Source organism: Cricetulus griseus (assembly GCF_003668045.3).
Source record: "Cricetulus griseus strain 17A/GY chromosome 1 unlocalized genomic scaffold, alternate assembly CriGri-PICRH-1.0 chr1_1, whole genome shotgun sequence".
NCBI classification, from domain to species: domain Eukaryota; kingdom Metazoa; phylum Chordata; class Mammalia; order Rodentia; family Cricetidae; genus Cricetulus; species Cricetulus griseus.
Genome location: NW_023276807.1, coordinates 8,453,526 through 8,525,614, shown reverse-complemented (window position 1 = coordinate 8,525,614; position 72,089 = coordinate 8,453,526). Strand labels below are relative to the sequence as shown.

The window sequence follows — 72,089 nt, the reverse complement described above, 5'->3', positions numbered from 1 at the left end:
GCACTCAGCTGTCATGAGCATTGTTATGTGGGTTTGTATGTGGATAGTAGTTTGCATTCTCAGGGGCAAATGTCTAGGAGATCAGTGGAGGGTTAGACAGTACTCATAAGTGCCGGTTTTTATGAAAAACTGCCAAACCCATTTTGTAGGGTAGCTGATCATTTTATATTCCCACCAGAGATGTGGGAACAGTCAGGTTCTCTGCACCCTCATCAGGATTTGGTCTTCCTATTTGGATTTCCGTTCCTCTACAGGTATGTAGGCACAGCTCACTGCAGAAAGGGTTGGCTGTGTTGGGTGTGTGTTTGTCTTTTGACCATTTTCTAATAGGGTCATTTTTGAGTTTTCATACCATTGGGGTTTACATGCTCTTTCCAAATTCTAGCTTCTGGGCATCTGACAACTGCATGCATTGCAAATATTTTCTTTCCATCTGTGTCCCTTCTCCCTCCTTTTCAGGGCTTTTGAAAGAGCCCAACTGAGTTTTTCCTTTTAGGGTTACAGCATTTGGTACTAAGTCTGGGAACTTTCTGCCTAGCCATAGGTCCCATGGAGCTTATTATACTTTTAAAATTTAATAGTCTTTTATTTATTTGCCTTTTTGTTGTCAATTTTGTGATAAGATTTTGCAAATATTACCTAGTGCAATCTCAAACAGTTGGGAACTGCAGCCTCCCTACTGGCTGGGGTGTACAGCTTTTTTCTTTTGTGGGGGTTAGGACAGGGTCTTTCTACATAGCGCTGGGTGTCCTGGAACTTACTATATAGATCAGCTTCATCTCTAACTCATGGATATCTGACTGCCTCTGCCTCTTGGATACTGGGATTAAAGAAAGGAGTGTGCCACCAGGATTGGTACAGCCTTATTCTTATCCTTATATTTTAAGCTTAAGCCTCTGACTCATCTTGAGTTAATTTTCATGAAAGTTGTGAAGTTTACGTTGAAGTTCATTTTTCTTTGTGTGTGTGTGTGTGTGGGTGGGTGTTATTTTCAAACTGTTAAATGATACCCTCTTTATCAGTTCTCAACCTGTGGGCAAAATGACCCTTTCACAGGGGCCACCTATGACCATCAGAAAACACATTTCCATTATAATTGGTAACAGTAGCAAAATTACAGTTATGAAGTAGCAATGAAAATAATGTTATCAGATGGGAAGTCATGGTGCACACCTTTAATCCCAGCACTTGAGAGGCACAGGCAGGCGGATCTCTGTGAGTTCAAGGCCAGCCTGGTCTACAGAGCGAGTGCCAGAACAGGCTCCAAAGTTACACAGAGAAACCGTGTGTGGAAAAAAAAACAAAACAAAACAAATTATGGTTGAGATCACCACAACATGAGGAACTATATTAAAGGACCACAGCTTTAGGAGGGTTGAGAAGCACTGCTCTTCTATTAAGTCACTTGTGTACCTCTGTCATCACTTGAGGGACTGGCAAGATGGCTCAATGGATAAGGGCTTACTGCCAGGCCTGAGAACCAAAGTGGGATCTCTGGAAAGAGATCTCATTCCCACAAGTTGTCCTCTGACCGCTACTGACATAACATAGTATGAATGCATATATAATAATAATAACAAGGGGAAGAACAGAGGAGAGCAAGATAAGAGATACCATAATAGAGGGAGCCGTTATAGGTTTAAAGAGAAATCAGGCACTAGGGAAATGTCTGGAGAGCTACAAAGATGACACCAACTAAAAATCTAAGCAACAGAGGAGTGGCTACCTTAAATGCCCTCTTCTGATAATGAGATTGATGACTGACTTATATGCCATCGTATAGCCTTCATCCAGCAGCTGGTGGAAGTAGAAGCAGACACCCACAACTAATCTCTGAACTGAACTGGAACCCAGATGCAGAGAAGGAGGACTGATGAGCATAGGGGTCCATACCAGGCTGGTGAAACCTACAGAAACAGCTGACCTGAACAAGGGAAAACTCTTGGTCCCCAGACTGTTAGCTGGGAAACCATCATGGGACTGATCCAGACCCCCTGAATGTGGGTGTCAGTGAGGAGACCTTGGAAATCTATGGGGCCTCTTGTAGTGGATCAGCACAGGAATGGACTTTGGGAGCCCATCCCACGTGGAGGGATACTCCCTGAGCCTAGCCTAGGCCCTATCCCAACGTGTATGACAGACTTTTAAGACCCCCTATGGAAGGCCTCACCCTCCCTGAAGAGCAGAAAGGGGATGGGATAGGTAGGGTGTTAGTGGGGGGGGGCAGGGGAGGAGGGGAGGCAGAGGGATCTGGGATTGACATGTAAAATAATTTTCTTTCTAATTAAAATTAAAAAAATAAAAATAACGTAATAATTTTAAAATTAAAAATTTGTTGATTCTCTCCCCTGCTCTGTGTCCCTGTGCTGCCAGTGAAGCCCGAGACCTTGCTGTTGTGGTTACACAGAGCACTTAGGAAGGTGGAGTGCTTCTGTGTTATTCTGCTTTGTTGAGGTTGTGCGAGCAACTTCCCTTCCCATACAGCTTCTGGATAAGCTTTTATATGTCAAGAGAAAAATCTTGCTGGGATTTTTTTTTTTTTTCTTTAAAACAACCTCAGCAAGAGACACAACTGAATCATTTAAAGGGAGAAATTCAATGCTTTCTTAGTATATTCACAGACTCATGCAACTGTGTAGATAAAAGGTAACCCTGCAGGTCAGGGACACTGAGCATTAGAAAGGCCTGCACAGGGCTGGCCCTGGCTGGAGTCTGGGAACTTAGCCTGTCGAGTGTTCCCAGTGGCAGTTTGCTGGTAGGAGTGGCTCCCCCAGTGGAGACTGTACTAATAATATGGCTATGCAGAACTCCTGCACTCTTTCAGGGGTTAGTTTTGGTTGTTCTTTCTATTATTTAGACATGTGCTGTATGATCAGTTCTATAAAAAAACTTTGAATATCAAGTCTCTAGTGTGCTTCCTCTGGGGGGGGAAAAAAAACCAACATCACTCACAAAATGGCTACATTTTGTTGGCTGAGGAGTGGGCTCTGAAGAACTGAACATGGAGAAAGATGGCACATCACAACATCATAGAGGTCCCCTCCAGTTTTGCTGTTTCCGTGTGTGTGTGTGTGTGTGTGTGTGTGTGTGTGTGTGTGTGAGAGAGAGAGAGAGAGAGAGAGAGAGAGAGAGAGAGAGAGAGAGAGAGAGAGAGCGTGCACACACATACGAGTGCACATGCATGTACACGTGTGGAGACCAGAGGTCAATGTCAGATGTCTCCCCTATTTTTTTTTTTTGACAGAGTCTCTCACTGAACCTGGCGCTCACTGATTTAGCTAGACTTGTTAGCTAGCATGCTGCCTCCCAGCACCGGAACTGCAGCCACATGCCCTGCCATGCGCTGCTTTTATGTGGGTTAAACTTATGCTTTTAGACCTTCCCTCCTTTCCCCTGCAATCTGGTTGGTTATCTGTCCACCACTGTCACAAATCTTAGCCAAGTCCTACAATCTTACGCCAAGTCCCATGAGCCCTTCCACCAGATCCCCCAAAGTGGAGATGGTCTTGGGATCGCTGACATAGTAGTGATGAGGGACCCCAACTCAATGAGGCCATGCTATAGCAAATTTGGGTTAAAGGAGATGGGCTAGGTTATTAGGTGGTACACATTTGGGGTGATCATCTTTTACCATTGTATAAAGCCCCATTTTTGTCTCAAGTACCTTTCTTCATTCTTAAGTCTATCTTATGAATGTGAACACAGCCACTCTTGCCTTTTCGGAATTGTATATATTATATATATATATTTATATTATATATATATATTATATATATATATATGTTGGAATTATATGTAGGAATTATATATTTTTTCCAAAAAGGCAAGAGTGCATATATATATATGTGTGTATAATGTATTATATATTATATATAATTATTTGTACTATTTTAATTATGCATATTATGTATCTGTGTATAATGTATTATATACTATATACAATTATTTGTATTACTTTTAATTATGTATATATATGTATCTGTGTGTCTAATGTATTATATATTATACACAATTATTTGTATTATTTTTAATTATGTATTTGTATGTATCTGTGTGTCTAATGTATTATATATTATATACAATTATTTTATTATTTTAATTATGTATATGTATGTACCTCTGTGTGTATGTGCATCTGAGTTCAGGTGCTTACAGAGGCTGGAGGTGTCAAATCTCCCTGGAACTAGAATTACAGAGAGTTGTAGACCACATGGAGTGGGTGCTGGGAACTGAACCGGGACCCTCTAAAAGAGCAGTGCACTCATCTCTGAGCCATCCCTTCAGCCCCCAGTGTTATATTCCATTTTTTTTTAGGGTTTCTCTGTATAGCTTTGTAGACCAGGCTGGCCTTGAACTCATAGAGATTCACCTTCCTCTGCCTCCCTAGTGCTGGGATTAAAGGTGTGTGCCACCACCAATTCATTTTTAAAATCTTCTAGCTTGTCTCTGTTGTCAAATTTCAAGAATGTTTCTCGTTGGCAGTCTTTTTTCTTCTGAGCAACTTTTCTTTGTTTTACATCCACTCTATCTTCCCACTGGTGCTTGTAGACGATTTACAATTAAGGTAACCGTTGGTATGCTGCTCTTAATTTTCCCTTTATGTGACTTATTTCTATTTGTTTCCTGGGGTTCTCAGTTCTGCTGCTGAGTTCTTGCCTTTCAGAAAGTTAACTTTAAGCCCAGGATTTCCATTTTGCTTTAGTTACAGGGTTTCTGGTACAGGTCAGTTCTCATGGCAGCTGTTTGAGTATCAATTACAGTGTTTACATCGGAACCCACAGCCCGGTGTTCCTGAGCTTCACCGTTTCGGATGAAATGTGGAAATCTCTCCCCATTTAGCCCCCCTTTCCTTCTCTGCTTTAATGTATCATTATACAGAGTGCAGGTCTCTTCCAAAGTGATGAAATGTGACATATAAAACTCAAACAGGGGCTGGAGAGATGGCTCGGAGGTTAAGAGCACCGACTGCTCTTCCAGAGATCCTGAGTTCAATTCCCAGCAACCACATGGTGGTTCACAACCATCCGTAATGAGCTCTGATGCCCTTTTCTGGTGTGCAGATATTCATGGAAGTAGAATGTTGTATACATAATAAATAAATAAAATCTTTAAAAAAAAAAAAAACCTCAAACAGAAGAAGACAGCCTAGTGTACACTTCTGTGCTTCCATTCTGGCCATTGTTTCTTCTTCCAGATGTCCCAGGATTCCTGCTGTTGCCGCCCCCTTGTTCTTTGAAGGATTTCTTTTCACTCACCTTCAGGACTGAGCTGGCAAGCCATTTTCCTCCTCATCTTCATTTTCCCTGCATTCCTGAAGGATACTTTTATAAAGCTTTATTTTAACATGTGTGTGTGCCCACACACGTGCACACAGGCGGCACACACTCGGCATGCATGCATGTCAGTACAGGCACCCACGGAGGGCAGAGTTATCAGATTCTCTAGAGCTGGAGTTAAAGGCAGTTGTGAGCCTCCCAGTGTGGCGGTTGTCAGTCAAACTTGAGTCCTCTGCAAGAACAGCAACGCTTATTAGCCACTGAGCTCCAGTCTCTCCAGCCCCTGAAGGACAATTGTGCTGCATACAGAAGTTGAATCAGCAGTCTTTCTCCTCAAGCTCTTGAGAACCATGCGGCCACCTCCTGGTTATGGTAGAGGGGAGCTACTGGGAGCTGTTGCAGGTCACATGTCACCATCTTGATAGATTTCAGGCTTTTTATGTCCTTCCTTCTTTCTTTCCTTCCTTCCTTCCTTCCTTCCTTCCTTCCTGCCTGCCTGCCTGCCTGCTTTCCTGCCTGTCTTTCATTGTTGTTTGGATTTTTGGTTTTTGGTTTTCTTTGGGTGGTGGTTCAAAGGCTTCATTTTCAGAGGCATCCCCATTTTATTTCTGCTTAGTGGTTTAGTTGGTTCCTGTTGTGCTGTTTGTGGAGTGGGCAGAAGGGTTTCGCTGGCTGGACTTGGGAATTTCTTCCACAGTGTGCTCTGTGAAGGAGGTGCTCACCTTCCTGAAGTGCCTTGGCTCTTTGGGGAGGAGAGACTTGGGCAGTGGTGCAGGTGGGCTTCCTACACCAGGAGTCTTACTGGGTCTGGATCTTTCTGGACAGACCGGCTCACATTCTTCAGTTTCTTGTGGTTGGGAAGAAGTATCTCAGGGTCCCAGAGAAAGGCCAGTGCTGCCTGGATGGTTCGTTTTTTGACAAGAATTCCTCATAACCCCCAAGAAACAGAGAGGATTTCAAAATCTTGGACTCTTGCTGGGTAGGGTTTGGGGAGCACTGCTTCTTGATGTAAGGACCAAGGAGGACCGGAAAAAGTCCTACTCCTGTGCTGGGCCCACAGCCGTGGGGTCCCAAACCAACTCTTCTTTCCACTCCAGGCTCCCTTTGGTTGCTCTTGTCCCCAGGGTTTAAAGTTGTGCCCCAAGAGCAGGGTGAGGGAGAAACAGGTCTCTAACTGCCTGTTGTCCAAGACAAAGTCCAAACACCACATTTAAAGGCACATTTAAACGTACTCTGCACAGTTGGGTAACTAAGCATTCTGCTAATGAACAGCTTTGGTCCATAAGGTAGACACAGTTTGCTTCCTAGAAGTATCTGAGGTGGCTTATGTAGGCAATAATAGGATGCTGATTCCAAGATGGTATGGATTCGGGCTGCTTCACTTCTGTCCTGATCCAACCAAACATCTGGAGACACTGGATGGATAGTGTGCAGTAAGGAGCTCTAGGTGGAGGGTAGGTGTGAAGGAGGGTAGGCAGCTGGGGATTGTGGGAGCAGGAAGAGACCTAGAGGAGGAGAGGGAATCCTAGCACTCTCGGTAGCAACACAAAGGCTGGTGACCCAACAGCATCAGCAGCAGTCTCAAAGTCCTAGCTGTGACAGCCCCTAAACCCCATCCAGGGGTGACCCATCGGCAGGTTCTGCTATCTACAGGGTCTAGGAGAGCTAGCAGAACTCAGGCCCACCTCCCTACTCAACAGGGCATAAAGAGAACTGGCCCCTCAGGAGCTCCATCCCCATGGAGAGGGGACTGGTAGATGTGCCAGCAGCACTGCAAGGATGAAGCATGCCAGTATGGGGGGGGGACGCTCCAGTAAATGTGTGCTCTTGACACTGGCACTGACATGTCAAGGACCCCAGAGCCTCGGGCGCATGGGAATGGCATAGCCTTCCTCTGAGCCAAGTGTAGGTGTTGAGGTATTGTCAGAAAAGGAACCAGGATTGGAAGACTGCCAGTGGTGCCTAGTGGGTGGTCTCTACCTCAGGTGCCTCTGTGAAGGGAAGAGGAAGCTTGGTCTAGTGGCCGTGTGTGGAGTAGGGGGAGGCTGAGAAGAGGGGTGGCCACGTGAGATCCATGGGAATCCAGCCATCTCTCTACATCCCCATGATACTGGCCCCAGACTTCCGCCAATGCTCAAGTCCCTTATATAAAACGAGTGTCTGCAAAGAACATACACGACTCCTCATATATGCTTTAAACCATCTCACGATTACGTAATACCGAAAACAATGTTATGTGCTGTGCAAGTAGCACTTACACTGTATTATTTAGGATATGGTCATAAGACAGAGCTGTCTGTGCATGCAAAGATCACAGGCCTAACTGCCTAGCACATGGTCTAGGTCTGGCTCAATCTAGCATGGGGAAGCTTCAGCGTGGTTCAATCTGGACATATTGAATCTACCATTCCTGTTGACATACCTACTACCTATGTTCAATCTGCAAATATGGAGCCTTCACCCAACCGCTCTCTGAGTAGGATGACAAGGGCTTACACGAAATACCAGTATCCCAAAAGGGGAAGAACAAACAAGGGTTTGTAGTCCAATGGAGTCAGTGGTGGTTTAGGGTGTCTGTGAGTATCATAAATGGAAAAATCCAGAAGCAGAGGCAACTTTCAGGGAGGTTCTAAGTTGAGGTTTCCACTCCCTGAGTGTGAAGTTGCCGTGGGTCATCTCAATGAGAATGTCAGGAAAACAGCCAGAGAGGGTTTCCCAGGGAGTGGGCAGGGAAAGGATGGGAGATAATGAGCTAGAGCATCACCCTTGTGGAGAGAAGGAATGGTGAAAGATCAAAGGTAAGAGGCTCCTGGGGATGACAGAGAAAGCCTGTACTTACTGGGAATGGCAGAGGTTTAAAGGGCAGTGCTGGGGAAGGGGACATATGGAGTCCTGAGGGCAATGGAGGTTTCTAGGAAGACTTGACCAGAAATGGCTTAGGTGACTAGGAAAATGATTAGAATGAGTTGCCTAAGGAAGTCAACCAGAAATGTGTTTCTCTGGTCAATAACATTGCCAAAGGCTGACAAGGTGTGCTGGCCACATGTTGTGTGTGCTTCTGCCCTCCATAAGGACTTGAGCCCACCAAACAATCCTGTACAACTAAAATTGGAATGATATTCATAGAAACCAGCCATGCAGGCAAGAGAGCTGGCCCTGGGGGTCATGAGGGTGAGAAGTCTAGCCCTTACCTACACCAGCTACAGGACACAGGAGAGCTGACCTTGCCCCCTCCTCTTCGTATACCCCCAACAGCAATCTGGAGAGAGGACCCTGTACCTTGCCTGGGCAAAACAGTAGAGCTGGCCCTGGTGATACGAGTGAGGAGAACCAGGATCTGAGGGCCTGAGAGCAAGAGAACTTTTGCTGCAGGCTGCATTGGGTGAGCTAGCCAAGGCAGTGCTGGAAAGCTCACCTGGGTAGTGACAATGAGGGAAAGCTAATGAGCTGACCAACCCAGCTACCACCCAGGCCCAGAACCAGGGCTATCAGTTGGCCCACCCCAACACCCACAGAATCTATGAACTGTTGGAACATATGAAGGGGATTAAACACAGAGATCCAAAACAGCAGGATCTCCGTGACACAGGACAACAACAGGATATCAAAGATGAGCCCCAGTGAGAGACCATTATTGGTGGTGTAGCAGAAGCCAGAGGCTTCGAGCCAGACCAATGACTCATGGCAATGAACATTTACAAGTAAAGATGAACAGACTAAAGGGTAAACTGTGTTTCTCAACGGGTCACACTACAGCTTCCATTACAAGATTCTTCTTCTTCTTTTTGTTGTTGTTGTTGTTTTTATTTTTGTTCTGTTTCTTTGTTTTGTTTGGTTTTTGGTTTTTCTTTTAAATTTGGTTTTGTTTGGAGGGGAGGTTGCAAGGGCAGAGGGTGGATTTGAGGGGACAGGGAGCTAAGTGGGAACGGAATGCATGATGTGAAATCCACAGAGAATCAATCAAAATTTAAAAAAAAGAAAGAAAAAGAAACCAGGCTTGTGTCCCATGACCAAGGTACTGAAGGACAGACACTAACCTGTGACAGCTTTTTTTACCCAGGAGGTAGCAGTAATGGGAGTAGAAGAAAGAACTTTTCTTGATATAGATTCCATCATAGTGATACCTGAAAAAAGAGGGAACTGTTAAGGTATGTCCAAGTACAGGATTTGTGCACACAGTTCCTATCAGTGAGGACAGGTTAGGTGTGCCCACCTCATCTCTGACCCATCGTAAGCCACAGCCCATCACGAGACACATTTCAACAGCCCTACAAAAGGGCTGTTGGATGCTCGGTTGTGCTTTCTCAGTTTCAAACTTTCTCATCTAGAGAGATACACTGGGGCAGGCCTCCAGTCCCACCACCCTTCCCGCCTTTCCGAGGACTCAGCCTGCAGAAAGAAAGCCAGACTCCTTCCTCAGGGCCCCATCTCCTCTTCTTAGTCTGTGAAACAACAGCAGTGTGCCCAGGCTAACAACAGAACCAGACTGCTTCAACTTAATTACTGCCAAGGTTAGATTTGGCAAACTCCCCACTGTCTCCAATTTCTTCATGGGCAGCCAGTCCTTTTTCTAAACTGGCTTCAGTCCCTGCTCACTGATTTCCTGTCTTGATTTAAAACAAACAACAAATGACAACGATAATTGCCTGACAATTATGATAAGGACACATTTGATGGCACTGGAATTTCCTGTTAAAACTGTCACCTTAGGCCCCAGCCTCCTGATTATAACTGATAGACTAATTGGCCAAATACTTAGACATTTCGGTTCAAAGAGCAAGTAAAACAATTGGCATTATTCTATGTGTGCAATTATTTAAACATTTTAATAAGTGGACACATTTCTAAGCATTTAAAGTATTTAAAGTGATCTTCCTATTTTAATGAGATTTTGAAGCAAATGAACATAGTGCTGCTGCCTGAATGACTCCAGACACAGGGATTCAGTCTGAACCACAGCACCATTTGGTAAGAGATGTCACATTTTGTCATTTATTGTGATTTGCCCACACTTTTGTTTTCACCATCTAACACAAAGCAACCATGACAATTCTACCTGGCACTTCCTCTCGTGCCCAGCCTCCGGGTGCCCAAGTCAGGAAAAACCAAGCGCACGAGCTGCAGGAACAAACAAATTGAAAGATGCAATTTGAAAACTGAAGACAAACTCATTTTTATCTATACTTGCCAAAGAGTTATAAAAAGTATTATAAGTGATTATAAGAAGAACACATGCAAATAAAATTAGGGGACCATATTGGGTAAGTAAAGTATGTCACAGAGTAAAAAGTGTCACTTTAAATAAACCTCATTATCCAAGCTGGGGTATGTAGTGTCCTGGCTTAGATCCTAGCACCAAACCTCTAGACAGCGGTTCTCAACTTGTGGGTAGTGACCCCCTTTACAGGCAAGGGGGGAGGGCTGAACAACTTTCACAAGGGTCACCTAGGACCATCAGAAAGAACAGATATCTACATTAAGATCTGTAACAGTAGCAAAATTACACTTTTGAGGTAGCAACAAAATAATTTTACAGCCGGGGGTCACCACAACATGAGGGACTGCATTCAAGGGTCACAGCACTGGGAAGGTTGGGGACCACTGCTCTAAAACAAAACTTTGTTTCAGAGTCTCAGTATTTGTATGCCTTCTCTGTGTTTGTAGATGAAACCGCTGGCGTCTGACAGTGCCTGCGGTCTTGCATTCTGCTCTCTTCAACGTTACATCGCTGATGGGAGTCATGAAAGTTCTCTAGAAATTGGATTGTCCACAGCTGCATGGCTCTAGCTTTGTTCTACTGCTTTCCTCCTCTTCTGGTGTCATAGTTATCTCATGGCTCACCCCCTTTCTCACTTCCAAGGTTTTTGAGGAGTAAAATGGCACTAAACTGTTGAAGTACCAGCTATTTGGATCCAAACTCCCATCTCTGGGCTGAGTTGCCTTGATGCGCCCGTGTCCAGGGATGCTCAAGTTCCATTCATCAACAGGAATCTATCATAGCTGCCTTAGCAAGGGCTAACCACAGGCAAGTATCTGGGCTCAAACCTGCTAGGAGAAATCTTTCGTGGAGGGACGCCTTGGAAGCCAGAACAGGGAAAGCCACATCATTGCCAATGATGTCTGCGCTCTCTGCAGAGCTGCTCGGCCAAGCTCCTGCACGGCTTTGTACCACCTGCCTCCCTTTTGTATTATCTTCCAGGGGCAGCATTTGAGGGAAATGAGAAACGGTTTCCTCTCATCTGAATTATCATCTTTCTTTCATCCTCATCTGTCTGTCTGGACCTGTTATCCATCTATCTATCTTCTGTCTGTCTACCCATCAGTCCACCATCCATATGTTACTCTCTATCCTTGTAGTATCTCTATAACAGGACAGGGCAAAAGGGGGGAGAGAAGGATGAACAGTGAACTGTGGCAACAGAACTAGGGGCTTGTATCTGTGGGCATTTTGTTATAAAATGGGCATTCACTCATAAAACTAAAAAAAAAAAAAATCCTGAGCTCACTCAGATACAGTGAAGCAGAGATGAGGAAATGGAAGGACTTCTCACTAAGGGAGTGCCCTCTCTGCTGTGAGGGCTGTGTGGGAAGGAAGGGAGGTCCAGCCACTCAGAGTGTTTCCTATGAGGCCATTACAGTTGCCATCTTGTGACAACCCAGAACTCGAGTGAGCAGGACTAGAAGGGCCTGGAGGCTACTGCTATAGGTTCTGTGAGTACCACCTACTTAGTCTGCTCAGATCAAGAACGGCCAAACACTTTCTGTGGCCAGAAGTCGGCCATGTGTGAGAAAGCTGGAGCTGGGGAGAGCACAAACTTTTCATGTAGAGTTGCAGAGGACGAAGAAAGCGGGCAGACACTAGTAGGCTCCACCAGAAAACTTATCTACCAAGCCAAGGGACACATAATGAAATGTGCCCAAGGCAGATATTGAAGAACCTATCACCAAAGGGTCCAGCTGGGGCTGGAGCAATGGCTCAGCTGCTAAGAGCACTATCTGTTCTTTCAGAGGACCCTGGTTCAATTCCCAGCACCCACATGGCAGCTCACAACTGTCTGGAAATCTGGTTCCAGGGGATCCCATACCCCTACACAGACATACATGCAGGCAAAACATCAATGCACATGAAATAAAAATAAATAAATCACTTTTAATAAAAGGATCCAGCTGCTTCTTAAAAGAGCCTCTTTGTCCTTCCTCTCTCCCTGCTTCTTCCCAGAAAGGTTCACCCAACACCTGCCAGCAGGGTGAAGTGGAGAGGCAGAAAACAAGCCCCACACCTGGGTCTCTGCAGCACGCCAGAGCTGGGAGATGCGGAGACCATGCCACCTGGAAGCCGCATTAGAATCTGGGCACTATATGAGGCTGGGCATTTCAAGCATTGAGCTGCTGTGGTTGAGTGGACTAAGGTGACAAGAGAACTTGGCCTTCACCAGGGTTTCTAGGGAGGCTTCCGGGCAGTTCACCAGCTCATCAGGGCAGAGGGAAATGGGTGAGCACCAGGTGCACAGGGACAAGGGACATGAGAACGAGGTCTGTGGTTACTCCCAGCTCTTGCTATTCATACAAGCGTGTGTGCCTGTGTGCAAACCAACCATGCACGTGGCTATACCTTCGACAGTGAGGCTACAGCCAGCATTTATTTTCCCCTTCTTAACACTTTTCCATTTCCACATTGCTCACAAAGGAGGTGCAATCCTTTTCTAATCAGAAAAACATTCGTCAGTGTTATTTTAGCAGAGGAAGTCGGCCTCCGGAAACTCCCCAATCCATGGAAGATATCATTTGCAGCCAGAATGTGCATCGCACACTGCATGCCCATCCGAATCATCTGTGCAGGAACTCCTTGGGAATCGACTCAGTTCCCAGGGGAGGAGGGAGGAAGCGAGAATTGGATATTCTGTTGTTTCTCTTGTAAACATGCTTTGTGGTCATATCCTTTCCCCTTCCCTTCCCTTCTCCATTTAGCCACAGCTTTTGGCACACAGGATACATTCCCAACAATCAGTCCCATTCCACTGGCCTATTCTCCAGGCAACTCGCCAACCAAACTTCATGTTAGAACCTTGGCATCTTGGGGAGTGGATTCTAAGGGAAACATTAAGACAAAGAATTCAAAATAAATGTGGAGGTCAGACTGGAGTCTCATTTCTTTCCTTTGGAATGCTCTGTAGTGTAACAACCCACGACAAGCTTTTTTTTTTTTTTTCTGTTTGGTGCAGAGACTGGACACACAGGGGCTCCACATGCTAAGCAAGGGCTCTACCACTGAGCTATATTCCCAACCCTAGATCTTAAAAGGAGGTGAAAGAGAATGTTCTAGAACTGAACAACCTCTAATGACACCATTTGGAGAGATGGGAAGCCGTCTCTGCAATCTTAGCCAAGGAAAGATCATGCCCTGTGGACGTCACCCATTTCCCTCCGAGAAGATGGGCAAGAAGGTGGTTAAGAGAAGGCCAATATACCAGGCTACCCAGTACCCTGCAGCACCTTTCATGCTGTTTCTTAAAATTCTGAGTGATGAAACCACAAACATTTGGGCTGTGTGATAGCAGGTGGGAATTCCCAGCGGGCTGGAAACCTTTCTGAGTCACCTCGTAAGATGTTGTGATAAAGGGACCTGGAAGGTAGTTTTCCTCTTTGGCTTTGATCTGTTTATTTACATGTAGTGTTTACAGCTTATAAAGCAGTCTTGGGAGACCTAGCTTGTTTATTGTATTTATTTTTGATGGTGACAAATTTAAAGTGAAACTAAGGGAGTGGCAAGAAGAATAAAAGCCTCCAAGGAAAATTAAAAACAAGTGGAAAACAAACAAACCAAAGGAAAAAAGAAAACACTCCTGTGTCTGAGGACACTATGGAGGCACTGGGTGGCACTGGGTGGCATCCTTGAAGGCACTTTTAGGGAGGAATATCCACAAACTGAAGTCACAATGAAATGTGTGGGCAGGAAGGTGGCCTTTTAAGGAGCCAAGAGGAGTCATGATCAAGACATGGCGATAGGAGCAGTTGCTTCCTATATTCAAGCAGCTGTCACAGCAGAAGATTCAACCCCATAGCATGAGCACAGAAAGGTCACCAGAAACTGGAAGCTTCAGCTATGAGAACTGAGTTGGAAGAGTAGATCTAAATATAACTCAAGTTTGGGAGACCACAAAAGCATCCCTAGGATTACTAGTTAAGGTAAGGAAGTTACCAACAGTGTGGTCCTCATGTCCACACATCTTGTGACTCTCCCATGTCACTCTTCAGGTTCATGCCCAAGAGGAGACCCTCACATGCACACTTGAATACAGGTATGTGCTTGGTTACGACAGCGACATCAGGGAACAGTCCTAGTGTCCACCCACAGTGGAAGATTGCACGAAGCACGGGATCACACAAAGATCAAGTGAGTTCTTCATATAATATAAAGTGACAAAAAAACTAGAGGTGAATCGGCTAGAGGCCAGTAAGCCCCCAGGACCCATGTGTCTCTGTCTCCTCAGTGCTGGGGTCACACACATGCACTACCACATGCAGATTTTTGCCTAGAGGCTGGGGATTAGAACTCAGGTCCTCACACTTGCTCAGCACGTACCTTTCCTTTGAGCCATCTCCCAGGTTGACTGAGTTCATCTTTATCAGGCTCTTTGGTTTTCTTACCCAGACAAGAGGATGATGACAATGACTTTTTTTTTTTTAAACCATCAGGCTATACATTCACCAGTGATCAAAGGATACCCTAAACAAATCCAATTCTGTATACATACAAAGACAGGGGAGAGCCAGGCAGTGGTGGCGCACACCTTTAATCCCAGCACTTGGGAGGCAGAGGCAGGCAGATCTCTGTGAGTTCAAGGCCAGCCTGGTCTACAAGAGCTAGTTCCAGGATAGCCTCCAAAGCCACAGAGAAACCCTGTCTCGAAGCCCCCCCCAAAAAAGACAGGGAGACAGGGGAAAAACAGAATTGGCAGCTCTGTGACCCCCATTAGCAAGCTCCTTGTCACCCTAGTCATCTAAGATTATCCTGGGTACACGGTGCAGGTTGTCAACTGTGCCAAGCCCCCTGATGACAGGGTAAGTGATTTTTCATCAGCCTGGGTTCTGCTGTTCGAACCACAAATCCTGCCATGGGCTGTGAATGTCCAGAGAAATAGCACCCCCCTCCCCTTTGCAGAAATGTACTGTTCTTCATTTAACGTCAGGTCTTAGCCCAGAGATGGCTCGCTATCTCATATGAAGTTCACAGCCATGGTAAGGTGCTTAGAAGGCTCCTTTGCACTGAGCATCACTCAGACCATTTGATTGTCAATGTCTCTGTGCTTAAGGGTTTTGGTGGAATCAACAAGTGGAGAGAACCCTATCCTGCTTCAGGAGGCCAGATCTGCTAGCCATGCATTAAGGCCAGCTGTGGGACTCTTCACTATAATCACTCCAGGTTTATTTTGCTAGCAATGAAACAACACTAATGATCCCTGCATAGGCCTGGTAGCCTAACAGCTAGAATGCAGTGAGGCCTGGATTTGCTCTCTGTCAACTTCACTGTTGTATTCCCAGCATCTAAAGCAGGGTCTATCATTAAGTAGTTGCTCATGAGAGTTGTTGAATGAAGAGGGTCTCGGGCTGTCATTCTGTTGTGTATTAAGTGTTATCAGACCAAGTTCCTGGATATGAATATCAACTTCCAAAGTCAGTGAGTTCTCTAATTCCACCTGAAGTGCAGGAAGCATCAATTGTTGGGTACCAGCATGACTCAGAACTGTGTTCTGAGAGCTTTGGCACTTCTACTCAGGAGTAAGTGCCTAGCAAACCAAGCTCTTTGGCAAATGTTGGGGTTGCCACGAGAAGAGTACTTTAACTTCCCCCCCCCCAAACCACTGTAAAGTGTGGAGATGAAAAGTGGATTTTCAAAACAAATGAAGACTACTGACGGGTGGCTCCTGAGAACAAAACCTACCAGACCTACTGAGACCCCAGTGAACCCAAATGCATGTTAGACTTTCCTCAGAGGCAATCAGTCGCAGTCTACACATATGGGGTCCCATAAGGCTTTACCCTCAGCAATACTGCACCTATCTCAGTCTGTGTTTGAACAATGACATAACCTAACAACATTTCTCAGAATGTATCTTCACACATAAGCCTCCCTGGGGCTATAACTTACAAAACAACACCTCAGTAAATACAGCTCTGTTAAATCCCCACACTTACCTTCCCAAATGTTGCTGGGTTAACCTGGTTCTGAGCACTCTGCCCACAGGTCTCCACATAAATCTCATACATGAGACATCGAGGCACACTGAACCCTTCACAGACACAGAAATTGTCAACTAGCCTGCAGAGAGAGAGAGAGGAAACCAGAAATGGGAAATTGGCAGCTATTTTTCTGAGGTAGTATTTTTCTGACAGAACCAATGACCAGGCACATACATGGGTCCAGTAACATGACCTCTGTCTAGGTTACCGAATGGAGTAGAAGCTCACAGGCAGCATAAGAAAGATCTCTTTTGTCCTCAGGCCAGTGTTTGAAATACAGACTATGGGTTTTCCGTTTTCTACACTGTAAGGCTTAGGGTTTTATTGGAGGGGAAGTTGCATGCTAAAAAGAGGTAGATACTCTTCGACTAATCTTTACAGATTCATACCCAAGATGGAAGTAACTACAGGATAGAGACTTACTAATCTGGTAAAGCAAAATAGTACCACAGTGTACACCCAAGGAGTCAAGCCGGGTGGGAGGGTGTGGGCATTAATTGGTCCCAGAGGCCCACTGGCGAATAGCCTGGCCTCTACTACTATGTGTGGGGGATGGTGGGACTGGCATAAGGAAGTTAAGTCACTGGGGAGGTGCCTTTGAAGGAGATATTAGGACCTGGGGTTTCTCCCCTCTGCTTTATGACTGCCATTAGCAGCATTGCTCCCCGAGGCACACTCTCCATGTTGTTCTATCCTGCCACAGACACAAAAACCATGGCTACAGACACAAAAGACAATGGGACCAGGTAACCCTGGACTGAAACCTCTGGAGGAGCCATTAGAATAAGCCATTTTCTTTATTAACCTGATTTTTTCAGGGACTGCCATTTTTTATCTCTCTCATCATAGTGCCAAATAGAAGCAAGAAAGACACAGACATTGTAGGTGTTAGCAGACTGCCTCCAGGGAGTGCAACCCCAAGGAGTTACTGCTGTGGTAAGCCTGACCTCTATTGCATGTGGCTCTGGGGAAAAGATGTGAGGCTAAACTACCACAGGTGTGCCACCAAAAATGTCCCGTGTTTTACCTGCGGTTGGATCCCGAGGCCCAACCCAGCCAGGCCCTGAGGGTCTGTAGCCACAGTGTGTCTATTCTTGTGTTCCCCAGTTTGACTGTGTCTCTTCCTGTCTCAGAAATGGAAACCTCTTTCTTCCATCCCCCTAGACTAGCCATGGGGATAACTTACCATGTGCAGATGACAGTGACACTGTTGTCCCAGATAGGACCCCACTTGACTAATAAATCATTGTTATCCTACCTAACAGATCACTGACTGGAAGACACGAGTGAACTAATGCAGAAACATGGCCCTTCTTCCACGTGACAACAGTTGGGCATGTCCTTTTCCTACTCTCTCCTCAGCTACCTACCAGGTCTCCCGATCTTGGCCATTGCTCTCTCTATAGATCTATATAACCATCCCTTTGGGGAGCCTGGTCTCTTCCATTCCAAGGCTATCTATATTAGAAGCTGGGGCAGTATTCTGAATGCCAGTGTAGGTGAATTGAAGTCTTCCAGTCCTCTCTCCCAGCCCTGAAGGATGTGTCAGCAGAGGCCCACCTACTTAGGAATTCTGGGCATGGGGCTTGATTTGCTGCTAAATTACACCATCCTGAAGACACCAGTTATCTCTGGGAGAGATAGCATGTGGCCCCAAGCCACAAGCCACCTAAGGAGGATGCCCAAGTATTTTAAATTTTATAATCACTCTTTCTAATACATATAGCAAAATTCAAAACACCAGAAACGCAGTGGTGAGCTGAAACAGTAAACTAAGGTACCAAGCTGACTCTTCCTGCTAAGAAGGCACGCAGGTCTGGTTATATGCTCCTGTTGTTTTTCTCTTATTCACGCTGAGGATTGTCATTTTGGGGGGAGGGGGATAGTAACTATTTATAACTGTAAACTCTTCATTTTTTTTCTATTTCTTACTCAGATGACTCTTTCAAAAGAGTTTTCCCTGAGAAATATTTCTAAAGCTTACAAAAAGAAAAATGTAGGCTGATATATAATAGTCACCTTATAAAGCCACGGTCTGAGGACTGGCTTCAATTATTTTCCTATTTATAAAGAGCCGCAAACTCTTGAGTTTAGTCCCACGGGCTGAGGGTATTTTTCTTTCTAGTTTTTTTTTTTTTTTCTGTATTTAAATAGCCAAGAAGTGAATTTCACAAATAATATGGAATGCATTGTTGAAACTAAAAGTTGTTCTAAGTTAGGCACATCCACTCTAGAACTCACGCCAGGAGAGAGAAAAAAAACAAAACAAAACAAAAAACAAAAAACAAAAAAAACGTTTCCTCCCCTGGCCAACGCCTGCCTGCGTTCCAGGTCTCCTACCAACAGGCCTAGGTCGGGGGCAAGCTGGATTGCTTCCCACGGGAAGTGTGACCCACGGGGACAGCCAAATGGAAAACCGGAGCCCAGTGCGGATGTGGACCGCGTGTGTGTGAGAACCCGCGTCTTCAGCCCTGGCCTCCCGCTCTCGACTTAGAAGTCCTCCTCCTCTCCTTCGGCCTGGGCTTCACGCCCCGCCGGCAGTGACCCTCCCTGTGCCGGATCCCGGCCGCTCACCACTGGATGATGCCTCGGTGCAGGCCGCGGCCACCCGCAGGGGAGGCCGGCACCGCCTCCGCCATGGCTCGGGCCGGCTGCAGCCGGGCAGAGAGCAGGCGGGCGGGCGGGCGGGCGGCACCGGTCTCTCCGCTGTGTTTACTTTAGAGCTGGAGCACGCGGGGGACGCGCGGGGAGCCCTGTTGTATCCATGGAGGAGGATGCTGGGCCCACGCCCTCACCCAGAGGCCTGAAAGACACCCCAACCCACCCGGCCCTGGCCAACTTTGGACCAACGGGTCAAGCCAGGAAACAAGAAAGGCCAAGGCACGTGCTTCAAACCAGGTCACTCGTGTTTAATCATCAAGGGTCCTCGACTGGACTACACTTGGAAATTATTTGGTTATTTTGGCACGTTTGAAAAATACTAATCTGCAAGCCGTGCCTCCTTCCCTAAAGGTGTTCAGTAACACTGGCCCCGATGGGGGTGGGGCATGGGGAGGGGAGTTGACCTGGAAAAAGCCACTCTCTGGATGAGACTGTGTTACAGTGAAAAGCTGAAAACACCCTGGCCTCGGGGTTTAGAATCCCACGGAGGGGGACTCTAGGTGAGGCCAGTGTGCAGCTTCAGGGGGCTGCTGCTGTCACTTGGTCCCCAGAGCTGTCCAGGCCAAGGCCTTTCTTGCCTTGCAGAGCCAAGTGTGTTTGGGACGCTGCTTTGTGATTGCTGCCTCAGTGGCTCACTGCTTTCTTGGGGAAAGAGGCTGTTGTATTCAGTGATGCTCCACAGGCATGCGGTGCCGCCCAGCAAGAGCCCAGCACTGGCTGCCCATTGCTGTCTCCTAAGGATGCCTCAATCTAGGTGAAAAAGGAGATTTGACAATCATCATAACACAATATCAAAGCTCTACTTAAAAACAAGTGGAGGACTTGGACAGGCCATTCTCCAGAGCAGACACACAAGTGTCCACTAAACACCCGAAGAGATGCTCGGCTAATGTTACACATTAAGGAGATGCAAGCCCAGGCCGTGCCCACTGGAATGACTCTTTAAAATAGCAAAAGATGATGAAGATGTAGAGAAATTGGGACCCTTGTTTCCTGCTGGTGGGGATGTAAAGTAGAGCAGTTGCTATGGGAAACCATACGGCCAGTCCTCTAACCATGGACTTACCAAATGAGCGAGTAGTGCCCAATTCTAGACGCACACCCAGAGAATTGGAAAGTGAGCACTGAAGGATGTGCTGCCGAATTCACAGCCTCCATGGAGATGCCATCTGAGTGTCCATGGATAGACAAATAGGTTAAGAACATGTGGTCTATCTAAACCATGGGCTAGTATTCATTCATTAGAAGTAATTATTCTGACCCATGCTACAGTGTGAAAGGGTTTTAAAATAGTTACACTCATTGAGGAAAACCCCAAAGGTTGATATTATTTATGTGAGGTTCACCTAGCAATAAAACTCATAGAGACAGAAAAATAGATGGTAGTTACCTAGGGGTAGTTGTAGAGGGTGTTACATAGGGAATTCATGTCTATCAGTGTAGAGTTTCAGTCTAGCATGATGAAACTCTAGAGATAGATGATCGTTACACAACAATGTCAATGGACTTAATGTTACTGAGTTGTGCAATTAAAAAGGGGTAAAATACGATATATACTGTATATACTTTGAAACAATCTACCCCCAAACACCTATTTGAAAGCCACTTCTGAAAGCAGGACAGAAATTCTTTAAGCACATGAAAGTGCCAACTGCCTCCTACATTTGGGCACAATTTTGGGCTGTGGCAGCCTCCCTTCCATGGGAACACCGTCATCACAGGTAATGTTCCAGTTCCAAAGCTGCAATTACAGGACACCCAAGGAGGACCCTTTACTGTGAGTTGTGACTAGCATTGGAGCTGATACAGGATGGCATCTGGGCCTTCTTGGGGATGCTGCACCACACTGGGGTGAATTCAGCCTTGTCTTGAAGCAGGGAGAATCTATAGGGCTGGATGGGGGGTTGGTTTGAAATAACCCAGTCAACAAGCAACATCACAAGTGATACCACTGCCAATTTATCTTCTTAGAGCTCCATTTTGTTGTTGTTGTTGTTGTTGTTTAGGAAAGGCTGATTTAAAAAGCCATCTGTAGGGACAAGTGGCCTTGCATCATGTTCTTGGAGTCAGGGGCTGAGAGGAACACTCTTCCTGCCTCTGGAAAGCATCCCTCACAGTAGGGAAGGCCAGGTGTATGTGTAGGTAAGAAGCAGGCTGGAATGCTGATCTCAAGCTCATCTAGGAGAAACAGCTGAATGGGGGAAGGGGAGTAAAATTCCAACTTCACTGAAAAATTAGCAACAGAAAAAACACATAGATGAAGTGCTGGGAAGGGCTCTGCAAGGAAGCTGTCTCAGAGTCAGCTGTCTTCCTCTAGTTGATTCTCCAAGTGCTGGTAGGTCATTTGTTGCCTCAACAGGAGCACCATGGTTCTCTGCTGTGCTTTGTCCAAGGCCTTAGATGCTGGGCTTTCTGCAGTGAGACAGGTGGCTCCTGCTCATGGGTTCAGGGAAGCAGGGCATGGCTTCCTTCCCATCTGTCTTAGAGTTTTATTGCTGTAAAGAGACACCATGACCACAGCAACACCTATAAAGGAAAACATTTAACTGGGGCTGGCTTACAGTTTTCAGAGGTTCAGTCCATTATCATCATGGTAGGAAGCATGGTGGCATGGAGGGGATCAGCAGGCAGCAGGAAGTGAACTGGTTTGAACTTCTGAGACCTCAAAACCCACCCGTTAGTGACACACTTCCTCCAAAAAGGCCACACCCACTCCAACAAGGACACACCTCCTAATGGTGCCACTCCCTTTGGACCAAGTATTCAAACACATGAGTCTATGGAGGCCATTTCTATTCAAACAACCACACCATCCTGCAGGCTGCTTTGTCAGCCAGCTCCTATCCACTCAGGCAATGTCTGTCCCCAGAGCCTAGATAGAACCAAGGCATGTGTCTGTTTGTCATTCCAGGTATTGTTACCCCACTTTGATTTTGTGATATTTGCATGTTCATCAAGCACCAGTAAGTTCCTGGCAAGAGGTTGGACTTTGGAAATACAAGTGACACCATGACCCTTGGGTTGACTACAGGCCTGCTAGTTGTTACTTCCTGTGATAGATGCTACTAAATGCGAACATTACCTCATTTTAGCCCAAAGCTATTGAGGCCTGTTGATTAGAGGACTCTAGAAATGAGGCCACAGGGTCAATTTCACACTGCTACACCCTAAGGGCCTATTAATTTCAGATGCCACCTGTGTTCTTATATGATCAAACATGTTACAGATTCAAACTTTGGTTACAGTGCTAGTACAGTGACATTCTTAGAAGATTTATCCTCAGCTCATGCCTTCTTAATGGACTAAATGTGCTAAAGGACACTTACCTTTGCACATGACTTTTTAGCAGAAGAATATTTATGGCTTTTATTAGAGTCAAATGTATACCTACCTAGGTGCTAAGTAAAAGTAGGTCTACAAGCCATTTTCATTTCAAAGGAAGATTCACAGCAACTGACATAAGGAAAACTTTGTCTTGCAGCCGAAGGGACAGCCTGACCCATGCCTATAACTCATACTAGAAAAGCCCCATCTCTGACTCCAGCCCAGCACCTTCACCCTAATGTTTTATACCACGGCAGTGAAAATAAATCTGTAATGTTTCTATCCCAGGGTATTTCAGTTCCATAAGCTGCATCTTAATGCACACAATGCCTTTCCTCTTCCCACTGAGAATGCCTCTCCTTACAGCTAAACCGACTTTTTTTTCCTCTTTCAGGCTAATTGGTTTCTAGATTATCCAATTAGTCTCAATTCACCTTCTAAGGGGGCACCAGCTGTGCTTTATCCTTGCACAAAGCCACCTCTGATGATCCTGGGTGCTTAATTTTGTTCGATTCTTGCAATTATTCACGTTCTGTGGACGGACCCAGGTGTCTCCAGGCAATGATAGGTTTTTAAATAAAGCTAATGAGTAGGTGGAATGCAGTGGGCCAGAAATTCACAAGGAAGCAGGCAACTAACTGCACAAAGGGGCCACTGCGGAGAATGGCCAACTTTCACTGTCCGTCTGGGCCTACAAGACACTAGTTAAGCCAGCAGGCTGCAGACTTTCAAATTAGATTGAAGTAAAACACTCCCCTTGGAAAGAGTCAAAATCACTCCTGCATGTTACAGTCTCATTGGTCTGCATTTACCTGTTGAGTAGCTGGGTGTTGTTTCAATTGGAAGCAATAGGAATACTGAAAATCTAACAACATCCCCTCCTCCCCATGGGGGCCTCACTCTGTAGCCCAGGCTATCTTGGAACTCCTGGGCTCAAGGGATCTCTGCCTCAGTCTCCTAAGTATGTAGGCCTATTCAGGCAGACATAACAGGATGTCTGGCTCCCTGCCATTCTTAATCTGGGGCATCATAGAGACATCCATTTGCCATAGAAGTCTCTTTTCCTTCTCCAGTTCCCATAGGCCATTTGGAAAGCTGGCTATGTGTGGTGTAACATTATCTGTGGATGAACTCAGAGAATGCGCCCAATGAGAAGAAGCTGCCTTCATTTTTCACAGAGTACAGAGCCCATTAGGATTCAGAGCATGACGTATTTGAACTCTGGAACACTGGAAGAGGAAGGCTGACAGAAAATCAGGCAAAATGAAAATGGGAAGCAGTTTCCTTTGCCTCACAGGACTTGCATGTTGTTGCATAAGAACTATCAAATAAAGGAGGCAATTAGGTACCGTTTCAATCGTAACTGCCCACAAAAGCACATCTTTGCCTACTTTGTTAAGTAACTTTTAAAAGAATGGGTGAACACAGAAACAGCTGACCTGAACATGGGGGAACCCTTGCTCCCCAGACTGATAGCTTGGATACCAGCATGGGACTGATCCAGACCCCAGGAACATGGGTTTCTGTGAGGAAACCTCAGAAATCTATGGACCTTCTGTAGTAGTTCAGCACTTATCCCTAGCATAGGTGTGGACTTTGGGAGCCCGTTCCATATAGAGGAATACTCCCTGAGCCAAGACACACAGGGGTGGGCCTAGGCCCTATCCCAAAGGATACGAAAGACTCTGATGACACCCTATGGAAGGCCTCACCATCCAGGGGGAGCAGAAAGGATATGTGATAGGTAGGGTTTCAGTTGGGGGGCAGATAGGGGAGGACAGGAGGGAGAAGGGAACTGGGATTGTCATGTAAAATAATCCTGTTTCTAATTCAAATAAAAAAAAGTTGGAAAAAAAGAATGGGTGAAAAACACACTAAATAATTACTTTAGATGTGTGTAAATACTCCTTTATAGGGTTTTAAGGGTGTGGAGATTATTCTGTAAAGTGATAGCACTGAGCATCACTCATCTTCATCTTCCCTTACACTCTGATAGCTCTTTGGTATGAAAACAGGCAAACAGCTGCTTGTTCCCATCATTTTGCACGGAATCATTCCCCCATATTGACCCTACCGTGAAATGAATTTTACTGAAGCATCTCTAAACCATACATGTGTTTGAGATAGCTTCATGTGGGTCATGTGATGCTCCTGCTAATTACCCACTGGGATTCCCCAGTAGAAGGAAGCCGGAAGGAAGCATTATTTACAAGGGCATCTGCTTGAGCTTTGCTGGAGAACAATGGTAAACACATCCCAGTGGATGTCTGCAGATGGTAACAATAAAGCAGACTTTAGAAGCCTGCCTTCATAAATGCTGCCAATGCTAAGACCTCCCCCCCCCAAGCCCAAGATGTAAACATAGGTTGAATCTCTTTACTGAATGGTGGGACCAGGAGAATTTCTGATTTCAGATTTATTTATTATTTATTATTATTTTATCTTGAGGACAGAGGTCTAGTCCAAGCACAAAATTTATTTATATTTCAAACACACCATAGACAGTCTGGGGTTGATTGTAAGTGGTTATACCTGGGTGTGTAAAAGGCCTCCTATCACTGCTTGGAAAGTTTTGGCTGTGGCTCCTTTCAGATTTCTGGTGTTTGGACTAGGTGCGCTCAGCTCGTATGGTCAAGGTCATCTTTAAAATACAGTTTTCACACCTTACAGCTGTGCCAAGCTCCTAAGAAGGTGTGCAGAGCCTTTGTCATGGGCAAGCAGCTAGACCTCTCCACCTGCCTCCACCACTCCAGACTGCTCAGCATTAGCACAGGTCTCAAAACTTTGCCCAGAGAAGCTGGGGTGAGAGGCCACAGGAAGCCAGCTGGGAGACCAGGACAGGCCCAAGAGTTCTCTGGCTCCATGTAGTCCAGCTGTTCCTCCTGAAGGACTTCATGGTTTCTCTGTCTCCCCCCCCCCCCACTACCATTCCACCTGAGCTAGTTTGAGCAAGTTTGCTTTCCTTTTTAAATGGACAAACTTCTAATAGCTGTCATTTGTCCTCTAAAGGGAAGGTTCTGGGTTACTCCCACACTAGCCCTGAGGTATAGAGCAGGGAATCACTTCCCAGGAAACTCCTGTGTACAGTTTGTGTGCTGGGGATGGGAGACCCCAGTAAAGGTGTGCTGCAGGGTTTATGGTATCCATGGTAACTGCCATCTTTCCTAAAGACACAAGAGTAAAAATATGGCTACCCTAGCATGCTTCAAAAATAATATATTAGGTACTAGCTAAAGGTCCAGAGGTCATGTAGCCCAGGATCAGAGGGATTCTAGAGGGTACAGTTGGACCACAGGGGTCCATAATGACACAGACTGTGCAGGAGTAAATCTGAGATGAGAGGAAGGTGGGGACTAAGGACCAACCATGCCCAGTCATAAGGGTGGCCCTGGTTGCCACTGAAGCAAGCATCACCCAAAAGGACAAGGAAGCCTTGGAAGAAATACATATAAGTACAACTGCCTGGGGCAGTGCCTGCATGTGCCTGTCACCTCCATAGGGCCTTGATCTTTGAATTACAGTTGCCCTCGACACATGCAGATCTAGCCAACATGCTTAAGAATATCTAGGGGAAATTAAACACAAATAATCTCCATAGATAGGAGGTAGTGTGCTTGGGCTGGAATCAGAAGTGGATAGCGTCTTCAAAGGCCTTCAGCAATCCATGTCTGTAAGATAGACCGCAGTCCCCAAACATCATGACCCCAAAACAGTACTATCAGGTAACAGGTGAGCCTGAGGTGGACATTTGCCTTTCAAACCATCACACCTGCTGTAGTTTGAATGCACCTCTTCCAAACTTGATGTTGAAACTCAATGCTTGTGATGGGGGTATTAAGAAATGTGGCCTTTGTGGCAATGATTATCTTACCCTCATGAATGCTGGTGTCTTAAGAGTCACTAGCTTTGTCCTTTATGTGTCTCTATCTTCTTATTCTTCTGTGACACACAAATACAGTCTTCAATATCTCATCTTGGGGGCTGCAGAGCTGCTCAGTGGTTAAGAGCACTGGCTACTCTTCCAGAGGTCCTGAGTTCAATTCCCAGCAAACCACATAATAGCTCACAGTCACCTGTAATGGGCTCAGCTGCCCTCATCTAGCATGCAGGGATCCATGCAGATGGAGCACTCATACCTAAAAAAATATACAAATAAAATAAAATAAAATAAAAAGCCATCTTGGAAGCAAAGCCAGTGTTCTCACCAGATTCAAATATCCTGATCCCTTGGCCTTGGATTCCTCATCCTCCAGAACTGTGAAAAACACATTTGTATTGTTTATAAGCTACACACAGAGGCCGGTACTTTGTTGCAGTAACAGAGACGGGTTAAGACAAGGTCTGCCTCTTGCTTCTCCCTCCCTCTTTCCCTCCTCTTCTACCCTCACTTGCCACATCTAGAGAAGAGGAAGTCCTGGTGTCCCCTACAGGTGTAGCATCTCTGGCTTTGGCTATATAGAAACATTTCTAGTCCTTGGGACGCTAGGTCTGAGTGGCAAGCAAGGTTAAAGTTGCATTATTTAGCCCTGTTTTACGGTGCCACCGTGGGATCGAGAGTCCCTTTTGTAGATTCTTGGTCCTCTGGGTAAAAGAACCTAAAACAGACACAGAAGGGAGCTGGAGGACAGAGAGACAAAACAACAGGGCAGGCAAGCTTGCAATGCTCACAGCTCGGAGGAGGGAGATAGAAGGAAAGGGACAGGGAAGGGGAAGTGACTTCTGTGTTAGAAGTCATGAGATTCCAGTTCAGCAGCTGCATTGAGGGAGGAAGGCTGTAGGGTCCGTACGTACACATCTCATTCCGGGGGCTCTTTTCTTCCACTGCCTTATCTTGCCCCTAAATCACCACACTGTGTGGTATTGTCTGGTATTGTACTGTGCACCCTACCATACCATACTGTATCACATCATATTGCATCATGTCACGTTATGCAACCACATCCTATTACACTGTATTCACACTATGGCATGCCATATCATATTTACCGAAACGGATCACATCATACCGTGTGTCATATATCCTATTTCTTTGCACATTTTTTTCTGTGTGTTGCAAAACAAGATTCCCCTTTTCACAGGGTAAGGGTCTTATCTCCAAAGAGCCAGCCTCAACGGGAGGCACGTGTTTACATTAGTAGAGGGTGTTACTGACCACCGGCTGTGCCTTGTGTAAAGGGCATTTTCCCTCTCACTTGTGGCTGGGAGTGCCCACACACTGATAGTCATTTGTCCTGAGTTGGCTAGGAAGCAGTTGGCTGCAGAGGGTTCTCTCTTCCTGCCTCGAATTCTGAGTCACCATTAGACAAAGACACATCCGATGGCTTTCTTCTCAGCCGGCATGGAAGCCCATGTTTCAGGGTTTTGACACACACTCCGAAGCCCTAACATACTTAGCACAAAGGACTACCTTGGCTCTGGGAGTTTATTTTACTATTATTATTTTTAAACCAAGAGTAAGATAACAACTTTGCAGTGAGTCTGACTATACCCTCTCAGGGAATAGGCTGGATCACAGAGTGTGGGGTTAAAGACTTTTTTACTCCTTCACCCGGCATGCAATTGACCAACTTTGGCATTGTCATCCTCCTGCAGTCCAGCCAAGGCCTCACCTGGCCTCCTCACTCTCCAGGCAGGCTTTCCTGGTGGTGGTTACCCAGGGGTTCTGGGAGGCTGGAGTTCTCGGTGTCCTCTCTTGTTGTCTCCACTTCCCTATCCTTCCCAGCTCTCATCATTCCTAGGGATGGGTGATGAGGATCAGAAAATAACGTGAATGCTGAATTGAGTGCTCCGTGATATGACTGCCATTGCTACCCTGTCACAGTTACTCAAGATGCTCATCTAACGCTAAGGCTAGGATGAGGCTCCACCATAGAGCTCATGCTTAGCCTGGTGACCTGCTTTCATCCTTAATGCCAAAACAGACACTCATGAAACACTTAACATGCCAGCCGACCTGTGGAATAGGCATTTTATATATTTTACTTTTTGGACAGGCTCTCACTATGTAGCCCAGGTTGGCCTCAAACTCAAGGTCCATCCTCCCACCCTAGCCTGTCAGTGATAGGAATGTAGGCATGCACTTCCATGCATGGGTTCCTGGGTTTGGATGTTTCTATTGATTTTTAAATGGGAGGGATCCTGGTAAATGAAAGCAGTTTGCTCAAGATGTATCATTTCATCATTTCAATTTATGTTGTAACTAAATCTGCACCATCACTCACATTTCTTTAACCTCTGGATCCTCAGTTTACCAAAAAATAAAAACAATGACATGACTACCCACTCTAGGATTTTGGTTTTGTTTCTGTTTTTTGCCTTTCCATAATGTCAGATATTCACATAGAAGTTGCTCAGATTCGAACTTTTGCTTCTTCAGCCTCCTCTCATCTCCTTCTGGGTTCCCTGAGGCTGAGAACCCGCAGGTCCTTGAGGAGCTACACATTTGCATGCTCTGGCCTTTGCATAAACTGCCCTTTCTGCCCAGTATGGCTTCTCTTTCTCCGAGTTTGCTGGTGCCCACACGGCTCACCTAATCACCCTTTGTGCTGAAAGCCTTCCCAGATGTTCCCAGTCTACCCAGCCCCCTGCTCATGTGAGTCAATGCATTACACAGGTAGGACTCTGACACACGCCTTGTCCTGCTTACCAGTGACAAGGACCAGCCTGGTACTGTGTGTGCCTAGTTAATGTTTATTGCATGGCTGAAGAAAAGAGAACCATCTCCCACACAGAAGTGATAGTACTGGAAGCTGTGTTTCTTCAAGGCACTGTTTTGTTGTTGTTGTTGTTTGTGGAGGTGGTGGTGGTGGTGTGGTGTGTGTGTGTGTGTGTGTGTGCGTGTGCTTTTTGCTCTAACATCATGGCTTCTGTTTCTTAGGGTGGGAGTAGTACTTTTGTTTGGAGCCACCAGGAGCTGACACTTGTCACTTGAACTTCCTGACTTTGTTGGTTCTGCCAGGCAAACAGAGGCCTCTGCATTTGATTTCCTCTGTAAGGAAGAAAAACAAAACAAAACAAAAGTCTCCATTTATCACGGGACTCACCACAGGAAAGCTTGCACAATGGCTCCCAAGATCCCTTGCTTTGGAAAGCTGTCTCGGGCCGGCTGAGGAAGAGAGTTCCTCAAATCCAACAAAGGTCGCTTGTCTTCCTGGAGAAAGCCTCTCTGCCAGGAGACATTTACAGTGCAGCGGATGGCTCAGGGGCTCTGGGGACCTGCAAGCCAGTCAGGGAAGGAAGGCTTTGGGTCCCCTGGAGAACAGAGGCATTTTACTGGGGTCATTGGACAATGGTAGCTATGAATTACGACTTCTCTGGATAATACACATGTTTGAAAACACTGTGAGGTCATCAAATGTTTAGGAGGAAGCCAGAAGTCCCCAGGAACTCCAGACTCAGTGAGATAAACATCTGCCTCATCTTGCTTTACCCTCCCCCATCTCCCCTTACCCCTCCCTCTTCCATAGTCAGTGAGAAGTACCTGTTATGGCCACACCCACAGTCCCCAACCATTGGACCATCTGATGTCTGTCTGTATTGGTTAACCATAGTGATTTCTTAACAAAATTTTAAGAACTTTCCTCTACCCTTTTGGATTAACTTAATATTTTTTATCACTTCATTTGGAAAAAATCCTTGAGTTGACTGGCAGTAATAACCCGTTTCTCTGCTATTAATAATTATTAGAGAAACTACAGCATAAACTGTTATGTCTAAATCAGTACACCAGCCTCGCACAGACAGTGGACATACATAAACACTCACATAATCACCCTATTTGCTTTTCCTCCTGCCTAGGTGGAGACCCCATGGTTTCCATCCTTCTCCAGCCCCAGCATCAACAATAAAGCTCTGGTACAGGTTACCTATCTGGTCGATTTTCTTCTATTGTTGCTTCTCTTTTATGGTAGTCCTCCATCTAGCCTTGCTCTCCTAATACCTAAAACTCATCCTTTAGGACTGACCAAATGGATAATCCATTCTTGGAAAACCTAGTTTTTGTTTCTAAGTGTGTTTACCCTGATTTAACAATTCCCCGGTGACATTTGCTACCTTCAGCAGGGCTCCACCATCTTCTCTCTCCCCTGGTTGACACAGAAGTCTAGTATCTGCTTAAGGGTAGTGTGTGTTGTTGTTATCCCCCCCCCTCTCTCTCTCTCTCTCTCTCTCTCTCTCTCGCTCTCTCTCTCCTCAAGACAGGGTTTCTCTCTGTAACAGCCCTAGCTATCCTGAAATTCACTTTGTAGATCAGGCTGGCCTCAAACTCACAGACATCCACCTGGTTTTGTCTCCCTAGTGCTGGCATGAAAGGCATGCGACACCATCCCCAGCTCCCCTTGTTCTTTTAATAGTGTGAGCTGCCTGTGTTGTTCTCCAGGTTCACAATAATGGGATCCCGGGTTTATTTCTTACACTTTGTCTAGTTTGGTAACGGTTAGATTTCTTCAATCTTATAGCTTAGAGTCTTATTTCAGTTGTAAGAAATTCTCAGCTACTCCAAATAGCTCCCCTGTCCTTTTGGAGCAGTTGCTGAGTGACAGTAGATGCTTGTTTCTGCCTTCCACATCTTCAAGTCTCCTTCCATGTATTTACCCTATGCTGTTTAACACATAGATTTTAATTTTCTTTGTGTTTTTCGATGGTAGGAGTTCCGTTTGGTCAGTATCCATGCCTGCTGTATCACAAGCCACTAGTGGTACTCAGCTGTAATCCCAGTACTCAGTATTCTGAAATGGGAGGATTTTGAGTTATAGGGTAGCCTGGGCTAAATAACAGATCTGTTCCTTATTTCCTGAAAATATGAGCTTTATGTTTTGTTTTTTAAAGGACTTCCTCACATATTGTTTTAGATTCTGCCAGAGAACTGAACTGGGAGGTGTTTACAGTTGGGTTTCTCTCATTACCATCTCACTGCTCCTTGTACACATTGTCTGGGTACCTCTCATACTTGTTTGGTCTAGCTGTTTTGGCCACTGCTCTTGACAATTTGTCTTGGGGGCCGTATCTTAGATGGAAGATGTACTTTCCCCCTGGAGAGGATCTGTGTTTTTTTCCTTCAGCAGTCTTAGGACCTGATGAGTACAGGAGATGTTTAATTTCAAAACCTGAACTTTCTGGACCACCCAGAAAATGTGGCTGTGGTCTGCCAGTGCACACAGAGCCTGGTTTGTGGTCATGATTCTGTAGAGGAAGCTTGATTTTTCCATGCCTTGCTCGATATTGATTGAATGTTCCTTAAAGTCTTTTTGATGGAAGTTTACTTAAGGAATGGCCATTTGTTGAATTTAGCTTTGGGGAGGGAGGGCCCCAGGGGACCAAGGCCACTCTGATCATGTCCAGTCTTGATTTTTATCCACTGTCCTGTGAAGCCAGATTTTTGGTGTCTCCAAAATTACCAGTGTTAGGATTCCACTCACCCACTTAGAATTTTGGTTTGGTAGTTCCTTACTCTCATGTCAGTTCTGCGATCTTCAACATATTTTTTTAAAAAACATCTCATATGTTAGTTTTTATTGACTTTCAGTAAAGAATACTATTTTTCTGTCTTTATTGAGAGTAATGACATTTCTCCATTAAACTGGACAGCATTGTGTGGTAGTTGAATGAGGTATTCCCCATAAGTCCCTGACATTTAAATAGCTGGTGGTACTTTGAGGAGAATCTTGGGAGGGTGTGACCTTTTTGGAGGAAGTATGCCACTGTGGGTGATCTTTGTTTGAGGTTTCTAAAGACTGCCACCATTCCGAGGGTTCTCTCAGCTCCCAGCATAGGATTGGAAATGTGAGCTCTCACCTGCCATTCCCGCTGCCATGCATGCCTGTTGCCATGCTCCCCCTCTGTAGCTGTAACCCCAACTAAACCCTTTTTCTATAAAGTTGCCTCGGTTATGATGTTTTATCACAGCAATGGGAAAGTAACTAAGACTCAGCAGCTTACATTAGTTGTCATTTTTGGAATAAACTCAACTTGGCCTGATATATAATACCATTGATAAATTTGTTTGAACTCTTGTTACTATAGAATATGTGTTTTTTTTTCTGCCCACCCAGATTGGTATGCTGAAATTGAATCCTTAGTGTGATGAAATTTTAAGGTGAGATCTAATGGTTAATCTGGGCTGTCGGTTTTACAGGATTTAGAATCACCATGGACATCTCTGAGCATATCCTTGGGAAGATTTTCTAGACTAAGTTAATTGATGCTGGAAGACCTACATTAAATGTGGGTGACCCAGTCCATAAGCTGGAGTCCAGGACTGAATAAAAAGGAGAAAGCTGGTTGATCTAGTATTCATATGTCTCTGCTTCCTGACTGTGGATGCCATGCGACCAGCTGCTTCTGACTCCTGCTACCAAGACTTTCCCATCACGATGGACTACTGAACCCTCAAACTGTGAGCCAAATTAATGCTTCCTCCTTTCCTTTGCCTTTTTTGGGGTATTTTATCACAGCGACAGGAAAAGGGACAAATACAGGATTAGGAGTGTATGTGAAGCCACACAAATAAGATTGGTGTCCTTATAAAGGAGGCCACAGAGAGATCTTTTCTCCCTTCCGTGTGAGGACACAGTGAGAAAGCCACCAATCCACCAGTAAATCAGGAAGCTTCCTGTGTCTTCTCTGAGACTGTTGTACAATACTGACACTAACTTGGGGAAAATCGCCTGGGCCTGGGATGTCACCATGATTATGTCATCAACATAATCATGTTTCCAACATCAAAATACCTACAGGATCAGTGAGGTTTCCTTTTCATTTGCTCCCCTTGTTACCAATTTGGCAAATGGAATGTCACTGGGAGGTTCTAAAATACAAGGTGGTTCACAATATTCTATTGCCATTTTAGAGTCTGCCAAGATACCCTCACCTCATCTTTCTTGGCATTTTGAGTCTGTGTCTTTTCTCTTTTTTTTTTCTCAATAGTTCTTGCCATATGCACATTAGTTCTGCTAAGTTCCCAAAGAATTATCTTTTTACTTTGTTTGTCTTCTTATATTTTTGGTTGTGAGCCTAGCATTTAATGGCCGAGCCATCTCTCCTACCCTGTTTATCTTATTACTTGCTTTCTCTAATCTTTTATTTTCTATTCTTTAAAAATTTTTATTCTCTGTATTTGGGGGAACTCATTTTTATTTTTTTCCAGACTTTTTCCCCCTCCCTATTTTATTTTCCAAATCTTACTATTTTGCAGTATTTGAAAAATTATTATCGTTGTGTGTGCATGCATGAGGGGGTGTGTGTTGCATGTGTGTGCAAGTATGCACCACTGTGGATGATGTGTGGAGGTCAGAGGACAACTTTGTGGAATTGGTTCTCTCCTTCCCCTTTTACAGGTATCCTGGCACTACAACGCAGGTGGACAGGCCTACACAAACACCCTACCCCAGCCTCAATTTCCTAATATTTGATTACCATTTGTGCTGATATCTGTTTTGTTTCATGAATTACAAACATGATGAAGTTTTTGTTTGTTTGTTTGTTTGTTTTTAGAAGAGTAAAGATATGTGTTGAGACAGAATCTTGCTGTGTAGCCCACCCTAGTCTTGAACTGATGCTAGGATGGTGTTATACTAGGATTACGGGTGTGTGCCACTATCCTGACAGTAATTGGTTTTTTTTTAAGTGATTTTTGCCAGAGAATATGCTATGACTCATCATCAATCCTTTGAAATTTGATGTTTCCATCATAACATGGTTGAGTGTGTCATGTGCTTGTAAAGAATGTAAACTTGACAGATTCTTCAATGTTCCCATTTTGTTCTGCCTGATAAGTGCTTTCAAATTTCCCCTGAATAATATACATGTAGTAGGCAATCATTTGAAAATATCCCTACTTCCCAGTCCTCATAATTAAGGTGGCAGAGTCTTAAGATGGACTTACAATCTCCATTGCATGAGGCAAGCATGCGCCACCAGTGTGTGGAATCCTGCCTCTGACCTGATGTTGTCATTTAAAGATTTTTTTTTCCTTTTTAATCCTGAGAAGGAAACCCAGAGTGTCAACTGTGCTTTTATGGAGGTTTTGAGTTTGAGGACTGTCTTAACTACTTTTCTTGTTGTAGTGATAAGACATCATGAACAAGGCAACTTACAGAAGAAAGAGTTTATTTAGGACTTACAGCTTTAGAGGGAGAGTCCATGACTATCATGGCAGACAGGAATAGCTGGAGAAGGAGCGAGAGCTCATCCTGTCCACGAGTATCAGACACACACACACACACACACACACACACACACACACACACAGAGAGAGAGAGAGAGAGAGAGAGAGAGAGAGAGAGAGAGAGAGAGAGAGAGAGAGAAACACAGAGAGAACTAATTGGGAAGGGTGAGGGCTTTTAAAACCTTACAATCAGGCCCCGAGACACACCTCCTCCAACAAGGCTACACCTCCTAATCCTTCTCAAACAGGTCCACAAACTGGAGACCAAGCATTCAAATATATGAGCCTCTGGGGACATTCTCATTCAAACCAACACAAGTAGTCTTTAAAAATAAGCTTCACACAGCATGAACTATCAACATCTGCCCTTCCGCTGTTTGCCACGTACACAGTACTTCATCAGTCCAAGGATGCAGCCATATCTTGGAAATAGAAAGCAGCCCTCACTAGACAACTCAACTTGTCAGTATCTTAATTTTGGATTTCCAAAGCTATGAGGGAATACACTTCTATTCTTTTATAACTTAACCAGTCTCAGGTAGTTTATCAAAACAACACAAAATGAATTTAATATCCAGGCCTCTGCCTGTTGTCTTAGTGATATTTCCTGTTGTATTAGTTCTTACATCTTCTTAATTATTTTTTCTTCTCCATTTTTTTATACTGCTGCAGTTGGATTGGTCTGGTCACTTACTTGCTGCCAGCCACTTTGCAATTGTTTACTTGTATTTACTTATCATATATAAGCATTAGAAAGATAAAGGACCATGCTGTATTCATTTTTATATCTCCAGAACTTGGGAATAGTGTCTAATATTCTTTGGATCTCAATGACTATTAGTTTATCAGTGTATTCATAGACTGGGTTAATTTCTCCTGATGTGGCAGAAAAAAATCAGAATACTTGTATAAGGTCAAAGTCAAGTTTGTAAAATGCAGCAAGAATAGATTTAGGGGCATGGTCAGGGCCAGATAGGACAATAGCTGCCCAAAAGAACCACATAGGGCACAAGGAGCAAACTACCAACAAACAGACAGGAAGCAGGCACAGGCCATGAGATAAGAAAGTAGGTTATCATTGCTTATCCTTCAAAGAACAATGAACAAGTGCTGTTATCAGTGTGTGTGTGTGTGTGTGTGTGTGTGTGTGTGTGTGTGTGTGTGTGTGTGCAAGCACGTGCACCATGACATACAAATGAAGGTCAGAGTTATACATCTTCATGGAATCAATTCTCTCCTTCCAACTTTATGTGTGTGGATTTTGGGGGATTAAACTCAGGTCTCCAGGCTTTTGTTTTCAACCTCTTTACCCACTGAGATAGGTATCTTGCTGGCTACAATGAATGGAGTTTTATTGTTTTCTTTTTTCTTTTAAAAATGTCGTGTGCTCAAGGGTCTGGAGATAGTCGCTCACTGGTTAGGAGCTCTTACTGCTCCTAACAAGCATCTGAGTTCATTTCCCAGAATCTACATTGAGGCTCACAACAGGCCTGCAGTTGTAAACCTATGCACATGCCAACCTTTGCATACACATAAAATAAAACAAATCTGCCAATGGTATGGTGGCACATGCCTTTAATCCCAGCACTCGGGAGGCCGAGGCAGGTGGATCTCTGTGAGTTCTAGGACAACCTGGTCTACATACTGAGTCCCAGGATAGCCATGACTACATAGAGGAAATTCTGTCTCAATAAATAATAAGAAACTCTTTAAAAAATTCTATGTGATCATTATTACTTATGAGATGAATAAAACCATTGAGGAAAATGCCTCTTGAGTCCAGGCTACACATCATCCTTCTGGTGCTCCTCATTAGATGTTAGCTGCTGCTGTGACCTAACAGAGCATGTCCTTCAGGGTAGGTCCAGATAGACACTAGGTGACTGTGAATGGAATTCTGAGCCGTAAGTTCTTGTCCTCCCCTGCTCAACTGTGATAAAGCATGATGCACCTGCCCCAGAGAGCACATAGTTCACACCTTCCAAACACAGACACATTTAAAAACATGTACTGTTCATTTCCTCTTGGGTAATTTCTCTGCTTCTGTCCCAGGATCTGCCCAGTGGGGTTTCTATTGTCCAACTGACTCCCCTTTCTTGTATCTCTTTCCAATGCATCTTGAACTCAGCCTCTGAGTCAGTGCCTGCCAGTTATGAATTAATTACCTTAATTAATAACTTCATTCAAATCTGTTTAATTATTACATAGTTATCACAGATGCCCTTATGCCATTCATTTTCTGCGTTGGGCTAAGAGCTTCCTGTGATGGCTTGAAGAAGCAAGTCCTACTTTCTGTCTCATCCAAATACTAACCAGCCTGACCCTGCTTATCTTCAGACAGGATCAGGCACAGCCTGATTGTAGACTCATGTGTGTTTTCCTAACTCAATTATTTCTAAATGAAAGGGGCCACCTTCCTTCTTACTGTGGAGATGGGGTCTCTTCTGACTATTTGGGAAGTGTGAGAAATGTACTCTGCCTTAGTGAACAGCTGTTTTATCCGTACCCACAAGGGGGTCTGACCTGCTGTGATAAAGCATCGGGTCGTAGTGGGTGAGATGATTTGTCCTGGATGAACTGCAGAGGGCTCCAGTCGGATGTTATGCCTTCTGTCCTCACTGAGCCATTCTGATACACAGCACTCCATGTCACACTCCTTTGGAGCCCCAGGGACATAACAGTGTCTTCAGCCTGATAGTGCTCCACTTCTCCTGGCCCTCCCTGGGCCTGGCTCCGCTTGATCTGGAAGTCTCCTGTGGCTGGCCCTTTGGATACTGAAAACCTCTCAGGTCTGTTTGACCTAGGATAACACCAGAACTCCTGCCTGAACTGGAGGAGGACTGGCCAGGGAGCAGGCTAGCTCAGGTCCCACTGGGAAGCTTGAAAGCAAAGAAAAAGCCGCTGGGAATACTGATGGCTACCTGGGATAAGGAGGGAGTAACAATAGCACTTTCAGAAATTATTACAGGTGGCGTGATGCCAAACAGGAGGCAGCCAGGGAGAGTGTTTTATTGGGTTGTATTTTTGTTTTGTTTTCTCCCTTCCTCCCCACTTGTTATGTGTTTTGTGGGGAGGAACTAGGGCCTCTCTTGATAGTCTCGGTTGCCTAGACCTTCTGATTCTCTAGCCTCAGCCTTCCCAAATAGTGGCAATAAAGGCACATGCAGTCTTGTCTTGCTAGTTTAGTGTTGCATGTGTATGTGTTAGAGAGGTCTCTCTCTCTCTCTCTCTCTCTCTCTCTCTCTCTCTCTCTCTCTCTGGAGGTTATTTGCCTCTTCCCTTTCCCGCTCCAAACCTTCCCACGTACCCTCTCCTTCAAATTCATTGTCTCTTTTTTCATTAATTGTTATTACACACATGTGTGCAAATGTGTGTGTACATATGTACTCCTAAATACATAAATACAATCTTCTCAGTCTCTATGTTACTTGTATGTATGTTTCAGGGCTGGCCATTCGGGAAATCACAACTGGAAACCTAGCCAACTACCCAGGGCTAGTGACATCATGGGTCTTGGAGGAGAGCCTGTAACTGTCCCTTTGCTGAACCGGCACAACTACATTCTACATACTTGTCCTTATACCCACAAGTAAGTGGGGTCCTCGCCCCTCATCAAGAAGACTTCTCTTTGCAATAGATCGGACTATTACAGGAATCCACAATTCATCAAAAGGCAGAGCTGTGGAGCTCGGCCCCATCTGGTACATTTACAAAACACTCCTGCACCTAAGGCTCCGGGAACACTGTGGGGGAGGGGTCAGAGAGACTGTAAGAGCCAGACGATCAGGGAGTTTGCTGTGTGATTGTGTCTTCTAGGAAGCTACACCCATAAAGTTGCACCAACATGGCTGCCTAAACATGAGCCAAACAAGGACAATACTGATAGACATGCCAAGGTGGATGGAGGAAAACCCACAAGGCCTCAACCCTACATGAAGAACCACAGGAAACTAAGAATGTTAGGAGTAAGAGAAGTAGTCCTCTCTGGAGAAGAGCTCACCAATTGGTTATCCAACACCAAATGGTCAGCCTTGAAAACATACATATAAGTGTATGTGTTTAAAGCATGTCACATTACAGTGTTCAGTAGGTAAAAACAAATACAGAAGCTGAGAATTTATCCAAGCGCTGGAGATTGTGAGTGTGGTTCCCTCCCAGGACCGGAAGAAGCAAAAGGAAGTTTCATTAGTCAGGCAGGGTCAGCTGAGACGACATAGCTGAGAGAATTGGTTTTCTGGGGAAGCTGTAACAAAATGCCACATGCAGGATGGCTTAGACATCAGAAGTGTATTTTCCCACTGCTCTGAAGCCTGAAAGTCTAAGATCTGGGTGTTGGTAGGGTTGGCTCCTTCTCTGGTCTCTCTGTAGACCAGGCTGGCCTCGAACTCACAGAGATCCGCCAGTTCTGCCTCCTCAGTGCTGCTTAACAAGCAGTGGGTGTTGTGTCATCCCCCCACCCCCTGCTACCACCACTTCGCAAACAATAAGCAATAGATGAAAGGCTATGGCCAGCTACACGCTTCGTGGATCATTGGTATATTTTCCTGGAAATGGAACTGTTGGGTTAAAGGGCATGCATGTTTAAATTATTTGTTTACTTTTCTTTATGTATGTGTGTCTGTGTCTGTGTGAATGTACTTCATTATGAGAGCAGATGCCTATGGAAGTTAGAAGAGGGAGTCAGATCCCTGGAGCTGGAGTTACAGGAGGCTGTGAGCCATTTTAATATGGATGCTGGGGACAGAACTCAGGACTCCGTGAGAGTATCAAGTGCCCTACCCGTGGAGCCATCTCTCCAGCCCTGTGTTTAAAATGTAATGACAATGCCAGATTATTCCCATAAAAGGTTATGATTATTTTTTCTTGTCATACACCATTCAGATGCTTGCCTGCTTCTGAATATCTTGCTCAACATTCTTTGGGACAGCGGGTGGTTTGGACTAGTCTCTAGAACCACAATGGATGTCACTAATCAGTGGACTCCTGCCCTCATGTTCCCTTTCCATGTGGCTTTGCTTTCCTTTTTGTTTTGTAGATAGCATCATGCCTTGTAGCCCCATCCTGGCTTCAAGCGTGGCATCCTCTCAGGTACTGGGAGTACAGGTGTGTACTTGGTTTTCACACATTCTTTTGTGAATTGATTACATTTGTTTCCTCTTTTCATGCCACAGTGGTTGATCTTACACTGATTCATAAGGGACCTTCTATAGTGAGGACTGTTATTGTATAGTAACCATTTCAGATAGAAATTCTTTCCCCCTAGGTTTTTTTTCTTTTCTTTTCTTTTCTTTTTTTTTTTTTTGATTGGATGATTGATCTTGATTGATCGATTGTTTTGGTTTTGGTGAGTTCTTGCCATGTACAAGTCATATACATGTCATTTGTCATCATACTAAAATAATTATGTGTTTTTAAAGTAATTTTTTATAAGGTTGTAGGTTTCACCTTTACCTGTACCCTGGAAGCTGGATAATGATGAAACAACAAATTTAGGTACAAAACCAAAAATCAATTACATAGCAGTAAGTGGTGTCAAGCTAAGAAGAAAAAAAGAAGTCTGACAGAAAAAAAGGAAAGACTGAAAAAATTTCCATGGATGTAATGTAAGAAGTAACATCCCTGTCTGAAACGGTAGATAGACAATGAAAGTAGCAATTAGTTCATTCCAGACTGTTATGCCAATGTAATCGATCTTGAAACAGTTGAAGTCTCTGGAAAATAAAGGCTTGGGAAAGTGTGCTAATTTGTTTAAAAATGCATGAAGCCCTTTGATAATAATGGCCTGTTTTGGGGGGACGCCAGGAATTGAGACTTAGCCACAGAACAAAGCTTAAGTGTCCTAATGTCAAGAAACAAAGTGACAATGTTCAAAGGAGAATTCCATCAACTAACCAGCTATTTTCCAAGAGCTCGCTCACAACCACAGTGCAGCAGCTGTGACCAGTAGTTACCAGGGTTGCCTCAGCATGGGAGGAGAAGACGAAGGATGTCTCTGAGTTCAAACAAGTCCCGAGTTCACAGCCAAGAATAACTCAAGTGACAAACCAGCTATAAAAGAAAGTTTCAAGCTAACATTTAAAGGAATGAAATGGACTGTGAATTTGTAGTCTTAAGAAAATCCGGAAGAGCCAAAAAGATAAACTATGTTGTCACCATTGCCTCTGTGTTTTCTAAGTGCCACTGGGAAAATTCTGCAGGCTCCTCCTCAAACAACAGGTGTTCAAATGCAGCTTCCAGCCTGAAATCTGGGTTGATTCCAGCTTCATTCACCCTGATGTCCAGGCCAGAAAGGCTGGAGTTAGCTTGACCACCTGTCACCCTTTGTTTCCTGTCCTTTATCCAAATAGCAGACATGATGTTTCCTCTTTGGGGCCTTCTCGGAGAAAACCAGTTGGTGGTTTGGCTATGATGCTCTTTCTTCCTTCCTTTTTCTTGAAAGACTTTATTTTAAAGTGTGTGTGTGTGTGTGTGTGTGTGTGTGTGTGTGTTCGCTCATGAGTGTGTATGCATGAATGTGAGTGCGGGCTCCCTCATAGGTCAGCAGAGAGGTCGGCTCCCCTGGAACTGAAGCTACAGGTTGTGGGCCAGGTAACACACTTGGGTCCTCTGTGAGAGCAGGAACAGCAAAGCCAACTCTCCAGTCATCTTCCTTAAAAACAAAGACAAATACACCCTCATTTTATTTCATTTTTCATCCATCCTCTCTGGTTCTTACAATCTTCCCATCTCCTCTTCTGCAAAGATGCCTGATCCCTGAAGGGAGAGAGGTTTGATGAAGGCATCCCATTTAGGACCGAGTGGTCTAAAATCTCTCATTCTCTGCACATGGTCCAGGTGTGGGGCTCTGGGTTAATAACATCTACTTCAAGAAGAAGTGTCTGATGACGGGTGAGCACTTAACAGGATGAGTTCTTGTTGCATCTGTTTTCCTGACAATGATGTCATTGCATCCTTTATGGCTGAAGAAAACTACATAGCATATAAGTACCACATTTCCTTCATCCATTCATCCTCTGACCAACAGCTAGAATAACCCTATAACTTGGCTTTGTGTACACTTACCATCCTAAAAATGACACAGTGATGTGTAAAATAAGAAATATATCAGTTAAAATAAGGATAGGTAAATAAATTTATCAATAAGTGTGCTGGAACATGGCCCAGGAATGGAGCCCTGTGAGGAGAATTCTGAGTGCTTGTGAGAATATGCCAAGAAAATCAGGTAAGAGTTTTGTTACCTCAGTTTCTTCAAAACATGAAATTACTCTTGGAATGTGTTTTTGTGCTCCTCCAAGGTATAGCAGCTAATAATGTGTTTACTTCAAATTATTCATTACCACGGGCTATTGTTACATGTTTCTATGCCTCTATGAAAAAAACATGTTTTTGCCATGTGTGGCTTGTCCTCCTGATTGTACACTTAGGTATAAATTATCTGATGCTCTGAATAAAATTGGCTATTAAACGGTACTTTAGTCTGCCTCATTTCCAGGCTCACGCCACCAACTGGAGCAGTGAACATAAATATACCCCTGAATGTCCTTGATAAAGACCAGCATTGTTCTCGTCTATTTAGACCTGTTGGGCAAAGGACTGAGATATGGCTATCTAATGACAGCAGCCTCCGATTGTCCATTATATGGCTATCCACTGTGGGAAGGTGAGGAGAACAGAGCCTCCCCACCTCAACCCCCCAAAACCTGGGTGTTTGCTTCTTCAAAGAGGGAGAAAACAATAGTATCTGGTTAACTTGTGTTCTGGGGAGGTGAAGGCTTTTTGGAGTACACCAAATCTAATATCCTTCAAGTTGTAGGGAACCCAAAAGATGGCACTTGACTTTGATTCAGAGGCCATTGGTTTTTTTCCCCCCTTTTTTTATTAGAAAGAAAATTATTTTACATGTCAATCCCAGATCCCTCTCCCTCCCTTCCTCCCCTACCCTCCCCCCAACTAACGCCCTACCTATCCCATACCCTTTCTGCTCCCAAGAGAGGGTGAGGCCTTCCATAGGGGGTCTTCAAAATCTGTCATTCTTTGGGATAGGGCCTAGGCCAACCCCCTTATGTGTGTGTCAGTGAGGAAATCTATGGGGCCTCTTGTAGTGGATCAGTACTTATCACTACCATAGGAATAGAATTTAGGAGCCTATCCCAAATGGAGGGATACCCTCTGAGCCTACCCATTGTTTTTGGGGGAGAGTAAATGGCAGTTGAGAAGGAGAAGAGGGCTGGGGACTCGGGAACTTTCCTTCTGCTCAGTCTGCTGGGAGGCCATGCAGATCTTGCAAACAGGTTCTGTTGGTTCTCCTGAGAGGGACAGCTGCAGCAAAGCAGTCAGACTTTCTGTGGCTGCAGAATCAGGGACACCATTTCCTGTCCACTGTGGCTGGGCCCCTATGCTGCTTGATTCAGCCATTGGTTTCTGACATCAACAGGGAGGGGGAGAGATGGGAACACAGAAGGGAACTGGAATGTCCTCTCTTGTTTTAGGTTGATAGTCAGCTCCCAAACAGTCCGCTGTGTTTCTCAAATGCTTGTTGTAACTCAGGATCTTTCTTTACCGTGTTTCCCTTAGGTCCCCATGAAAATTGCACTCGTAGGGATGGGTTGTCTATAAGGCAGCCAGCGCAGAGACTGCAAGAACAGGACTGGCTGCAAGGAATTTGCCTTCAACAGCCCATCTGTTGAGCACAGAGATTAAGAATTTTTAACTTCTTAGTGGGCATCTGTCTTAGTCTACTTCCAGTTGCTATAACAAAATACTGGAGATTGGTAATTAATATAGAATAGAATGTTGTTTGACTGATAGTTCTGGAGACAGGGGTCTAAGAGCATGGATCAGTCTCATGTAGGGGTCCCTGCTGAATGATGCCATGTGGTAACAGAGCTGGCTAAGGTCTGTCCTCTATTCAGAGACATCAATGTCATCATGGGGGTCTCATATCTAGTGCTAATCAACTCCCCAAGGCCCCACCTCAAGTACCAGTGACATGAATTTAGGTTTTACATTTTCCAATATAGGAACATAGGGGACATCCAAACCATAATAGCCACTGAAGGGAAAAATGAAGTTGCCACCAATGGTCTATCAGGCCATGTTGACACCAAGGCTAAGACCTTAAGCATCTGTTCTGCATCATGCAAAACATATTTATGAATTACCTATGAAGCACTGGGCATTATGTGGGGACAATAGTAACACTTAGGTCTTAGGCCCAGTGGGCTAAAAGTGGGACCCAAATAAGTAAAAACAAAACAACAACAAAAAAACTAAACAAAACAGTGTAATAATAACAATGGAGAATCCCTATTTGGTTTTCAAATTAATTCACTAATTCACTCACTCATTCATTTTTTCAGTTCTGATGAAATGCAGAGATCCCAGGCACCATATGACAGACAGCCCTACTGGGCTCACAGAAGCAGCCAGGCAAGCACAATGAGGCTTCTGTGGACAGAATATGACGATGACCCAGGAATGCCTTGCAGGCCCTGAGGAGAAAGGTTTGGAGAAGGCACTGTTTTGCTAGGATAAACCCTGCTTAGGGCTTAGCCTTGAGACAGCAAACGAATAGATCACATTGGTTTTCTCCTGAAAGAGAGTTTGGTGGCTTTTTCTTTTCTTTTTTCTTTCTTTCTTTCTTTCTTTCTTTCTTTCTTTCTTTCTTTCTTTTGCTCTGCTACAGAGAGTATGCTCTCTCTTCCTGCAAAGCCAGAATCAGAATGCCTTTCTGCTCCAGAGCCCAGATTTTGCCCCATAGAGGTAAAGACCAGTTAAGAACGATGGGACACAGTGACCAATGGGAATGGAGACTTCTGGGGCTGGCTCTGTGCTCTCTCCCCTTTGCAGATAATGACATGAAGGCCCCCAGATGAAAGCTTAGGAGATCTGCCTGTGCACAGGCATGGACGATGGGGAGACCCAGGGAGCATCGCCACAACAGCTGCTGGGGATTTAGGCAGAAGCCTGGTCTCAAGTGAGACTCCAGGGTAGTCTCAGGGTGTGTGAGGGGGAATTGGAGAGGACAGCTACAGCCCTTTGAGTAGACAGTGTGCCAGCCAGTGGGTCTCAGGAAGAGTGCTGGGAGCACTGGTGTCTTGAGAGCCCCAGAGTATTTTCACAGTAACGGGAGCCTTTGCTACTCTTTCACCTCCATCTCTTCATTCTGTAAAGTATGCTAGGAGCCGTTTGATGATGTTTCCTACACCAGGCTGGGTACAGAAACAGAGATGAGGACCCAGCTGCCTTCTGGTAAGATGGACTTTAACAGATGTGCAGAAAATGCAAAACAATGTTTTCTTTTTCTTTCTTTCTTCTTCCCTTTTTTTTTTTTTTTTTTTTTTTTTTTTTAAGATAGAGTCTCAAGTATCCCAAAGTATCCTTGAACTAGCCACTAGCTGGGAGTGGCCTTGGGCTTCTGAGCTTCCTCCCTCTACTTCATGAAAGCTAAGATTACAGGAATATACCACCAAGGCTGTATTGAAGTACCAGGGGATCAAACTCATGGCATTGTGAGCTCCACTAGCTGAGCTAAAACCTCAGCTCCTGTTACAGTTTTTTTTTTTTTTTCTAATACGTCTTTATTTCCCATAGTACTTGAGTCATGGATTTGTTGTTGTTTTAAAGATTTATTTTGTTAATTATGTGTATGTGTGTGTCAGGGAATATGTGCAAATGTGCTTGGATGTTGGATCCCCTGCAGTTGGAGTTACAGGCAGTTGTGAGCTCTCCAGTGTGGGTGCTGGGAGCCAGACTTTGGGTCTCTATAAGAGTACATGCTCGTAACCTCTCTCCATCTCTGTAGTCTTTACTATTGTTTTAAGAGCAAATTAATAAAGATTTTTCAAAAATTCCCAGTTCTAGTAAGTCAGTATCAACAGGTAGAATGCACTCATACACTGGTAATTTGAATGAGAAATCCCTCAAATAGGCTCATGTATTTTTGTGTGTGTCTGTTATTGCTGCTTTGCTTTTATCTTTCGAGACAGTCTGACTATGTCACCTTTGTTGGCCTAGAACTCACTATGTAGACCAAGCTGGCCTTGAATTCAAAGAGATCTTCCTGCCTCTGCCTCCCAAATGCCAAGATCAAAAGCATGCGATACTGTACCCAGCAGTGTTTTATCTCAGTGTGTCATGCTGTTTGGCAAGGTTTAGGAGATGTGACCTTGTTGGAAGAAGTGTGTCACTGGGGACAGGGTTTGAGAATGTAAAAACTCCTGCTATTTCTATTTGTGTTCTCCCTCCCTCCCTCCCTCCCTCCCTCCTCCTCCTCCCTCCCTCCCTCCCCCCTTCCTCCCCCTTTTCCCTGATTTGAGCCTCCTATTCAAGATTGAGCTCTCAGCCCACTGCTTTCGTTGCCTGCTGCCATGCCTCCCTGATGTGGTGAACTCTCATCCCTCAGGACCTGCAAGCCCAAATAAACTCTTCCTTCTATAAGTTGCCTTGGTTGTGGCGTCTTACCACAGCAACAGAAAAGTAACCGTTTCACACACATAGGCTTCTGCGTCACACACTAACTTTAGGGGAGGTTAGACTAAAAGCTTGATAGCTAGTGTAGGTGATAAAACTGCCCTTCTTTTCCTAATTTTGGAGGGATCTACATAAACAAGGCCATGTGGGCTGTTACTTCTTCTTGATCATCTACAGGAATTCAGAGAAGATCAAAAGAGACACGTCATCTACCCACAATTCTCTCTGAAGCACCCGTCAGCCGTCTGTTACTGTATTAAGCATCTGAGGTCATCAACTTGGAGAGACAGTTTTCCTTCGGCTCACAGTTTTAGGAGCTTCTGTGCCTGATTGCTTTGGTTCTGTGGTGACACACTATGGTAGAAGCTCTCTGGAGCCAAAGCCATTTCCCTCATGTCCAGGAAGCAAAAGTGAGAGAGGGAGAGACCAGGGTTTCTCCATCCACTTCAAGGTGATGCCCACAATGACAGAACACTGCCTATCAGGTTCATCTCCTGAAGTTTCTACTACCTCCCCCACAGGACCAAGCTGGGAATAAGCCTAACACATAGACCTCTGTGGAAGATCCTATATACAAACTATAACACCTGTGTGTCCACAGCGCTCTGGTTCCAGGGCTCCTGAGCATTCCTGAATGCTTGAAACTTAATATAAAATTATGTAGTACTTGCAACTATCCTATGCGTATCTACCTGGAGACACCATCTTACCAAACTCATCAATGCACAATATTCATGCTGGGTAAGGAGCTGCTGCACTGAGCTCTTTAGAGAGCATCTTAGTTAGGGTTCCTAAGGCTTCAACGGAACACCATGACCAAAAAGCAAGTTGGAAAGGAAAGGGTTTATTTGACTTACACTTCCACATTGCTATTCATCACTGAAGGAAGTCAGGACAGGAACTCAAACAGGACAGGATCCTGGAGGCAGGAGCTGATGCACAGCGACCATGGAAGAGTAGCTGCTTGCTGGCTTGCTTCCCTTGACTTGCGTGCCCAACCTGCTTTCTTATAGAACCCAGGACCAGCAGCAGCCCAGGAATGGTACCACCTGCCGTGGGCTGGTCCCTCCCCCACTGATCACTAATTGAGAAAATGCCTTACAGCTGAATTTCATCCAGGCATTTCCTCAACTGAGGCTCCTTCCTCTCTGATGACCCTAGCTTGTGTCAAGTTGGCACACAAAACTGGCCAGTACAGAGATGAGAAAATGGTCTGTGAGTGTTCAGCATTGAGACAATTCTTTGAAAATCTGCTAGGTTGAGTCTGGTTACTTAGAAGTTGTGAACACAGTGGGCTGACTGTGTTGTGACTGTCACTAATGCATATCCAGCATCATCCGGAAATCCAAATATTGCCCAAAGGCTTCAGATGCTGCCCTGTTTCTGATGTTTTGGTGTTACTGGATGTTATGGTTTGAATATGGAAAGTTCCTCACAGGTCCCTGTGACTGAACACTTGGTCCCTAGCTGGTGGCATTGTTTTGTAAAGTTGGGAAACTTTGGGGACCAATATAGATACTGATGGACACAGAGGCTGACTCAGGGTGGAGTTTATGGTTTAGAGTTTACGGGTTCACCTGAGGTCTCTGCTTCTGGTTCTGCCACTCGGATACGAGAGAGCTGCCTCGTGTTCCCACCTACATAGATAGGAGACACTCCTGTCAGCACAACTGGCTTCAGTAAGTATAACTTCCCTTCCTTGAAGGACTGTACTCTCCCAAACCTAAGTCCCACCTCCTCAAATGACTTCTTGGCAGGGATTTGTCCCAGTGACAGAAAAAATAATGAACACACTAGACAGGTTGGTACAATTCTCACTGGGAGACATAGCGCTCAACTTTTAGCAAGCAGGTCCTCAAACTAATAGTTCAGGGATGTATTCTCATGTGTTACCAGATTCCAGGGTTGAGAAATGCAGCTATCTACAAATGAGCAATGTGTTCAATTGCATAAGACCAACAAGCCGCCGAAGTCCCTTGATAAATTGCACTGCGTCTCTGAATGTTATGTGGCCTTGTGCAATGTGTGTCATGGCCAGCCTGTTTAGGCTGTCTGCCACTCTGTGACCCCTGAAGCATGTATGGGGAAATGACTGTCACATGACCCTGTGAGTAATGATTTTATTAAATGGAAACACCTCAAGGAAGAATGAGAAACTGAGAGTAGAGGCATTTGCTGCCAGAGACTGATGACCTAAGTTTGATTCCTGAAACCCAAACAGTGGGGGGAGAGAACTGAGTCCTGTAGGTTGTTCTCCAAACTCATATGTACCATGATGTACATGTATGTATGTACATGAACACACACACACACACACACACACACACACACACACACACACTAAAAAGTAAAAACAAACCTAGAATGTGCTCTGTGCTCTGTGTGAGTGTGTGTGTGTTTACATGGTCCCTCATGCCTGCTAGGCAAACACTCTAACATTGAGTCATATTTCTAACCATTAACGTAAGATATCTAAGGTCCTTTCCAACAACACAATCTTAATAAAGTCTATCCTCCAGCAGACCTGAAGTCTGCCCACAGGACAGAGGCACATGTATGATGGTGACACAATCTATCCTCCAACAGATCTGAAGTCTGCCTACAGCACAAGGCCCCACATGTGATGGCGATACATTCTATCCTCCAGCAGACCCAAAGTCTGCCTACAACACAGGGGCACATACATGGCAGTGCTGTGTGTTGGATATTCACACACTCCATCCCATTCATGTGGAGAAGACTTAATCCCAGCCTGGGTGGTAGTATTAGGTCATGGAGAGGGATGGATATGTGACAGAGTTAATGTTCTTATTAAAAGAGAAGAAGACCAACACAACATCCCTGCTCCACAGGGGGCACAGTGAGTGTCTGTAAGTCAGGAAGACACCACCAGAAACCAGCGTAGCAGCACTCACACTTGGACTTCCAGACTCTAGAACTATACACAATAAACATCTTGCTTAAGCCACCGTGTTTTGGTGTTCTGTTCTCTCAGCCTGCTTGCACTAAGGCAGATGTAGCCTGAGCAGCCTCCTGTTGTATATATGATGTCAAATCAGCTTGATTGTTGCTTTAGACAAGACTTGGCAGCCTTTTGCTAGTGGTTGATTGTAGCTGGTTTCCCCAGAGTTTCCAGAACACTTTCAAACAACTTGTCTGAATACACATGAAGCCTTAACCTAATAAGAGGCTGCCCAACAAGGAGGAAGACTGGAGTGGAGGGCCGTGGGTTAGGTTTCCACTCTGCTGCTCTGTAGCTGCCTGATCAGGAACGTTCTTCATCTGTGTTCTTCATGAGCTACCTACTAGTAGCTCACCAAGAACAAGGCAAAGGCACCAGCCCCCAGTATGTACTGTCTATATGCTCACGCCTGTCTTCCTGTAGGGGGCGACAGGTAACCTCTATGGCATCTGCTCCCAGGGCCTTCCTGAGTGTCAAGACAGGGTGTCAGTGCCAGTGCATGTCTGAGGAAAGAGTGCACAGAGAGATGAGGCTTCGGTGCTGCTGCTCGACAGCGTTTCTTTGCAGATGTCCCCTCAAGGGGACGGGGCTGGGGGTCATTTCTGCATCTGTCTTGTATACACACAAATCCAAGTGTCTCTTCCATTCTGTGTGATGGGATGGAGTTAGCACTGTGCCTTACTATGTCCTGCTGGCCTGCTGTTAGCCCCATAGAATTCTAACAATGTGCAGTGTAGGCGTCCGGCTGCTTGCTCACCTTGGCCCTGCTCCGCACTTGATATTCGAGGAACTGTATTAAAGGGTCACAGCATTGGGAACACCGAGAACCACTGCTAAAGAATCTGAAAGCAGAGGCCAGGAGGAGATGGCTCAGGGGGGTGAAGAGTTTTCTATGTCAACATGTGGACCTGAGTTTGGACCCCCTGAGCCCACATAAAGCCAGCTGTAGTAGTGTACATCTGTAACTCCCTACCTACAGCAGCACCCAAAATAGAGACAGGACAACTTTTAGAAGCCCATGAGCCAGCTGGCCTGGCATATGCAGTGGTGAGCAAGAGAGACACTCTATCAAACAAGGTGCAGATGGGCAGACAACCTAGGTTGTCTTCCTATGACTTCCACACATACACCACAGCATGCAAGCCACTGCATTTACCCATAAACACATTGTGCACACGTGTATATACAAAAATGTGAAAACATAATCTTAAATCAATAACAAAATCAAGCAGTGGTCAATCCACTTATTAGTATCTGTGTGCTGTAGCAGGTCAGAAGAAGTCAGCAATGAAATACTGCTACCCCAATCCCCAATGCCTTTTCTGTTTAAATCCTGAGCAATGGCTATGGTCATTGTAGACAGATGATCATATGATCATATTTGCAGGCTTATATTGCTTATCCATTGTATTGGGTTGTTTGTTTTTGTTTTTGATATTTTTTGTGGCATCATAATATTAGTTGTCTCAAACTCAATGGCTCCCAACAACTAACTCACATGTCAGCAGGTCAGAGGTCCAGCACAGTGTGTCTCTGTCAGTCTCCACACTGGGACACAGGATCCTCACCTAGAGGCTCTGGGGAGATCATTTCTGTTCTTGCCACAGGATTGAGGTCCTACTTCCTTGATGACTGCCAGCCAAGGCCTATTTGTAGCTCCTCAGACATCCACCTTCCTAGCCACATTGGCCCCTTCATCTTCTAACTAACCATGTGTGTTAAATCCTTCTGAAGCCTTTGATCTCTAGTTTCCCACAGCTTTGAACTCTATATTCAGATCTAAAGGGCTGGGGTCCACAATGAACATCTGGATCCCCTTCCCAACTTTGTGTGTTGTTCTTTTTTATTTTAAAACCCACTGGGTCCAATTTTTTCTGCCCATATATGCATGGGTGTGGAAGTATACACTGGAGTATGGTTGACCTTTCAGGGGTTCACATGCTCAAATAAAACTGAGTCTCCCTCTCCTAGCAGCCTATCCATGCTGGAATGTTGATTGGCTTGATCTTGTGCAGGTCTTGTGAAGGTAGCCATGGCTGCTGGGAGTTTGTGAAATGTAGACTGATTGCCAGCTTTGCTCTTGGGCTTTAGCTCATCCAATACATGCAAGCTAGGTTTCCCCAGCTCCCTTTCCATGTCTTCAACCAGTGGCATTGAGATTGCACAACAGGCAAGCTTTGCTGGGGATGGATGTTTTTACATATGTCTGCCTGTGTGTTTGCACTGAAGTTCTTTCACGCAGGGACTGTGTGTGGCTATGAGTGATCTCAGCACATCTCAGAGTCTTTGGCCCATCATCTGGATCTAAGGGATGTTTGTGGAAACTTACCCGGGTGGTCAAATGAAACGTACTGGATTAAGAAGTTGTTTGGGAATTCTCTGGAAGTCTTGTTTAACAATGTGACTATAATCTCTCTAGTGGATGAGCAGTTCCTTCCTCTGGCAGGAAATAACAGTCGGCTTCCACACTCTGAGTTTCTTCCCCCTGTGACTGTGAGTGTATTAACAGGGAAGGAGCAAGCCAGTCTCAGAGTCGGGAAGGTCAGCTAAGGTCAGCATGATTGACACACAAGTCCAAGTTCAAATGCATTATTGATTAAACGATAGTCTGGTGGTTTTAAAAGCCATCCTTGAAAAGTCTAGTCCCTGTCCCCTTCTGGTGCATGGAAGGGTACTTTTCTGTGCCCACTGAAGTCAGACATGGCTGTCAGGTTTGCTGGGGTCATTGAAACATGAGCAAAAATGGTGAGAATCCGTGTGACTCTCCACGTTGCTTCCTTTTTATGCCATGGTGACCATGATGTTGTGGGCAGAGAAGGAGACCCAGCCACCTAGGTCCTTACCTTATTATAGAAATTCCCTGCTTCCACATACTGAACATGGAGCACCAGGAAGATGAAAACTTATTGCCTTGCATTTTCTGTTGACACAGAAGACCCAGGGCAGCTAAGACAGCAGGTGGGGAGGGGTATGAGGCCAGCAGCAGACTTGGTTAGTTCAAGTGTCCTGGATAAAGAGGGTCATCACACGCCAGAGTGTGACTCCCGGCTAAAGACGGTTTTGTGTCATACCCTGACTGTTGGTCATGAGTGGCAGGGGAGGGGGTGGCAGGAAAAGTCCCAAGGAAGATGTCTGCCCTCAGACACTGCTCACTCTTCTGGATGAATGAGCTGGCTATTAGCCAAGGAGGTACAACTCAGACTTCCTGTGAGGGGAGTGGGGGCTCAGCCGTGGGTGAGTTATCATCTAATCACACGTGTTGAGAAGCTGAGGTGCTGACGACTGTGAAGCCTCTCCTTCAAGACGGGGTTTCTTTTAGGGCAGCATTATTACTAATACCTTCACTCTACAGCTTTTTGCAGTCCTGGGCGCCACGGTGAGCAAACACATTTCCTGGGCAGCGTGGAAGGCACATAGCAGATAGCTAGCAGTTGTGTGCAAAATGGACTGTGAAATACACCATCTTGGAACAGGCACATAACTGGTCTAAGCAGTCTCCACAGACTGAAGCTGCTAGTCACTGAACCAGGACTTAAGGGCCCGCCTCTGTGCTCAAACATCCCCCACAATTACAGATTAAAAACAACCCTTCCTTCATGGCTGCAAGTGCAGGGAAACACAGAGTTGCCTGAAGATCTGAATGCGGCATGAAACGTTCTCAGAGTTCAAGGTCTTGGAACAGATCGTTCATGAAGCCAGTCTTATGATTCACAGTCCTGGGTTCACTCTGTGGTCAAACCAGAAAAAAATTAGAAGGAAGCCAGGTATCTGGAATGAATTAACTCCCCCTCCCTTCCTCCCGCTTGCCCTCCTTCCCTCTTCTCCTTTCCCTTTCTCTTCCTTTTTCTCTCTCTCCCTCTCTCCTCTTTCTCTTTCTAATTATGAGGAGTACTGGAAATTCAAACAGCTGGACCTTACAATCAAACCTCTGTATCTGAATTTTCCACACCAATGGTTCCAACGATAAGGAACAAAAATCTTTGGGAAGAGCATCAGGACTGAAGATGGAAGAATCTCTACTTGTCCTCATCCCCGAGGCATGGCATTCCCAGGTACCCAGGGTCTAAGGCATCTAGGGATGACAGAAGCATCTGGAAGATGTAGGCTGGATCTGTGCAAACATGATAGTATGTAACATAGGGACTCTGGTACCACAGGTTCCAGCTGTGACCTCCTCCCTGCAGATGCAGGCAGAAGATGGTGTTATGACAGAGGCGTTTTGCAGTGATAATGGGACCAGGTTCATCTGGAGTTAGTGCTGCCCCTTCCTAAAGGTACCACTGTTTCTCCCACTGACAAAATGCTCTCATCTTCTAAGTCTCCCTCAGAATCTATCTCCCGGAAGTATATTACACCAACCCAACACATTGGTAGTTGCTCAGAAGTGGGCGTGCATGTGTACAGGAACCATGCACTTTTTATTTATTTATTTTTTGTATTTCATTTTTTCACTTTCACTATATATTCTGCATGTGGCACTATATTACATATTACATAGATTGAATATTATATGTTACATAAGGACAGTTTCATACATACATACTTTTTCCATTGTGTTTTTAAGCCTTTGTCTAAGCATGTATTGTTTAAATACAAAGGAAAGCCCACATGGAAAATCAAATTCTATCTCCTTCCGGAAAACATCTCTGGTTCTGTATTTCTCAGTGACCTATGACCTCACATCCTCCTACCTGTGCCACACCCAGGTCTTCAGAGCTGAGCCTCCTCCCCTGTTTGGACTCCATCCTAGCTCTGCCTGGAGACCAATCTCAGCTGCTACACTGGGGCCTCAGCTAATAGTTGGCCGATGAATAACATCCTGTAATGTGTGTCCCTCGGCTGAGGAGCGGTGGGGGGCAGGGCGATGCTCTGGGCCAGAATTCATGCTAGTTCAAAGTTAAGGCCCTGACCCCCAGCAGCTTAGTAAGTAGACAGAACAACAGCTCCCCATTCTTGCCGAGGTTCCCACACACCCACGCCAGGAAGAGGGAAGAGATAGGACACCCAGGGGTCGGGGGATCTGTAGCTCTTCCTCCTGTGAGAACTCCAGTCTCTGAGCTGGACCCAGCCTCCTGTGCCTCGAGAAATGGTTTTCTTGTCTCACCCTGGGCACTTTTCCCAGGAGGGTCCACTAGATGGCCTTCAATGAACACAGTGACTTTCACAAGCCAGCTTGGAGGAGGAGGAGGGACAGAGTGCCTCCTGAACTGTTTACTTGCTTGCTTCTCTTTGACAATTTGTTTAGGTAAATCTCCTGCCGTGTAACCATATTAACAATGTAACAACTTTTACATTTGACAATAGACAGAGAACTGCGACTGGGACAACATTGTCGAAACTGGTCTTTAGGCAAAGAGGTCTGATTGAAGCACAGTAAATTGATTTCTGAGTATTGGCATTTTGTTCGTTACAACACGAACAGCACCGCATTGAAAGACGTGGTTAGTAAAATAAATCCAAGGCCTACTGCACAAAACTGGCCTGAATGAAGTGAAACGATAGGACCTCGCATTGGCGGGGCCAGGGTAGCTCAGGCTCCATGGCACTTTGGGGGCAGGCACATGGCATCACTGTGCATGTAATTATGGCTTTTCCATATATATAAAGCTATAGTTATAAAGCTAACGGTGGTTTGAACTCTGACTACGAAACTTCGAAGATTCCAAAAACTAGAGAAAAGCAGTCGGTATAAAAATGCTCATCTCTGCTACTTGTAGTAATGAGACCTTGGAAAGAACCCCAGGGGCTGACAGTAGGGAGATGACTCAGCCAAGTGTGGCATATGGGCACCAACAGGATGGACAGCGTGAACTGCCTGACTGGATACAGGAAGTCAGGCTAAGAGGATGTTTTCTCTGGTTAAACATGAATTTGCTGCTTTAGGGATGAGTGTGAGAGCAGACTTTTGTCCTAGTAAGCTCTTACACAGACAATGAGTGTTGCCTCGCGGGGGTTAAAAGGAAACACAAAGCTGTGCATGGTGCCACATCCAGCAATCCATCCCAGGAGGCCAAGGCAGAGGACTGTGAGTTCTAGGCCAACATGGGCTACTCAGTGAATGAACAAACACCAACAGCAAAGTAAACTCAACAGCCATTTTCCGTTGGTAACCGGGGAGGAAGTGAACTGGTTCTAGAGTAGATCCGTGGAAGCGGCATCGGTGGTACTGTAACAAAATGCCACGGCCTGACAGAGTCACACCAAAGCTTACTTCTTGAAGTTACTCGAGGCAGACAAGTATCATAGGAGTAATTTTGAAAAGAGGATAGGTCGGTAGTCATCGTTCTGTCTTCTCTCCATGCTGTCCCCTGTCTGTTGTGCGATGATGTGGCCAGAAGATCCTCGATGGATACAAGCCCCTTGACCTTGGGCCCCTAGTTTCCTGAACAGCTGAGAAGGACATCCCAGCTTTTTATCAATTCTCCAGTCTCATGTCCTCTGCTACAGCTTCACAAAACAGACTGTGAAGCTATGCCACGGGAGATTAGGGTCTGACAGGCAGTTTTGGAGAGAGGGATGCAAACATTCAATCCATATCAGGAGACACTTCCATCAACTTGGTAGGTGGTGCACAAAAATACCTGGGTCACAGAAAAACCCCAAAGCTTCTTTTCCTGTAGGCCTTGTTGGGAGTGGTTAAGGCTCCCATGGGGAAGGTTGGGCACTCATGGGCTAGCCCACACATGCTAAGATAAATTACCATCTGCTCATTGTAGCACTAACTGACAGTCATGTGCTTTTAATTTAGAACCAACATTTGAACCAAAAATCAGGCTGTTGCAAGATTCTGTGCAGTCCCATCTTGTCTAACTCACAGTCTACCATTAATCCAAACCAGTTTTTGTTTAGCTTTAATTTGCTTTCTGTTAATAAATATTTTAATAGTTCTTTGAGAATTTTATATGATATATTTTCACCATATTCACTTTTTTCTCTTTGTAACTGTTTCCAGATCCCCACCCCTCCCAATTTCATATATTTATTTATTTTTGGTTTTTCAAGACAGGGTCTCTCTATGTAGCCCTACCTGTACTGGACTAGCTCTGTAGACCAGGCTGGCCTCGAACTCAGAGTTTCACCTGCTTCTGCCTCCTGAGAGCTGGGGTTGAAGGTATGAGCCACCACACTTGGCCCCTTATATTTTTAGTAGTTCATCAAATCCAATTTGTGCTGCCTACTTACTTGTGGGTGTGCAGCCAAATACTGAAGCCTGGGGCCTACTAAGGGCCATACCCTTAAAGAAAGACTCTCCCTCTCTCAGAAGCCACTAACTGCCTCAGCTAGGGGGTTCACCCTCTTCCATGGCCGTGCTGGAGTGTCAATTGGCTTGATGTCATGGAGGTCTTCTGTAGGCAGCAACAGCTGTTTTGTGTTCATGGATGCAGTGGTCGCCTTAAGGCCAGAAGACACTGTTTTGCTCCCTGACTTCTGGCTCCTATGCCCTTTTTGCCGCATCCTTTGTGGATGAGAGTGGCTGTGATATCGATGTCCCATTTGTGCCTGAGCACTCCACTGATACTTATTCTCTCTTCTTTGACCAGTTGTGAGTTTCTATGTTAACCACCATCCACTTCCAAAAAGACGCCTCTCTGACGATGTCAGAACCACAGAGAGTATAGAGATATGAATTCAGAGGGCTATTTGATTCTGTGTCAACTTAGCAGGATAATAGACTCACCCCTAGGGCCTATGAGCTCCCTAACCATGGATTCTTGGCATATTTAAAATGCTAAGCATATATTTCTTCCTGTGGAGCAGGCCTTGACTATAACCAGAAAGTGGTTGGTTGCTCCCAAAGCGTTCTCGCCACTATCACACCAACGGACTTGCCATGCCCAGCCATTGTTGTAGTTCATAGGTGGGTAAGATTCTTGATCACTACCACTCCAATCCCCCACAGCCTACGTGGAAGCTTCCTCTACTCTGAAAGCCAGTAGGGAGCAAACGTGCTGGTCAGTGCCATCTTGATGTTTCCATATCCTCTGATGAAAGCTTGTGGTGTCTTCAGCAACTCACTCATACCATCAGGTTCTGATGGGCAACCAAGAGTGATGGCAATGGTGTGTGCTGTCTTGGGGGGGTCTCCTGGACACTCCTAATTTGAACTCATTTAAGGGATGGTCTAACCAAAGAGGAAAAGTCATGTGGCAAGACACCATCTGATTGGATGGATGCTTCCTATAAAGGATACTTTCCCAGAATCTCCCCTTTGCAGTAAAAGGCAGAGGCCAGCACAGACCTGGTTACTAAAGATGTCCCAGGAGTATGGTAACTATGACACACAGATGAATCTTTGAAGGCTTGCAAGTACCACACATTAAAGGGGCGACATAGTCTAGACTGTTTCTCTCCTTTCTCCTCTGAGATAGTGGAATGAAAATAAAAAATGTTAAATGAATTTATGAGGGCTGAGAAGATAGTTCAGTTGGTAATGTTTGCCTAGCCAGCATGAGGATATGAGTTCAAACCCCAGATCTCACAAAAACAAACAAACAAAGAGGTGTATTATTGTGCACTGTAATTTCAGCCCTGGAAAAGGGAGAGTCAGGCAGATGTCTGGGGCTTGCTGGTCAGTCAGTAGAGCCTATTCGATGAGTACCAGACCAAGGGTGAGACTGTCTCAAAACACAGGTCAGCACCCTAGGAACAGTACCTGAGGTTGACTACACACACCCACACCCGCACACGCACGCATGCATGCATGCACGCACACAGACACACACAACAGAAATATTTGTCAGTCACATGTTATGTTCTGTACCCTACAGTAGTGCATTAGCCCATTTACTATTGCTATAAAAATGCCTGAGGCTGGTGAGGAAACACAGAAGGAAAGGTTTAGTCAACTCAGTTCTGTCCAATCACCTGGTCCCATCAGGTTAGCCTCTGGTGAGAGTCTCCCTGGCTACATGACAACATGGTGCAGCAGCATAGGGGGCAAGGGAGAAAGAAAGAACAGTCACATGCAAAAGCATAGAGATTCGAGGATGTGAGGCTTGCTCTGTGCCAACTGGCTCTTGCAGAAACTAGCGGGAGTCCTTTGAAAACCACATTTATCCCTTCAGAGGGCAGTGCCTTTGTGAGAAGTCACTGTTCCTCCAGGCGCCACCTTTTAACTGTGTCTCTATCTGTTAGTATTGCTATACTGGGGAACAAAGCTTCCAGCATGTTAAACTTCCAGGGGCACATGGAACCCACGTCCAAGTGACAGCAGACAGGTATTGACACATCCTTAGGCAAGACAGGTGTCCATCAGCGTTGACCCAATGACTGCTGCTGTGACAGGCATTACAAAGGAGAGTATATATACATTTAGCATCAAGGGTGCCTAGCCAAATAAGAGTGCCATGTGTGAGTGAGAATCAGAGCAGTTGTGATTCATAGGGAGGTCTGAGGGGTAAGGAGGGGTTACCTGAGTACAGAGGAGAAGAGGGAGGGATGGAAGGGTGGGGGTGAGGAGAGATGGACGCAAAGGCCCAGGGGCAGGGTATGAAGGATCATTCAAGTTCTGGGATGGCGTGTGTAGAAGCTGGAGGAACTGGATTGTTCACACTTTCTAGGCCAAATTAAGGATTTTATCCTATCCTAGAAAATGAAAAACCATCTGAGGGTCTGTAGCAGAGGTTGAATGACTGGGAAGCAAGACACAATGGTGGGAACAACTTGTGAGCTATTGTGAGAATAGACATAGCAGGATTTAGCAAAGCTTGGACATGGGAATTGAGGAAAATGGTTTGATTTGAGGATTGCAGATGTTGGCTATTGACCAGGAAGGCTTGGGAAGAACAAACTTGGAGAGGAAGTGGTGAGTTTAGGCTTGGATGCACTCGGCTGAAGGTGGTACCGTCACAACCTCCTAAAAGGATACTGACGTAGAGAGAGGTGTGAGTTAGAGACTACATCTGAGAGTCAAGTGAGCTAGAGCAGCCAAGGACGGTAGGTGAGGTAGATAAAAACAGGAAGCCTGGGCCTGAGCATAGAACTCTTAGGAGAGGCTGGTACAGGGAAGGAAGCGGAGAACAGGTCAATGAAATCTGAGAAAGTCTATGAGAAGACAATGTTGTGCAACCTGTGTAAAAGAGCTGGGTTAGCTATGACAAAATGCCATGGTAACTAGTAAAAGGACACATGATGGTGCAGACGTAAAATTGCAGCTATTCCAGAGGCTTCGGCAGGAGGACTGCAACTTCAAGGCCTGCCTGGACTACACAGAGATCCAAGGCTTGCCTAGCTGGTGCTGGAGAGATAGATGGCTTAGTGAGTAAAAGCAATTGCTGCTCAAGCATGAGGTCTGAGTCTAAACTCCAGGGCCCACAGAAAAAGCTTGTGTGGTTGCTTGTAATCTCAGGACTGAGTCAGACAGAGACAAGGATTTTGGGGGTATAGTGGCCATCAGCCCAGCTCTGGGGTTCAGTGAGAAACCCTGGATCAAGGAATTAGGTGGAGAGTGATAGAGCAGGACATCCGATAATCTCATTTATCCTCTGAGCACATATGTACACCCCCCACCTCTCTCTCTCTCTCTCTCTCTCTCTCTCTGTCTCTCTCTCTCTCACACACACACACACACACACACACACACACACACACACACACATACACACACAGGACTAGATGAGTTTGGCTAACTTAGTAAGAGTTTAATTAAATAAGAAAGAAAGAAAGAAAGAAAAGAAAAGAGGCTAAGGTTTTCAGCTTAGTGGTAGAGTATTTTCCTAGCATGTGTGAGCCTTAGGCCTTAAGTTTGATTCCTAGCACCATAACAAACAAACAAAACCATCAGCAACACCAACAAGCCCCTTATAAGGCAGAAAGACTTGTTTTAACTCAGGTTTTAGAGGTATCATTTGTTAGTTGGGCAGTTCCATTTGAACCTAGGAAGGAGGAACTTTGTAACAGGAATAATAAAACCCAGAGGCAGATATTGGGGTTCAAGCTGAAGATCAGAGAAGCAAGCAGACAGCCACTAGCTCTTACCTCTACCTCAGACTGAAAGGGTGATTGAGCTAGCTCCACGAGTCCTCAGAAAGCGATGCTCTCTCCATGAATCCTCAGAGACAATAGCGCTCCCTGTTTGGAAACTAAATCTCTCCATGAGACCCTATGCTTCTTCCTTTTATACCTCTCAGGCCAACTATATCACTCCTGTTTTCATCTCTCTAGTGCCAGGATTAAAGGTGTGTGATCTCAAGTGCTGAGATCACCTTTGTGTGAGCTGTTTCTCTTTTACACTGGATCAATTTCATATAGCTCAGTGTGGCCTTGAACTAACAGAGATCTGTCTGCCTGTCTCCTGAGTCCTGGGATTAAGGGTGTATACTACCATTACCTAGCTCTATAGTTAGCTAGTATGGCTGCTGGGATTAAAGGTGTGTGTCACCACTGCCTGACCTCTATGGCTTGTGGCTAGTTTTGCATTTTGAACCCTCAGGCAAGCTTTAATAAATCACAAATAATATACCACCACAGAACATCATGCTTCATGGTGGCCAGGATGGGTTGAGAAACAGGATCCCAATGTCCCTTTAAGGGCATGCCCCCAATGATTCAACTTCCTCCCAGTAGGCTGAAGCTCTTAAAGGCTCCTCCACCTCCCAGTTGAGCTGTAGGATGAAAACAAGCCCTGGCATTCCAGGCCTTTGGCAAAGCAACGTTGAAGATCCAAACAAGAATATTTCAAGGCAGTGGTGGTCAGTGCCATTGGGTGTTGTTATGTCAACAAGAAAAGGATGTAAGTGTTTTCCTCTTAGCAGTTGACATCATTTTCCTTGTGGGTTGTTGGGTTAAAATAGTATAAAGTGAGCTGAGGAACAAGAAGGTAAGAGAGTTTGTTTATGAAGGGAGAAGAGGTGGGGTATGAGGTCTGTGATGACATGGGTCTGAAGAACAAGTCTTAGAAGACTTGATAGCATTTTCTGTGTTGAATAGAAGGGTCTTCTTACTTGACGGAGAAGGCTATGCTTAGACATCAAAGGAGTGTGGGCCTAGAGACCACTGGTCTAACAGCCTTAGGTCTGGCCTTGTCGATGGAGGGAAGGGGTAAGAAAGGGAGCAGGAGACGAGAAGGCTGACCCAGCATTCTGCTTTGGGGGTGCAGAATGATTGGATGTTGTTGACTTCTAGCCTCTTGGAAGGATGACCTAGCTGGGTCATTTGTTGGGGGAATTTGACATCAACCTTCAGATCTCTCCTTTTGGGCCATCTGAGAAGCTTCCAGCATCCTGCCGAGCATGTGAAGACCTGCCTGATCTGCAAGCTGAGAGAAAATAGTCTTACTCCAACTCCCATGATTTCTATGCTTTTCGGACTCTGGCCCTTTGCTGTGTCTGGTGTTGTGGTCTTGACACTTTCGTCTTCTCCATAGACTGAACCTCCAGCCTCCTGATGGAGTTGGGGGAGGCATCACCAACTGCTTCTCCAGCACTGTTCAGGTCTGTTCCATAAGACTGTCTTCCAGTGGAGTCCAGGGCAGTCAATTTCTGTTCAAGGATGCTGCATTTGAAAGCCATGGGAGCTCACTGCCCTGCACTCCCAGACCTAGCTCCCATTTGCTGCCCAGCTTTGAAAGCCTTGCTGCTCCATCTCTTCTTCTCTCCCACCCCACTATTTACCTTAGCATGGTAGGCTTTCTGGAGAAGGTGTAATAAAATTTGGGCATTCAGTCTATTGCTTGCATTCAGAAATCCACACGAGAGCTTGTCCATCCTGAAAGCCTATCTGGCTTCTGTAGAAGAGGAAAAGCACCAGCAAGTCTTGTCCCCTCAGTTATTATGTATATATCAACATCCTAGACCAAGCTTGCCTCACCTAGCTGTGTAGCAGCTAGACAACCAAAGCAACCCACATGTGTGGCTGACTACACAGTCTTAGGTTTTGGAGTCGTACTTGGAGCTGTCATCATCTATTGGAGGATGCTGAATTTCCTTATATAAAATGTTGAAGTCTTTGCATACAACTTACAAACCTCCATTGTTTACTCTGTCAAAGCAAAACAGAAAAAGGCTCTTTTTGAAAAAATTATTTTATGTGTGTGGGTGTTTGTTATTGCTTGTTTGTTTGTTTGTTTGTTTGTTGTTGTTTGAGACAGGGTCTTACTTTGAAGCTGTGGCTGGCCTGGGACTATATAGACCAGACAGGCCTCAAACTCACAGAGATCTTATCTGACTGGCTCTGCTTCCCAAATGCTGGGATTAAAGATGTGCAGCACATAGCATGGGCAGAGGAGACACGCCCTCTCTGCCACCTTCCACACACATCAATGCCTGAGACAGGAGGAGGAGCTGGCTCTGGGGTCATTAGAGCAGGAGGGCTGTCCCTACGGGATGTCCAGGAAGAGTCCTAGTAAGAGCCCTGCATTGATAGTGTGTTATATACCAGAGGCCTCAAACCAGACCAGTGTTTCTTTGCAATGAACACTTGCAAGTAAAGATATATGGACAAAGGAGTTTATGGCATGATTCACTGTGTGTATGTATGAGTACCACACTCGAGCCTGGTGTCTGTGGAGTTAAATCCTCTGCAACTGGAGTTACAGATGATTGTGAGCATACGGGTTATGGGAATTAAACCCGGAGCCTCTGGAAGAGCAACCAGAGCTCTTACCTACTGACCCATCTCTGAGAAGGATCTTAATAATGGAACTTTAATTTGGGAATGAAGACCAAGAGTGATTGTAGGCAGTCATCTCTAGATAATGCCTAAAGTGCATTGATGCCTTGCAAATAGCTGTATGCAGAGAATGGAATCAAGGCTCTCAGTCTTTATTCTTTAGTAAATGAAACTAAGCACCGACAAGATGGTTTCCGAGGGTAAAGGCACTTGATGCTAAGCCTGACAAGACCAGAGTTCAATCTCTAGAACGTACGTGGTGGAAAGATAAAACTGGCCTCTTGCAAGTTTTCTTCTAACCTTCAAATGCACAGCATGCCACGCATGCACATACAGTAAATAAATAACCAGATGTAAACTATTTAAAGGTACACGAGTGTAGACCTGGATGTGTGCACAGGCTAGAGTGAGCTCTGGTATGTGGGCGAATGAAGGAACACTGAGGATGGAGCAAAGGAGGAAGCTGGGAAAGCTTCAAGATTGCCCTCCAAGGGGAGTGTGGGGTTATTATGGAAAGGCAGCCTTCAGGTCCAACTTGGCAGTTCTGTAGTCAGTGGCTAAAAGAAAAATAAGGAGAGAGGAGGGAGAGGGAGGGAGGGAGGAAGGAAGGATGGGATGGAGGGAGGGAGGGAGAGAGGAGGGGAGAAAGAGAGAGAACCTAAGACTGGCTGCTGTTCAGCTGGATTGGCCCAGCAAGGCATTTTCTCTGACACTCTTTGGATTTAACCCTTTTCCCCTGACCTCTTGGCTCTGTCTTAGAAAGAAATGACAAGCATGTTGTCATTATTGTGCTTGTTGACTGCTTGAAATTATCTGTGGATTGCTTATGATGTCCAGACAACCCCAGTGTCACACACACACACACACACACACACACACACACACACACTCACACACACACACAAATGAACGTGGAGAATTTTAAATCAGCTTAGTTGAGGACAAAGAAATTTAGATTTAGCTGAGGCCAATTGGAATTGCAAACTTGGGAGACACAGATTCAAGCACCGAGTTCTTGTGAGATGGCTGTTGCAGTTACAGTTTTGAATGGAGAAGAGTGGGAAATAGCATCTCTTGTAGGTCAGGAGGCATGACTGGTGCTGGCAGAGTTAAAATGGATTTGCTCTCTGCCTCTGGGTAGCTTGGGGAAAGGGTCCCTTGTGCAGAAGATCTGTGAAGGTCAACAAGTAAGGATTTGGGAAACTGCTTTGGCTGCATGGGCCTGAGAGGGTATACCTGTGGTCCAGCATTTCCCCATAGTCCTGCTGAAACCTGATTTAACAATGGCCTCCCAACTCCATTTCAAAGTGCCCAGAACCAATACTGATCCATTTTGACTTTCTCCCTTAGCATTTATAGAACAATACAACCAACAATATAGTCACAACACAATGGACACTGAGAGGGCAGAAGTGCCGTGAGCCCCACACCCAACACTCACACACTGTTTAGTACAGATACGTTGTCTCAATGAATTTATTTTCCTATCCAAAGTTGGTTGAATGTGTGGACAAGGGAACCACGGGATGTTGACATATGGGATTATGACAAGAAACTACAACACATATTAGCAGAAATCTAAATAAAGGTGGGGGAAAAAACAAAAAACAACCTTACCATAATCTTATCTGTTCAACATATAAGTTTTTTTTTCTGTAGTTTGTTTGCTTTCAAGGTCTCAACCAGTTTTTGTGTGTGTCTTAGGGTTTCTGTTGCTGCGAACAGACATCATGACCACAGAAGCACTTAGAAAGGAAACGTTTCATTTGGGTGGCTTACAGCTCAGAGGTTCAGTCCATTATCATCATGGTGGGACATGGCAGCATGCAGGCATCATGGAGGCAGACACGGTGCTGGAGAAGGAACTGAGAGTCCTACATCTTGATCCACAGGTAACAGGAAGTGAGCTGAGTGTCATACTGAGCTAAGCTTGAGCAAAGGAGACTTCAAAACTCACCCCCAGAATGGCATACTTCTTCCAAAAAGGCCATACCACTCCAACAAAGCCACACCTCCTAATAGTGCCACTCCCTATGAGCTTATGGGGGGCCAATTACATTCAAACTACCAGTCTCTAAAGCCTGGTTCATAATTTTCAAAGTATCTAGTTCAAAATCAGTTCCTGTGTAAAACTGGGCATGTCCCCCAACTCCCATCAGCACCTAAGCCAGGTGACTCTGGAAAAACATTAGCTGCTTCAGAACATTAACAGTGTGTGCAACGATGCTCTAGTCATCTAAGAGGTATGGGAGCATTGCTTCCCCTCTATGAAGGTCCCTTGTTCCCATACCTAAGCCTCATCCTCAGGGCCCAGTAATGAATGTGTGATGCCCTTACCCTGGCTCCCATCTTTCTATCTGCTACCGCAGTGACTCCTTCCCTCCCTCAGAGAGTCTTTCTGGGAGCCTAAGACTTGAAGTCTCACAGCAGGGCCTCGATTTGCTGTGCTAGGAAGGGTCTTAGAGGCCATCTGGCTAGCATTCCTGCAGGAAGGCAACTTGCTTACTCTCTGAAGTCTGAAAACTCACTATCAGAAAGCTCCCAAGGAGCCTGAGCACACCACTAGGAGAGATTGATGAAGCCCCTGACTCTTTCTGTTCATCGTAACATGAATTAATTATGATCTGATCCAGGAGTCTGGTCCAACGAGGCTGGACCAGGTTGTTTACTGCACTAGAGTTTGGGGGACCCAAACTCAGCTTGGGGTCCAGATTGAGAGCTGGGCCAGGCATGAATGAACAGACTGACAAGGAGAGAAAGACTATCTGTTAATGACCCCAGGAGGCCCTGACAGCAGTTTACAGGGCTCTGTCTGTGTGCCAGCACCCCCACCCCCACCCCCCAGTCCCTATCTACAACTGCCAAGGGACTCCTAAGGCCTGCCTGCTTTCTGTGTGCATCTCCTGCTGCTCTGTCCTCATTCATAGCCAGTACCCACCCCTCCTCACCCCAGGCCGAGGCCCTGACAGCTGGATTATCCCTGTGGGGCCTAGCAAAGATCTGCTGCTCACTGTGGAGGATGTTGTACGGCCTGCCCCTGTTGCCTAGTCATTGGAAAGCCCCAACTACATTTCCCAGGTTTCCTTGTAATGGGGCTCTGGTGTATCATTCAGGCTACCCCAGTGAAAAATGCAAGCAAGAGCTTAGAAGGCCCAGAGAGGGCCAGGTGGTTGCTTTGCCAGCTGGGAGCTCCTGGGAGGAGGAGCTCTCTGGTCACTGCTGACAGATGACTTTCTGCTGGGATTTGTCCCAGGAACCCTGCCCTGAACTCTCCAGCTCCTACTGTGACTTTGTGAAGTATAAAATGCTCTGTCATGGGGACACTGAGCTGGCCGGAGTACTTTCTGAGGATTCCAAGAAAACCTTTTGTTGTTGTTGTTGTTTTTTAATGTAACTTCAGAAACTGTTTGATGCATGTTCCCATCACACTATGTTCGATGTACCATCTGCATCCTCAAATTCATCCAACCCAGACAAAAACCACTGGAGGAAAACCATTTCATCTGTACTGAACACGCACGTCCTTGTCATTATCGGCCCAGAACAATACAGTGTGGCAGGGATTCCCATAGCATTTACATCCCAGCAGGTATTGTACATCATCTGGAAGTGATTATCCAGGCAGATGTACAAGGAAGGCTAAACACAAACATCGCTCTGTGTTGTAGAGAGGACCTGAGAATCTGTGGATTTCTAGTATCAGGAGCCATCTGGTACCAATCCACTATGGACAGCAAGGGACATCTGTATGCAGATACATGCATACGTAATACGTACATATGTATGCACAGGTGTATATACATCTCCTTTAACATAGAGGAGTCTAAGGTGCATCATTCACCATGTTTTAGAGATAAAGAAATTGTGCCTCTTAGAGTTACGACTAACCCATGGGTTTGTAGCTGGTCTATGGCTAGTCTATAGCCTAAATCATTCAGTTTACACTGCCAGCTCTGTGTGTCCCCAGGAGAGGCAGGCTTCCTGAGTCCCAGCCAGTCATCTCACGTGGCCTGCAAGGCTGCCTATCGGTGGCTGTCATCTTAAATGCTTCAGAAATGTCCTTCAAAGAGTAAGCAGCCAAGTACATGGGATCTGCACACCGGGCGCCTGGCTGGTCCTCAAATCCAAATGTACCATCATATCCATTATCTGGAATTCATCTGTCCAAACTCTACTTTCTGCATAACTGGAAATATGATGCTGCTAATTCTGCTTTCATATCAAGAGAAGAACAAGAAAGGGTCACATTTCCTCTGAATCAAAGAAGAAATTAGGCTTGGTCTTGGTCTTGGGGCCTCAAGTGTGGTCCTAGCCAAGGCTGCCACCTGTGAACAGATGGTTCCTCTGTTGGGCAGGGTAGCTGTGTGACATGCAATGCTACCTCCATCGCTCCTTTCCTGGAACTGTTATTCGTTCACACCAGTTAGTGTGAGACTTCAGTGGTGGAACTTTATTCTTAAAGGCACAAAAAAAGGGGCCTTGAACTGAAACTAGGAAGTTGGGAAATTAGCATTTTTGAAAGGAAGCCAGTGGATCTTTTGTCATTCTGTGGCACTAAAAGGACTTTTGCTGCTCTTCCAAAAGACAAAAGGGGTCTGTGTCCAGAGTGTGTAAAAGTAAACAGTGGGCATGTACTTGAGCTGTTTGTACACGGAACCTCCAGAGAAAATTGTCTCCAGCAGCCAAGATAGCACCCATGCTGGAGGGCTTAGGACCCCAAGATTCATATTCCTTCCCTCCATCCCTCCCCAACTTGCTTTTTGGTCATGGTGCTTTGTTGCAGCAATGGAAACCCTAAGAAAGACAGTCCTGCCTTACAATGATATCCTATTGACTCTGTTCTGTCCTTAATACAGTGAGGACCTGTCCCTACGACGGAGTGTAACTGGTTCACTGAGTTACTTTGCTGCTTTACAGTGTTCCAGTGCAGTAACATACTATATCTTTTATGACCAAGGAGCTATTTCAGTAGTTTTAAGTGTTTGCTATTGTAGACATTGAGGTTAAAATCATTGAATTTTTCACTGAGATGTGCATGAGTGTGTAATGGATTAGAATATGAAATAACCCCACAGATGCTCAGGTTTTGAACAATTAGTCCCTAGCTGGTGGTGCTATTGGGGGCATATACGGTTGTGGAAACTTCAGGAATCGGGGCCTAGCTGGAGGAAGTACGTCATCGGGGGCCTTAGTCACCTATTCTTTGCTTCACTTGCTCTTTGCTTCCTGGCCAGCCATGTCCTCAGCAGCTCTCTCACATGCTCCAGCCTCCACTATGTATTAAGTATGTGGGACCAAGTGATTAACAGGCTGAACTGACCCTGTGAAACCGTGAGCCACCGAAGTCTTTCCTCCGTGTTAGTCTTTGTGTCAGACTGACAGGAAAACTAAAGTGTTATCTCTAAATGTTTCTGTGGCCAATACCAAAGAATGAAATTTGGGGGTCTTTGTTGTAGTTATTTTTTTCAAGACATTTTACCAGTTAGTCTCCTCACCAGCATTCTGAGTTCCTTACCACAACTGTGAGCATTTTGAGTGTTTCATATTCTTCTAACATCTGCTGGATATGCTGCTCAGTTTTTATTGTCAGCTTGGTACAACTTAAAGTCATCTACACAGAGAGAACCTCAGCTGAGAGATGACCTCAATTCTCTTGGTCCCTTGGCATGTCTGAGGTGCACTGTCTTGATATAGGAGGGCACAGCCCACTGTGGGCAGCAGTGTGCCCTATGCCTATGCAGATGGGCCTGTGCTGTAGATGAAAGCCAGCAGAGAATAGGCCTAGAAGCAATCCAGTGAAAAATGCAGTAAGCCCCTTCCTCCATGGCTTCTCCTTGTTTCTGCTTTGAATTCCTGCCTGATTTTCCATGGTGATAGACTATATGGCCTAGAGTGTAGATGGAATAAATCCTTTCATCCCAAAGTTCCTTTTGGTCATGGTGTTTATCACAGAAACAGAAAGCAAATTAGTATATCAGACTATTGGAAACAAAATGTTATATTGCTATGGCCTAAATTTCTAATATTCCTGGGATTAATAATGAAGGTGTTAACCATTTCATATTATTATGATGATGATGATTGGTTATTTCATCTCCTCGTCTGTGAATAGGGTCTGTTACCCTCTGCCCTCTTTCTATTAGGCTTGTCTTATTTCCTGTTGTAAGAACTCCTTATATTCTGGTTTATTAGTCTTTGGGTGGCTTCGTACCTGCACATATTTACTTTGGGCTTGTGACAGGATTCTTTGTTTTTATCTTTTGATGGAGAAACATTTTCACTTTAATGGAGCCTAGTTAGTCATTTTCTTTTTCTAGTCAACACAGTATTTTTATATAAGAAAACCATCTGTATACTGACAAGATGGTCATTCTCTTACCTTTTCTTCTTCAAGATCACAAGTTTGGACTCTTGACCTGAAGAACTTAATAAATATATGGGCAGCAGAGGAACTAAACTTGCTCCACCTCCTTTGAAACATTTTTTAAAGCCAAGCTGTTTTTTTTTTTTTTCAAGCAGAAGGGCGTGCAGCATTATACTGTTCATAGTTTACTTGTATTTTCCTCCCTCCCCTGAAAGAGCCTGTTTATTACCTAGTTCATTTCTTTTTTTGGAGGGGTTCGAGACAGGATTTCTTTGTGTAGCTTTGGAGTCTATCCTGGCACTCGCTCTGGAGACCAGGCTGGCCTCGAACTCACAGAGATCTGCCTGCCTCTGCCTCCTGACCTAGTTCATTTCTTATTCATGTCATGTGATCATCATCCTGTTGTGTTGCCTGTCTTCTTACTGACTTGTTGATTGTTTTATACTCTAATTACTAACCCTCTATTATTCACACTGGTTTAAATTGTATTCTCCAACACTACCTAGCAGGGCTTTTCAATGCAGACCCTGCTCATTGGATTGTTCTTGTACAGCCCGGAGCGCATTCTAAAGTAGCTGAGAGCTTCTCTAGCTTTACGAGTTGCATTTTGAAAGGAAGGTGGGAAAGCAAGAGGAATCAATAGCTGTATTGGACACAGGAATGTACTTGGCCGGTAGAGCCTAAGCCATTTAAAAATCTGCCTATCCACACAAACCATTTGCTGACATTGCTCTTGACGGTTCCTAGTTGAGTTTTTCTCACATCTCTGCTGTTGAACAGAAGCTTTTAATCTGAATATAACACAATGCACGTTTCCACCTTAATACTGCAGAACTCTACGACTCTGGTTCCATCGGCCTAGTGCGTCTCTCAATACTAAGGTCACCTTGAAATTACCAGAGCTTCAAAATAAATAGTGATATCTGACAGAAAAAAGGAAAACCTGCTCTCTTCCAAGGCCACATCCTTCTCCAGTACCCCCTGCCCAGCAGTCCCTCCTTCAGTCATGCACGAATCGAGTTTCAGTTGCCAGTGTGTAAAAGTCAAAGGTTGTTTGGTAGTTTCCCTTTTCCTTTTTTGTTTACCGATTTCTGTCTGGTTCATCTTCCTGCTACTTTCCAGCCTTGGCACAAGAGATTGGCTAGAAGAACCAGATTCATTTGGAGGGCACCTGTCTGCTGTTCTTCACCCTCTGCCTGCTTCCTGTGTAGGAGAGGGGGCTCGGAGCTGGCTAATGACTGCTTGTGCTGAGTCCAGACACCTCTGAAAGGTGAAATGCCATGTACTGGAGAAAGTGTAGAAAAGAGTGAATTGCTGTAAACAACAGTCTTTACTGAACATTCATTTCTTTAAATATCATTAGGTACAGAAGACCATCCTTCAAGGCCAGCTGCCCACCACGGTCACGTGGTCATTCCAACTCAACACCTTTGGCAACACCGATGATTACTAACAAAGTGGCAGGAAATGGGTTCTAATTAAATTTTAGGTTTCTGCATTTCCTATTTTCATATTGTTAAATAGCTTCAGAGCTTTAAATGGATCCACTGCTCGTGTTTTTTTTTCCCCCAATGGTTTTTAATGAATGTGTGGAGCTGTGCAGCTATCAGCCCAGCTCACTTTGAGAATATACCCATTAGCTGGAGAGCCCCTCCTGGTTTAACTAATGTTCCCCAACCACGGGGATGGCTGGGCTACTTTCTATAGTATACACACTCATCTTTTCTGGACACTTGACATAAATCAGTCAATTGTTTAAAATATGGCCATTTGTGTCTGGTTTCTTTCACTGTACTTTATTGTTTTTGAGGTGATTGTATCAGGTGTTGCTGTGGAATAATCCCTTTGTACACTGTGAATATTTGTGACTCTGATTGGTTTAATAAAGAAGCTGACTGGCCAATAGCTGAACAGGATAAAGTTAGGGGAAAGCCAGACAGAGAATGCTGGGAAGAAGGGTGAAGTCTGAAGAGTAGCAAGCTGATGCAGAGAGAAGCAAGATGGGCATGCTGTACTGAGAAAGGTACCAAGTCACGTGGCAAAGCATAGATAAAAATATGGGTTAATTGATAATGTACGAGCTAGCTAGTAACAAGCCTGAGCTATTGGCCGAACATTTATAATTACTATTAAGTCTCCATGTCAGTTATTTGGAAATTGGAAAGCAGGAAAGAAAAGTCTTCCCACAGGGTGTTTTTCTCTTTTGATTGCTGAGGCATGTTCCATTCTCTGCATCTAACAATCTAGATGAACTTACCTTTTGTTGATATTGTTTGGGTTTTTCCCACTCTGCTGACTAAAATTTGGTGTGTGTGTGTGTGTGTGTTGTATATGTGTGTCTGTGTGTGTGTGTGTGTACTGTGTGTGTGTGTGTGTGTGTGTGTGTGTTTCTCTGTGTGTGTATTGTGTCTGTGTGTCTGTGTGAATGTGTGTGTGTGTGTATGTATGTGTGTGTGTGTGTGTGTGTGTGTGTGTGTGTGTGTCTACTACATGCACATGAGTGTACAGATGTCAATGCTTGCATGCACATGCGCAGGCAGAGGAGAAGGTCAGTTGTCTTCCTCTGTCCTTCTCCATCTTACTGTGTTAAGACAGGATTTCTCACCAACTGACAGCCTGCCATGTAATCTCTATCTCCCCAGATGCTGTGTTTACAGGCATGTGCAGCCATGATCAGCTTTTTACGTGGGTGTTGGGGAGTCAAACTGGAGTCCTCATGTTTGTAGAGCAAGTAAGTGATTTTACCCAGTGAGCATCTCCTATAGCCCCAAATCCTAAATTTAAAAACCAGCTAGACGGGCTTTCCCTGCTCTTGATTTTAGAAGGTAGGCATCTACTTTTTCCACCCGGAAGCATGTCAGCTTTGGGCTTTAAACAAATGGTCTTTAGACAATTGTTCAGGATCCATCCTATTCCTAATTTATTGAGAGAGGATTATTTTTGGTCAAATGAGAATGATATTTTGTGGGTTTTTCTACAACTTTTGAGGCAATTACTTAGATCTTGTCCTTTATTTTA

The 72,089-nt window shown here is 45.1% G+C and overlaps 2 long non-coding RNA genes across 3 annotated transcripts in view; one reads left to right on the top strand and one right to left on the bottom strand.

The window, feature by feature from the left end:
- Positions 1 to 19,425: 19,425 nt before the first annotated feature.
- On the bottom strand, positions 19,426 to 27,395 carry LOC118239744. The gene is made up of 3 exons (XR_004772606.1): positions 27,294 to 27,395; positions 26,374 to 26,638; positions 19,426 to 21,704 (listed from the first exon to the last, which is right to left on the bottom strand). It is a non-coding gene; the product is annotated as an uncharacterized LOC118239744 (long non-coding RNA).
- Positions 27,396 to 52,797: 25,402 nt separating this feature from the next.
- The window catches only part of LOC118239678, a 37,813-nt gene continuing 18,521 nt past the window's right edge, over positions 52,798 to 72,089 (top strand). For both annotated transcript variants that reach the window (XR_004772461.1, XR_004772462.1), the window contains exons 1-4: positions 52,798 to 53,151; positions 53,257 to 53,373; positions 64,412 to 64,599; positions 71,714 to 71,802. This is a non-coding gene — a long non-coding RNA (uncharacterized LOC118239678). The remainder of the gene's footprint in view (positions 53,152 to 53,256; positions 53,374 to 64,411; positions 64,600 to 71,713; positions 71,803 to 72,089) is intronic.